Raw genomic sequence first — 72089 nt, 5'->3', positions numbered from 1 at the left:
CACTATTCAGGAGCTGGCTTTGAGACCCAGAGATTCTTTTTTAACAGATCAACCTAAGGTCCAGAATAAAGAAAATTATGAGTGGAGCTTTATATCAGGGTTTCACTCCCAATTTAGGGAGGTGGAAGATATCTTCAATGCTCACTGGCATGTGCTATGTATGGATAAAACACTGGGCCCATTCCTTCCATGTAGGCTGAAGTTTATTTACAGAAGAGCCCACAGTTTTGCTGATAAGATAGTACGAAAAGTACTTGATCCACCCTCCAGGCCTTTAACCTTTTGGGACAAAAAAGGGTTCTATAGTTGTAGGAGATGTCGGGCATGTAGGGAAGTTGATAGGCCAATGAGAGCTCTTGAAAGTTTCATATCCCCATCTAATGGTAGGGAATTCAGCATTAATGAATTTATTACGTGCAATACGGCTTACGTGGTGTACGCTATGCAATGCCCTTGTGGCCTTATGTACATAGGGCGCACGAAAAGACTGTTGAGAGTCAGGATTGCAGAACACATAGCGAACATAAAGGCGGGCTTCAAAGACCATAACGTATCACTCCACTTCAAGCTTAAACATAACCAAGATCCCTCGGGCCTCAAGTTTTGGGGTGTAGATCATTTGAGGCCAAAGTGGAGAGGGTCCAATCTGGTACGTGATCTGTCAAGAAGAGAGACCCAGTGGATCTTCGCGGCTGACACTTTGTCACCACGGGGACTCAATGTGGACTTGGATATCAACTGCTTTATAAGCGATTACTAATATTTGCGACTAGCGGTTGATCTTATATGTTGCTAGTAGCTTAGCAGGCAGTGTGATTTTTGTTCTTGTGAGGTTAAAGTGAACTATCTCTCTCTCTTACAGTCTGTGTGATCACTTGACTCTTTTATAGAGGTTGGGATCAATTTTAATTTATTATGCGACTGACTAGCCTCCTTGTTTATGGCACATCCCTGGTTTCTCTTTGAGATATAGGTTTGTTCTCCTGTAAGGCATATCCCTGGTTTCTCTTTGAGATATAGGTTTGCTCTTCTTTTAGTAGCACAGTATGTACAACTATTCGATTCTCACATAGAGATTGGGATTAACTCTGCCTTTATTTAATTTTATTTTTATGCGATTTTTTAGCCACTGTGTTTATGGCATATCGTTGGTGTCTCTGATATGAATGCCTTGATATGATGGTGGCTCTGAAATAATAAGAAACAGATTAATTTTATTGATTTCGTTTAATATTTGTGCGTTTTTTGTGCGATTTGCAATTTTGCAATTTTTGTCTCTTCTTATGCGATTTTGTTACCTCTTTATTTCTGATTTATGTTTTTTTCTTTAAATATTTGCTGGTGTTTTGTTCTCTAACTATTTGCTGGGTTGGCTGTAATTATTAAAACCAGCAATAGTTGTGTAGGTTGGGGGCTGTATTTAACAGCATTATCATTTTGATGGTCCCTTTCTTTACTTATTTATTAGAACATTGTTTTTCACTAGTTATATGTGCATAAGAGTGCAGAAAGGTCTGATATGTAAATGTATTAGAGGAGCCTTGTTACATGCATATTCTATATGTACATATTAATTAATGTGTTCGATTTTTGATGCTAGGTAGATGAGTTTATTATCTATCAATGTTATTATTTATTTATTTTATTTATGATGTGTTTTTAAATTAAGCACATGTTGCCTGTGGATGGTAATCAATAATGCTAAGATGCATACTTTCAGATTAATGTATTGTGGTCAAGGTTGCCTGTGCCCACTTTTTAAACATGATATATCATATTGGATTAGTGCAGGGCCGTTTATGCTCCTCCGCGCTGTTTACATTAAGCTGTCAGTGAAGCTGGAGTTGTAAATTTGCATTTGCTGTCCCCTTAGGCTTGCTGTGATTGGCTGAGCGGCTTGTGGAGGAGTATATAAGCTGGCCATTACGTCGTCTGACCACGCCCTCTGTTGAAGTCAAAGGATATGACGAAACGCGTCATGGCGTGGCCAAGACGACGCCGGAAGTGACGTGTACGCTCCACCTGGACCATCTGCACAACCAGGAAGTATCGATTCTTTCCTGTGTAGCGGCGCTGACAACTCTGGGTGAAGTGTACATACTGGCAATTACCTGCCTGTTTGATTGATTGCTTGATGTTTATTTATTTGATGTACGTATTTTTATTGAAGGGGGGTTTTCTGTCTGTTTTTGTGCAAGGGGTTTTGAATCAATAAACAGAATTACGCTATGTGCACCTCTCTTTCTGTTTTTGGTTTATTATGAGCCCTGCAAACCTGTGACCCTTTGTTTAGTGATGATGGCAACAAAATACTACGTCTAAAGAGTGCTGGCTCTGAAGGCTTTATTACTCTCCTTTCTGGTGAGTTTAACCCCCTAGGGGGGAGAGTGTGTGTCACCGGGTGGATTACACAAGTGATCGGTGGAAGGTGCATGTGGAGACTTGTGTTTTTTTTTTTCAAGATCACCTGTAGATTATCTGGCTAAACACCCTGAACTTTTCATCACTTCCCTTTATAAGGGTTTTCTTTTAAATGGACTATTTTTTTGCTATAAGACTGTCCATGTATGTGTTGTTGGCCACAAGTTTTAAATGCTCAACATTAGCGCTGTCTAGTGTGTTAATTTAGTCTAAATGTTGATTATTTTATAACACATTTTTTTAACACATAGAAGTTCATTGATAAAAACGGCATGGGAATTCACCACAGGGGAACCCCGAACCAAAATTAAAAAAAAAAATGACGTGGGGGTCACCCTAAATTCCATACCAGGCCCTTCAGGTCTGGTATGGATATTAAGGGGAACCCCGGCCAAATTTTTTTTTTAAATTACATGGGGGTCCCCCTAAATTCCATACCAGAGCCTTCAGGTCTGGTATGGATTTTAAGGGGAACCCCACGCCAAAATTAAAAAAAAAAACAGTGTGGGGTCCCCCCAAAAATCCATACCAGACCCTTATCCAAGCACACAACCTGGCATGCAAGTATTAGGCTGCGCTACCAGTGAATAAACGTGGTCATAATTGATAAAACCAACTGAGTGACAATCAAGCATAAACAGAAGAAAAAAATTATTAATTTAAAGAATTCAATATCAGCAAAATTTAGATCACATTGATAAAATGATGGTGAAAAAAGGGGTTCAATGATCGAAAGCAATTAGAATGAGTCCATATAATCAGAAAATAAAGTCCTTATGGATACAAAAACTTTATAGATAGAAGGAGAGAGACACCCTTTCTTCAAGTGATATAGGCATGCAAAAAACACTGTCTCCCTAAGGAGCGTGATGTTGCTGGGAGTTCCTCCACCTCAAGTAAATGGGCCCCTTACCAGATCCAAAGATCTCCTGTCACAGAGATCTTACACGCAAGTGGCTGTATCCCCCAGCCACTGGGTCTCTGTTGCGGTATATGTCACAGGCCACCGCTCCAGGAAATCAACCTAGTGAAGATGTTTCCGCTCCCAATCCACAGGTAAGCAAGAAAAGAGAATACTCCATAGCGTAATACAGTAAAAAACTGTCACCACCACACCACGCTGAACCCGGAAGGAACGGGCAGCAGCTGAAGCCGGCCGGCACTTAACGATTTTTAAGCGATCTTTTACTGCACACACTGTAAGTGTTATTCTTTTATCTAATTAAAGAGTTTTTTACTGTATTACGCTATGGAGTATTCTCTTTTCTTGCTTACCTGTGGATTGGGAGCGGAAACATCTTCACTAGGTTGATTTCCTGGAGCGGTGGCCTGTGACATATACCGCAACAGAGACCCAGTGGCTGGGGGATACAGCCACTTGCGTGTAAGATCTCTGTGACAGGAGATCTTTGGATCTGGTAAGGGACCCATTTACTTGAGGTGGAGGAACTCCCAGCAACATCACGCTCCTTAGGGAGACAGTGTTTTTTGCATGCCTATATCACTTAAAGAAAGGGTGTCTCTCTCCTTCTATCTATAAAGTTTTTGTATCCATAAGGACTTTATTTTCTGATTATATGGACTCATTCTAATTGCTTTCGATCATTGAACCCCTTTTTTCACCATCATTTTATCAATGTGATCTAAATTTTGCTGATATTGAATTCTTTAAATTAATAATTTTTTTCTTCTGTTTATGCTTGATTGTCACTCAGTTGGTTTTATCAATTATGACCACGTTTATTCACTGGTAGCGCAGCCTAATACTTGCATGGTTATTAAGGTGGGGGTTGTCTCACATTTGAGGTTGCAGCTGTTTTTTGAGTTTTTAGGTTCATTCTGTTTTTTGTTTTTTCACCTAACATCTGTGTGTAAATTTAACTTAAGGGATAGCGCAGTATTTTTCTTTTCGGGTTTACACAACCTGGCAGGCCGCAGGAAAAGAGGGGGGACGAGAGAGCGCCCCCCCCTCCTGAACCGTACCAGTCCACATGCCCTCAACATTGGGAGGGTGCTTTGGGGTAGCCCCCCAAAACACCTTGTCCCCATGTTGATGAGGACAAGGGCCTCATCCCCACAACCCTGGCCGGTGGTTGTGGGGGTCTGCGGATGGGGGGCTTATCAGAATCTGGAAGCCCCCTTTAACAAGGAGACCCCCAGATCCCGGCCCCCCCCCCGTGTGAAATGGTAAGGGGGTACTTGTACCCCTACCATTTCACTAAAAAACTATCAAAAATGTTAAAAATGACAAGAGACAGTTTTTGACAACTCCTTTATTTAAATGCTTCTTCTTTCTTCTATCTTCCTTCATCTTCTTCTTCTGGTTCTTCTGGCTCTTCTGGTTCTTCCACTGGTGTTCTCGTCCAGCATCTCCTCCGCGGCGTCTTCTATCTTCTTCTCCTCGGGCCGCTCCACACCCATAGCATGGGGGAGGCTCCAGCTCTTCTCTTCATCTTCTTCTCTTCTTCTCTTCTTCATCTTCTTCTCTGGACCGCTCCGCATCCATGCTGGCATGGAGGGAGGCTCCCGCTGTGTGACGTGTCTCCTCTGCTGACAGTTCTTAAATAACGGGGGCGGGGTCATCCGTGACCCCGCCCCCTCTGACGCACGGGACATGACGGGACTTCTCTGCGGCATTCCCCATGACGTCACAGGGAAGTCCCGTCAAGTCACCGTGCGTCAGAGGGGGGCGGGGTCACCGGAAAAGGACCTGGGGGTCCTAGTAGATGACAGACTCAGCAATGACATGCAGTGCCAGGCTGCTGCAAGCAAAGCCAGCAGAATATTGGCATGCATTAAAAAGGGAATTTACTCCAGAGAACGATAATTCTCTCTCTCTACAAGTCTCTGGTCAAGGCCGCATCTTGAGTATGCTGTCCAACTCTGGGCACCACTTCTCAGGAAGGATGTGCTGGAACTGGAGAGAGTCCAGAGAAGGGCAACAAAGCTAAAGAGAGTAGAGGACCGCTATGGGGAAAGACTACAAGAATTGAACTTATTCTCTCTGGAGAGGAGATGCTTGAGAGGGGATATGATATCAATGTACAAATACCGTACTGAAGACCCTGGCATGGGGAAAAAACTATTTAGTGAAAGGGTATTTAGAAAGACACACAGCCATTCACTAAAGTTGAAAGAGAAGTGGTTTAACCATAAACTGCATAGAGGGTTCTTTACTGTCAGAGCGGTAAGGATGTGGAACTCTCTTCAACAAGTAGTGGTATCAGCAGGGAGCTTTGATAGTTTCAAAAAACTAGTAGATGGGCAGCTCAATGACCACAACATACAGGGGTATACAATGTACTATTGACATAAACATATCCACACACACACACACACATCATAGTTTGAACTGGATGGACTGATGTCTTTTTTCAACCTCACCAACTATGTAACTATGTAACTGTAGTTGAAATAATAAACATATAGGTATACTGTATAAAATCAGACTTCATCCCCTGAATACAGTCTCCATCTATTCCCCACCACAACCCTCAGCCAAACATTAGATGCCACCTAAACATTCACAGACACTAACACACACCACCCCAGTGAACCATTTGTTCCACCCAACTCCAATCCTTCCTCTATCCCTAAACCCCCCCTACAACTCTATCCAGCATTTACACCCTCATGCCGTACACTCCCTGCTCTTCCACCCTTTTTTTTTTCATGAAATACCCCACCCTCAGAACAGCTAACCTTCCCTCCACCTCTATCCTCCCTCTTTTCATTCCACTACTGTGAAACTCAAACATTGGCCCACATATAATGGATTTTATGACACAATACCAAAAACAGTAATTTAGACATTGCAATTGGTTATAGTTGTGATACTCGTTCAGTGTACCTTGTGGCATACAACACCGCTGACCTTAATTCCTTCTCGTATCTAATAGTATTCTGGCTTTCATTGTACTGGTCTGTCATGTAAACTATACAAATAAAAAGTTTACTTTAAAAAATCTAAATTAAAACATAAAAAATTAAAAAATGCATCCATTTATAAAAACATAATAATCTTGATGACATTTTCAGATATTAAGTAAAGGATTTATGTTGGGAATGCAAAAAATAGACTCTTGGGGGCATATTTATTAAGCAGTGATTGGCTCCCTGCTTATTTGTCACTAACTCCATATCATCCTTTTGTATCTTCTTTATATAGCTCACTGGCTGTATTCATGCTTACACTGCTAGATCACAGTTGCAGAACATTTGTATTTAATACTCTTCAATAGGAAATTCAGTTCTCAGTAACATTCAATTAATGTATAATATGATAACTGCTATAACCACCATCCCTGATCAGTTCTTCACATTTGCAATTTGCAGATAGTAAATCGTTTTCTTTCTTAATGACTAGCCATTAATTATAAATGAATAATAAAATAGCTTCCTCTGTAAAATAGACATTCTGGACTTTTATACATATCAGTTTTAACTCAGTTGAGCCATTTTATGTATCTTCATTTTCTGCAGAGCATCATATGAAAAAATATTACAAATGTATCTTTTTATTTAAACAGTGCCTTAAAAATTAGTGGTATCATAAATAACTGCCTTTGAATCCCAGACCTTCATTATCCTTATGTATAGCTCTCTACAAGTTTGACTAGGACAAGACATACTGTACCCCCCACGTACACCTGGGACTGAGTTTTGTGCTGCATAAAACATCATTATGAGATAAGAAGGGAGCTAATGCTGTATTTGTGACTCCTATCCAAAAAGACTGTCTGGAAAAGTTCCCAGATGATGTATTTGCTTCCAACATGCACTGCGGGGCTGCAGTGAGAAGGATTAATAGACTTCTCACATCCCTGCTCTAGGAAGCGATTGTGTGTGACTGATCGCAGAATGTATTTGGCTGGTAGCCATGTACCTGGAAAATATGAACTTGCACATCTGAGATCGTGACATGTCAACATGCATATATTATAGGTCATACCGTAAGCATAAAATAATTCACAGAGGAAAGAGAGAAATAAAAAGTAATTTCCTTAACCCTTATTACACTATAAACAATAAACTGCTTATATATGTTATGGCTTTAAAAGCTCATCAATGAGATAAAAAAAAAACTCCAACCCCCTGTAACTAATCTATGTTCATTATTTAAAAAAAAAATCTACATAAATGTCATATTTACTTACTTTAAACTTAGGTCACATAAAAGGCTATATACCAAGTTTTCTCTCTTTTCCTCTACAGTGTGGTTGGGTTCAGTCTGCAATGCTTACATCTCTACCTGGTGACGCAAATGCTGCCCATTGTGTGCCCCAGTGTTCATCACTGGTCGTAAAAAGATTCCTTACAAAATGACAGGGTCCTAAACTGTTCCAGTGTAACATCTTGATGAGGGTGGACTTAAGAGCAGTTAACTGAACAGTGGAGAGTAATGCTTCCAAACAATGGTCGTCACTACCACAAGAGATGCCATGGGGGAATCACATGAAAAGGGGTTCAAGTGAGTTTTTCTGGGGTTTAGAGCTTACTCAAAGTTACAGTACGTACTGTTGTACGCCCTAAAAATGATCCACAGTTGGCCCACTTTTCAAAGCTGTTTGACAGGTGGTAAGGAGCTGAATATTCCCCTCCAGTTTTAACCTCCTAAATGCCTCACCACATTCAGCAGACACTACCTCCCACCAAATGCAACAGGGGGTATAATTCCTGTCACAACCACAAATAACAGCATGGCAGCTGTAGCATGTGTACACTTGGGAGGCTGCTTTTGCAGCATAAGGGGGAGCAGTTGTGGGAGGTAAAACTGCATCTCACTGTGTGTTTTACTGCCCCCTCCCCAATCTCAAAGTGTAAATGAGGCCTCATTGATTATTATTTTTAGAAAAACACAGTTTGGGTGTGCGCTGGTGGGGTAGGAATAGTGTATGTGTGTATAAGTGTGTGCTCATTTAGAGATGGGTTTTAATACTTACTATGATGCTCAGATAATAAAAGGTGATATAAAATGACCTTCAAAATGCAATTTTCCTTTAAGCTGTTAAAAAAGCCAGAGGTGGTGCAAGAAAGTACTAGTGGTGTACTGTTTTTTTTTTTTTTTTTTTTCATGATTCCATAACATTTTTGAGTGATTCCATTTTTTTCCTCTGCTTGATCTGCAAAAACAGTTGCAAGTGGCTACAGTTTTCTTTATTTTTTAATTTTTTAAGTGTTTCTTAAACCCAGAAGGTTGGAATGTTAAATAAAAATAGTTTTGTGGCATGACTGTGATTGTTTTTTTCTATGCAATTAAACATTTGAATGAACATTTTCCAAGAGTGGTGATTCCATAATTTTTGCCAGGGGTTGTAATCCATATCGTATTTTACACTTGAATCCTACAATATGAAGTAATCTATAGCTCATCAACATTTAAAAGCCACCACCACAAACATCCCCTCCTGTGGCATCCACTGACAGAAGATGCAGTTGTCAGTTCAGGTAAGAAGAGCCAAGAACGCTGGTAGGAATCCCAGAACCACCTCACGCTGACTTGGAGTGCACCTGGAACACCACACTCCTCGGGAGTCCATAAGGGTCTTACTTAAAGTGAAGGACCACCCTAAAAAAAAAATTGCACCAAAAATCTTTTAAAAAATTAAAAAAAAACATATGAAAAAAAAAAAAAAAATTACTTACCTGAAACCCTTGTTGCTAGGCAGTCTTCCTAATCCTAAAACTCTTCCTATTCCGCGGTGTGTAATGCTCCTCGGTGAGCGGCCCCGTTGCCTTCTGGGAACTGTGTGTGATCCCAGAAAACCACGGGGCCATTCACAGAGTGCCATGCAGCTCTCTCGCGCGTGCACAGTAGGAAACTGACAGTGACACTGTCTGTTTCCCTTACTTAGGATGGCGTTGCCGGGACCCGAGAGCCGAGGGATGGGTCGGCCTCGGGCGGCTGACATCGCGGGCACCCAGGACAGGTAAGTCTACTTATTTAAAGTCAGCAGCTACAGTGTTTGTAGCTGCTAACTTTAAGAAAAAAATTTGCTGGCCGGAATCCCGCTTTAATATTTCTGTAAGTACTAATATACACACACATAAACAGTATATTTATAGTGATTTATCCACCACAATGTGCTTAATACATATTTGTAGTTTATCTATATTATTATTTTTCATTTTCATTTTCAATTTTTATCATTAATTCTTGATTAGAATGTATTAGGTATTTATTTATTATTTCCTTTGGTATGGCAATCTGATGTTTTTTTATATATGTTTAAGTTGCTGGGCTGTTTAGTCCTCTGACGGTTGGCACACACTCTCTTGTTTCCTCCCCTCTCCTTCCTATATACAGTATATGAGGACTGAAGTAATATTTCCTTAGGCCTGTTGAAGGAGCAGTCAGCTCAGAGCACATAGCCCGTAAACACAGACCCATCCCTGCCAGCTGCCATCCCTGCCATTTAAAAAAAATTGAAGGGGGGACGTGACTTGCCGGCATCACTGATGACTGCTTAATCCCTCTTCTCCACACAAAACCTGGCTAATAGCGGCTCCATAGCACTACATTCACCACGAAAAACACCCGATCACCCCCCCCCCGCAGGTCACTCGACACCTGGGTGAGATGCTGAAGAGAAGAAAAATGCGGAACTTACCTCATAAGCTGACAAATTTCTACTCATATGCGGGAGTGGGCAAAGGACAAGATGGCACCGACGGCTCTCACAGGAATGCAGCTGTACCCTCTCCTCACACTTGCGGTGGCAGACCACAATGCCCAGGCTTTCCAACACAGGCAAACTGTGAGTACTCTCCACCCTGCTCACCTTCTTCTGCCTCCCCTGTGAAATCCAAGCCCAGGAGAGAGGATGACATTCCAGAGCACAGCCATAACCTGCCCTTCACTTTACCTCCTTCTGACATCCATCACCCCTCAGCCATAGATGCTTTCCCTGCCTCAGACGAGGCCATCTCTGAGCTCACAATGAAAAACATGCTGGGCTCACTTAAGCAAACACTGTACTCAGACCTCTCAGCTGCAGTGTCCTCACTAGCCACTGTTGTGCAACAACAGGACCAGCGTCTCCAGCATGTTGAAAACAAAATGTCTGACCTCTTCACTGCCCATAATGATATGGTAGATGTATACACGGAGCATGAAGATGAAATGCGGGCAATCCATCTTAAGCTGGCAGATCTCGAAGATCGTTCTCGCAGGAACAATATCAAATTTCGCAACATACCCGAATCGGTACAACCACCCGAGCTGGTACGATTCCTGCAATCCTTAATGTGGGCACTAGTGCCTGACCTCACTGACAGGGATCTGGAAATAGACAGGGCGCATAGGCTACCAAAACTGCCTCACCTCCAGAGATGTGCTAGCACGCGTACACTTCTACAACGCAAAAGAAAAAGTGATGTTCGCTGCAAAATGCTCTCCAAGCCTTCCCGATCCTCTTACTGCTATTGCACTATATACATATCTCTCTAAGACGACCATGGAGAATCATAGACAACTAGCCATGATTACGAAAGCCCTCCAGAACCACCGCATGCCATATAAATGTGGATTTCCCATCAAGCTGCTGGTCAAGTTTCAAGGTAAAATGCATGTGGTACGCACACTTCAAGCGGGCCTCCAAATGCTGAGGCTCTGGCACATTATCCCGGAGGATAGCCCAAGACCGCCTCCTTCTCCTCCTTCCCAAATGGAAGCCAAATGGTCCCTTCAATATGCCTGATTCCTCTGTTGGCACATAAGTTCTAATATGCTACTCAGTCAGGTTGCGGCGGATTACTGTCTCTTTCAAGCCTATCTTTCCATCCACTGGCTCTACGTTCCTGGACGCCACTGGAGGAAATCCCCCCCTGTTTGGAAAGATTCAGCAGTAACTCTGCACATTGAACCTGTATTGTTCACGGGTTCTCTCTTTTTACTATCCTCCCTACCCCACACCAGCCTTCACCAAGCCTTCTAGACCTACTACAACAACTCATAGCTAACGGCCTGACTGACCCGATCAACCCAGACCACACTCTTATCGAATAAGCATTCCTTGCACATACCTTCCCGCACCTAGCATTAATGTCTTATTATAAAGGACCAGAACCAACAGCCTTGCCATGCCAATTAAACTGACTTCCCTAAATGTCAAAGGCCTAAACAGCCCTAAAAAATGGGCTAATTTAAAAAGAGAACTAACAAATCACAATGCGGACATTTTCTTTATACAGGAGATGCACTTTGCAGAATCCAAAACACCGAAGCTTAGGCTCAAAGGATACAAAACCATATATCTTGCTTCAGGGCCGAAAAAAAAGAACGGCGTACTGACGGCTATCCACAATACCCTACAGTTCCAACACTTTCACACCTATGCTGACCCGCAGAGCTGCTACCTGATTCTCATATGTTCCATTGCTCAAATCACCTACACCCTGGTCAATATCTAGAGTCCAAACTCCAGACAACTTCGCTTTCTACGACGCCTCTCCAAGAAGGTCAACAACCTACATTGAGTTTTAGGGCGGTGACCTGAACATAATTGGCGACCCATCCATGGACACCTCACCCAACAAAGGTCATCCCCGGCCAGCTTTGAACCCCCTACTCCACGACCTGGATCTCTTTGATGTATGGATAGCGCAACATGGCTCAGAACGTGATTATACATTCTTTTCCCACCCGCAACTATCCTACTCACGCATTGACTCCTTCCTAGTAGACAAATGATCTTCGACTGGGACCACCGAGAATATGGAGACTGGATACCTCCTTATTAGAGGACCCTAATGTTCAACAAGAAATAGAGACCGAGCACCACTCTTTGAACTTAACGAACTGCCTGATACCGACAAATTCACACTCTGGTCAACCTACAAAGCTTACCTTCGAGGAATTTTCCTAAAGCTAAGTAAAATAGCGAGACAACAGAGGACCCAGCAGATTGATGAGGTTCTGTCCAACATTTCAGAAATAGAAAAACTAAACAAATCCTCCCCCACCCACACGCAATCTATTAAGCTCCTGGAGCTAAGACCAAAATTACGCACCCTCCTGCTCCACAAATTTGAACATAACTTTAAATTCTCCAAGGCCAACTTATATGCTTTAGGCAATAGAGCTGGATCACTTCTAGTGAAACAAGTTAAAGCCCACCGCACAAAAGCCAAAATTCTTTCTCTCCGTCGCCCCACTTCAAAGCGACTTTTAACTAACCCTCAGGAAATTGCAGATGCGTTTAGTGACTTCTACGCATCTCTCTATAACCTCAGAAATGACACTCTCACTCCCCAACCAACTGCGGAACAATATTGCAGCTTCCTAGACCCAATTCATTTACCTACAATCTCAGAGGCACAATTCGAAACTATCTCTAAACCATTCACCACAGAAGAAGTCCTCAAAGCAATAAAAACCCTCCCTCTCCATAAGTCCCCGGGAGAGGATGGCTTCTCTAAGCTATTTTACAAAAAATTTGCCGACATCCTAGTTCCTAAACTAACAGACCTCTTCAGCACTGCTGGTTCCTCTGGCTCTTTGCCTACAGATATGCTGCACTCACTTATATCCACCATTCCAAAACCCGGGAAGGATACCTCTGTTGCCTCTAACTATAGGCCAATATCACTCCTGAATACCGACATCAAGCTGCTTGACAAAGTTATTGCCAACAGACTGATGATGTTTCTCCCAGAGCTGGTTCACCCAGACCAGGTTGGGTTTGTCCCAGGCAGGCAAGCTGCTGACGCAACTAGAAGGGTGCTCAACCTCGTTCACCAGGCTGCACAAAATCAAACGCCTTCTCTGCTACTATCCCTTGATGCAGAGAAGGCATTTGATAGAGTTCACTGGACATTCCTACAGGCAGTGCTGACTAAATTCGGTATTACAGGATGGTTCCAAAATGCAATAGTCTCCTTATACTCTAACCCATCAGCTAAAGTATTCACCGGGGGGGGGGGGATGTCCGCTCCTTTCGGAATCTCTAATGGTACACGACCGGGGTGCCCCCTCTCCCCACTTCTCTTTGCCCTACTAATGGAGCCCTTGGCCACCAAAATTAGATCTGATCCCCTAATCTCAGGCATTCCCTGTAATGGCACAGACCACAAAATTAGTCTATTTGCAGATGACGTGGTTCTGATGGTCACTAATCCCATCCAGTCCCTACAGGCAATACAAAACCCCCTCCACCAATTCAGCTCTATCTCTTTTATAAACTTAATGCCACAAAATCCATGGTGCTAGGTATTCAGCTTACCCCCAACCTAAAACGACCCATTGACTTGAACTTCCATACCTTCTCTTGAAATTTACCCACACTACTGAAATCTCTACGTAGCATAGGCCTCTCTACATTGGTGCGTATAGCTACCTTCAAAATGATAATATTGCCAAAACTTCTTTATTTATTTTGAACACTCATCTTACCTGTTCCTCGCTCCCTCCTGACCTCAATCCAAAGTCAAATAACCAAATTTATCTGGGATTCTAAACCACCTAGGTGCGCTGGCTTCATACTCATAGACCCCACAAGATAGGCGGAGCTGGATTGCCCCATATTGGCAATTACTACTACGCCTCAATATTGGACCAACTGTGCCATTGGTGGCATCCTACACCTGAAAAACAATGGTCCATCATTGAAGCCTCCTATCCTCAACCTGCTAACCTAACAGACTACCTCTTACTATCGACGGCCAGATACTCCCCAACCCCTCGATACACTAACCCTATGATATCTGCTTCCTTGCTGGCATGGAATAGACTCTCTACCGCGTACCCCCATAACTCACCTAGCAAGACATTACCAATACAGCTAAGAGCCCTGTCCTCTTGCATCCCCGACTTGAATCTCTCCCGGTGGCACACAGCTGGCATACTGACCATCGGTGACATAATAAATCACAATTCACTGCATACATTTGAAGCTCTGCAAACTAAATTCAAACTCCCAAACTCAGAAGCTTAAATGTATACTAGAATATCTCACTTCCTGAACACAACCAAACTACCCTCCACAATAAACATTCCCTTACCAATATATCTATATTACTTCTCAAACCCCTGCCCTAGCAAAGGTATCTCCTGAATATACTCTTGCCTTAATGACACCAGACCCTGCTCTCAAGTGCATTCTTTAAATAAATGGGCCAAAGAATTAAATGTCCCTTTCACCCAGGACCAATGGCTAAGGGCCTTTACAGAAACCTTTAATGCATCTCACTGTACCAACCACTGGGAATCCTACCAGAAAACCATTCACAGATGATACCTCACACCTTACCGACTCTCTAAAATGTACCCCGGCCACCCTCCATCATGCTGGAGGAACTGTGGAAGCATAGGCTCCATCGCACACACCCTCTGGTTCTGTAAATCCCTTAGGTACTTTTGGAACTAAGTATTCGCTTTAGTCTCCTCCATTACTGGGGCGCCCTGGTCCCCATCCCCAGCTCTAGCCCTGCTACATATTGACATAGACAAAATCCCATTTCCAGCTAGATGTATTGTTATCCACCTATTCTATGCTGCCAAATTGAATATCACTAGATTTTGGAAAACTGCTAAAACCCCCTCCATCTCAAGTACTATCGCTGACCTCAACTTCCAATGCAAAATGGAGAGAATAGTAGCTAGGAAGAACTCACGCGTCAATAAATTCAAAGATATGTGGTCTCTTTGGTTACGCCATCCAAAATGTACTGTTCAAATGTAACTACCCAGATGTGAACTACTCATTGATCGCTTATTCTTTATTCTTTATCTCAAACCCGCTGGTGCCCTTCCCCCCCCCTTTTTTTTTCTCTCCCTCCTTCCCCCTACCTCTTCCCCCCCACCCCTAACCCCCCCCCCTTCCCTGTCTAGAACCTATCACTACTCGACATCCTTCCTCACCCAACCTTTGTTCAAAATTTTACTGTTTTCATTTACCATGGTATTTATTTAAGAAAAGATTGTTTCTAGTCGGAACTTCTGTAATTGTAACCACTGTTTTTTTTTTTTTTTGAAAAGAATTTTTATTGCGCACATATCAGAATAAGCATACATAACAGTAGTTGGGATTACAATGTCCAACAAGAAACAGATAGAAATTGCATATCCATCACAGTATTATCACAGATATATATATCCGTCTTTTTTTACATGTGTCACATAGATTTCCATTTCCACTCTACTTTTGCAATATATATGTGCATTTTTTTATTAAAGAAAAACAAAAAAAACAAAAGAAGGGGGAGAAAAACCCCTCCCTCAAAAAAAAAAAAGAGGAGGAAAACCTCCCATAACATTAAAACAAAACCCATTTCCCCCCTGAGATGTCCGCATTCAGTGTCCCAAGCACTAATCTAGAAAATCCTATGCTCTAACCTCAGTAAGAGAGGGAAAGAAACCAACTCCCCCTATCCCCCCTTCCTCATCGAACTGGGAACAAAAAACAACAGCCTTTACTGTCCCTCATTCAATGGCTCTTCCTCGTCCAGCGTGTTTTTCGAATCCATCCATCTAAACCAAACCTTCCTAAATTTCTTAGGAGCTCCCCTGGCTTCATATGTCATCTTGTACATCAGCACATCCGCATTAACTATTTTTATCCACATTCCTAATGTCAGCTGTTCTTCATGAATCCAGCATCTGGCAATCAGTTTCCGCACCCCAAAGTATAAGATCCTAAGAAACAGTTTAGTACATGTATTCATCTCCTCCTGGTCAAAAATCCCCAGGAGACAGCGTAAGGGTGAACAAATGTAAGGCGAATTTATCAGAAATAAACTCAGTTACCTGTGACCACAGTGGCCTCACCTTCCTGCACTCCCACACCATATGTATGAAAGTGCCATCCTTCTCCCTACATTTATGACAGAGAGCTGTTTCCTTTCTTTGCATGTTGTATAGTCTAACAGGAGTATAATACTGTTGATGAAGGTACCTAAACTGAATCATTTTGTCCGTAGATGAAATAACAGTCACCACATACGTATCCAGTACCTCCTGCCACTGCTCCTCCGACAACTCCGGGACAGCCTCTACCCATTGCTGCTTAGCTCTAGTTGTTATTATCTTTATTCCTGGTCCCACTGCCCCGTAATAACTAGAGATTCGCCCAGATGGTTCGGGATCTATCAAAGCCTTCTCCAAATCTGTATTCTGGACCAAAATTGTATCCCCTCCAAACTGCACTCTCGCGGCGTGTTTCAACTGCATATACCGAAACAACCATATCTTGGGTACATTAAACTGGGCCCTCAATTGATCAAAGGTGGCCAGTCGATCATTCTGACAAATCTGGTGCAGGTACTTAATACCATATTGCGCCCAGGTCTTTTGCCCATCCGATAATTTCAAAAATTCCCCCAGTGACCCATTGTACCATAGCGGACTATTCGGGGACAGTGCCAGTGACGTATCCTTTCGCCATTGGGAGCACAGGTGGAATACCTTCCCAGGAAGTGCCAGAACTGATCCCATCTTCTTCCCCGGAATCCCCCTTCTATACAGTATATTCTGGAGGATTTCCTGAGAGGTAGCCAATGCCGCCTCAAACAAGGTAGCAGCATTGGGTTCCTGTGGGAAAAGTCGCCAGTGCAAGAATACAAATTGGGAAGCCATAAAATATGAGCGTAAATCTGGAAGTGCCAACCCTCCCATTGTAACTGGTAGTTTTAATATTGCCAAGGACACTCTAGGAGCCTTGGCTCCCCAGAGTAGCCCCACAACAACTGAGTCAATATATTTAAATATTCGTAACGGCACAAAAACAGGGGAATTCGAGAGAATGTAAAGAAATTTGGGGAGGAAAATAATTTTAAATAGATTTATCCTGCCCAACAAACTGAGCGGCAGGTTCCTCCACCTCTGTACTTTCTCCCAAAAATTTCCCACTATGGGCGACAGGTTATTCTCCAGATACCTAGAGATGGGAAGCTGAACCTCAACCCCCAAGTACCTGAAAGAGCTGGATAATGGGATAGGACAATCCGAGGGAACAGCCACTTCTTTATCAATAGGGAATAGAGAGGATTTCTTCCAGTTTATACGGAATCCAGAGTGATCCCCGAAGTCCTCTATAAACTGAAAGGCTGTAGAGAGTGAGGGTCCCGGGTCTTGTAAGTACAGCAGCATGTCATCTGCATACAGTGACACTCTTTCCTCAAATTCCCCAATCCTCAGGCCAGTTAAAGCCGTGGTAGATCTTAATTTAACTGCCAAAGGCTCAATTGCCAGGGCAAAGAGGAGGGGTGAAAGAGGACACCCCTGCCTAGTGCCCCGGAATATTGGGAAAGGATCCGAGATAATGCCATTGACCCTCAGCCTAATCAAGGGATCCGTATACAGGAGCCGTACTCATGAAATAAAAATAGGGCCAAAGCCAAATGACTCCAAGAGGTGAAACAAATAGGACCACTCCACGGAGTCAAAGGCCTTTTTAGTGTCTAAAGAAGCCACCATTCTAGTCCCAGAGTTGTCGTGAGTCGCCTGAAGGTTTAAAAAGAGTCTTCTAATGTTCATTTGTGCACAGCGACCTTGTATGAATCTTGTTTGATCTGCGTCAACCAGTTTCGTGATGACTGTTTGTAATCTACTTGCAAGGACTTTTGCCAGAATTTTTGTGTCAACATTCATCAACAAAATCGGCCGGTAGGAGTCACATTCTTGGAGGTCCTTTCCCCCTTTGGGGATCAGGACAACCAAGGCCTCCCGCATTGATGGAGGTAGCCTACCGTCCGACTTCGCCGCATCAAACACCTTTAGTAACCGAGGGGCTAGACCATATCTGAAAGTGTAGTACCATTCCAACGGGAGACCGTCCAGACCAGAGGACTTCCTTGGCGGGAAGGAGGCAATTGCCTTCTCCACCTCCTCAACCGTAATATCAGTTTCCAGTGTTTTACTATCTTCCATTGTCAGCCTAGGGAGATCAATGTCTTTTATGTACGTCAGTAAATCCTCTGTCCCCAGAGGAGTACAAGATTTGTATAGTTCAGTATAAAATTGAACAAAGGTTTTCAAAATGTCAGCTGAATCACATACTTCCAATCTGCAGTTATCATGAATTGACTTAATATGTACCGGCACATACTCCGGTCGCGCCAAGTATGCCAGAAGCCTGCCATTCTTGTCGCCAAATTCAAATAGACGCCTGCGTTGAGCCAGGCTAAGTTTTGTGGTACGTTCTGTAAGGAGCGTCTTGTACTCCCTGGTTCTTATGCGTGAAATCAACAACCTCTCTCTAGTGGGGTCCCTAATATATTCTGCCTCCGCTAAGGTCACCTCAGCTTCCTTACTCTGTATGGTGGAAGCTAATTGCTTCTTAAACCCATGTACCTCCGCTATGAACACTCCCCTTAGTGTGGCCTTAAAAGCCTCCCACTGAAGAGGAGGAGTTCCAAAATTACCATTTCTGCCCAAAACTGTTTAATGGCCTCTGTGCACTTAATAAGTATATATTCCTCCTGAAGCCAACTCGCTTCCATCTTCCAGAGGCGTATACCTAAATTAAGTTCCAATAACATCGGAGAGTGGTCAGATATTGCTCTGGGTAGATAGGAAACCTTGTTGACCATACTGATTCCCTCCCCTTCCGACAGGATAGTGTCTATTCTGGAGAGAGTCTTGTGCGATTCCGAATAGCAGGAATACTCCCTCACATCAGGATAATGGAACCGCCAGACATCCCTAAGTCCATGGGTAGACATCCACCCTGCAAGGGGGGTTGGAGTATCAGCTTTGCCCCCCAACCTATCCAAAGTTGGTACAGCCACAGAATTGAAATCCCCCAATAGAAATATTTTCCCCTCTGCCACCTCATAAGTAGCTTGCATCATGTCATCTAAATGACCTACCGAAAAGGGAGGAGGAACATAAACATTTACAATTGTCAGTAATTTATTCATCACCTTTATCATAAGAATAACATACCTCCCCTTAATGTCAGTGCGTACAGCCTGAATGGTTATGGGGAGAGCTTTAGTTACCAAGGTGGATAACCCCCTCGCATATGAGGAGTAACTGGCATGATAAGCTCCAGCTATGTGAGCCCTTTTAAGAGAAAGAAGCCTGGAGCCCTGGAGATGTGTTTCTTGAAATAGTATTAAATGAGGTTTATACTTTTTAATATAGTCAAAAACTAGCGATCTTTTAAATTTTGCATTTAGGCCCCTGACATTCCAGGCCAAGATGTTAAGCTTTACCTCCATGGTGTGAAAGACATAAAAAAAGACTGGGGGTCGTTCCCCTTCTAAAATAGAGGTCACAGAGAAGACAGCAGGGCTCCAAACTTCCCCCCTCACAAATATAGAGCACAGTATCCATGACTAAATTCACCGAATGCAGATCATCCCAGGCAGTTACAAACATCACTTCCCCAAAAAACAAAGAACCTCCCCTCCCCCCCACCCCCCTCCCTGCACCCAGCCCCAACCCGCTAGGTACTTTTTTCCCATAACCTGAGTCAAAAAATAGGCAGCAGAGATGCGATTTAAAACTGTTGCATAAAACCAGTTCCTTTACTGGAGCTCTTGAGAAAAAAAAACAGTTCTCCTTACAAAAAACAGAGGAGGAAAAATAGAAATAAGTAAAAAACTCTGTTTCCCTAAAAATAGGAAAGAAAAAACTTTTTTTTTTTCTCCCAGCAAAAAAGTTTTTTTGCAGTAGAATGCAGCCTCAAGATCCGTCTGCGGACACTGCATCTTTTTGGCATAGGACAGCAGCAATATAGACCAAAAAAAAAAAAACCTCCCTTTTCCTTAAACCACTAGTATCTCTAGAAAAGTCCTCCAGAAAAAAAAAAAAAACTTTTCCAGAATCAGAACCAGAAGGATCCATGTTCCCCCTCCCTCCCCAAGACAACCATCAAGGAGAAATTGCATCTACAGTGGCAGATCTCCTGTTCCAGCAAATATTGCAGCGTGAAGAAAAAATAAATATGTTACAGCAAAAAACCATATGAGAACAAAGAGGAGAGAAAAAAAGGGGAAAAAAAAGGAGAAAGGGGGGGGTGGAATAAAAAATGGGGGGTGACTGGAGGGGAAAGGAGAGATATGCCACAGGATACAGTCAAATAGGCAGTCCGTGTCATTTCCGTTTGGTATTTTCTCACCCAGAAAAAAATGCTCCACACGTTTTCATCTTCATCAAGGCGATATAGGTGAGGCTCTGTTCCTCCGACTACCACGAGAGTCCAGCCATTCAGACGCCTCAGTAGGATTTGTGAAAAAATACGTTTTCCCATTCTCCACAATGCGCAGCTTAGCAGGATACAGCATGCTGTAGATCAGGTTGAGATCCCTCAATCTTTTCTTTATGGGTTGGAATGAAGCTCTCTGTTTCTGAGTAACGGCAGAGAAATCAGGGTATATCGATATGCGATTTCCATCAGAAGTCATCTCAGGGCCCACTCTGGCTCCCCTTAGGATATTCTCCCGGTCCCGGAAGTGAAGCACTTTTGCTATGATAGATCTGGGGGGGGCTCCCTTCGGAGGGGCCCGGCCTGGAACTCGATGGGCCCTTTCAATAGCAAACATTTTTGTAAAAGTATCAGGTGCCATATTAGCAATCAGCCATTTCTCTAGATATTCCTCTGGATGCTTTCCCTCCACTCCTTCTGGGAACCCCACCAGCCTTATATTGTTTCTCCTCATGCGGTCTTCCATGTCGGCCATCTTTAAAGTATGTTCAGATAAAGTTTTTCTGGTCACCTGTGCTGCAGTATCTAAGGGTCTCACAGTATCTTCCAGGGCAGTGACACGGCGGTCTGTAATTTGTGCCTTCTCCCTCAACTTTTGCATATCATGCTTCATGAATGAAAACTCCATTCTTAATTCTTCAAAGTGATCTAATAACTTTGCTTGGCATCCCTGAATGGCCGCCATTATCTGTGACAGGGACGGTTCTCCTTCTCCCACCACCTCCCTGTCAGCTCTCTCCCAGCAATCCTTTAACCTGTCCAGTGATCTTCCCCTGTGGATCGCTGCCTCTCTTTGGGGCTTAGGACTCACCCTGTCCACTGCTGAAGATGAGGATGCCTGTAGCGGTGTCTCTGTGGATCTCTGCAGCGGCGGCCATTCCTCCTCCTCCTCCTCCTGTGATCCAGCGCCATTTTGAGAGCCCCAGGCAAATTGTGCCAGCCATTCACCGGCGGATTTGGGGCACGGAGGGCCATATTTTACCATCCCCGAGGGTGCCCGAGATGTCCCAGCACACATCCCCAGCAGATTGGCTAAAAAATAAGTGCCGCTGTCCCTGGATTATTGCAGGATAGATCGTCTGCAGACGGAGCTCCGGTCAGACGCTCCTTACATGCTTCGCGCTAGCTCCGCCAATTGTAACCACTGTTATGGCTATAACATGTATGTACCTTTTTGAAACTTCAATAAAAAATATAATTCGAAAAAAAAAAAAAATTGAAGTATCTTTTTTCATAATTGATGTAAAATTCTCATGTGACCCAGCTCTTTCCCAGCTTATCTGCATGGAAACACATGTTAAAAAAAAATACAAATAAAATTGACCATGTTAAGTAGACATGTGCACTGCCAGAAAATGTGTTATGCCCTGTACACACGATCAAAATTTTCGTCGGAAAAACCTTAGATGTTTTTTCCGACGGAATTCCGCTCAAGCTTGGCTTGCACACACACGGTCACACAAAAGTTCTCTGAACTTTTGACCGTCAAGAACGCGGTGGCGTGCAACACGTACAACGGCACTAGAAAAGGGAAGTTCCATACTAAGCGATGATTGTGAACATGCGTGTTTTTTTGCACGTCGGAATTGCATACAGACTAACAGAATTTCCGATAGGAACGTTTGCGACGGAAAAATAGAGACCCTGCACTCAATCTTTTGCTGGTGGAAATTCCGCCAGCAAAAGTCCGTTGGAGCATACACACGGTCGGAATTTCAGACCAAAAGCTCAAATCGGACTTTTTCAGGTGGAATTTCCGATCGTGTGTACAGGGCATTCGTTTTCATTTCATTTGTTTTTTGGGTCATTTGTTATGAACAAAATTTTTTATTTCGAATACATTTGTAAATTTTTTAATTCGTAAATTCTAAAAATTGAAGTCCAAAAATTCGGAAATTCAGAAATCTGAAAACTAGGAAATTTGGAAATGTGAAAATCGGAAATAATAACTAACTACCTAGTGTGACAGTAGGAAATGCTGTCACGGTAAAATTGGTAGTTTGGGGGACACAAGGTGTGCACATTTGCTTGGTGCAAGACTGCAGAGCACAGATGTGGACTGGAGAAAACTGCTTTCACAGCTTTCTCCAGGTTTTGGTATGGGGCTCTGTAGTTTGGAGATTCCACAGTGTCTTGGGTGGGATGGGATCTCCAACCCTGTGTCCAGATTTTGTAGATGACCAGCAGGGTGTGTGCTCAGGTGAGCACAGACCTTATAATGAGTTTATGGGAATACCTCAGGGCTCCCAGTTGGAGACAGCTTCACATCAAGAGACAGGAGGTCTCCAGGAGTCAGAGGGGCTGCAGGAGGCAGCCAGAACATGTGTGACTGCAAGAGGCAGTGAAACGGCCTGAGGACTAAGGCCAGAGCAGAGCTGTGGGCGCTAAAGTAAAGCTGTCCACAGTGAAGGATCCAGTGGTCTGTGTGACCAGGATAAAGAGCAGACGTACTACTACAGAGAGCCAGGATGGCTAGCATTTACCATTTTTTGTATTTGCTGGAGAAGAACCACTGCATGGGAAACCGTTATGTTATGGATTTTTATTTGCCTTTTTAATAAAAATGGGCTACCATGCCCTAAAATATAGTTCCTGACTGGTTTGAATCACTGGCCAAAGCATCTACTAAGAGTGCTAAACAACCCCCAACTTTACCCTAGCTAATAACTAACTATTAAATTATAGGTATTGGTATATAAATTATAGGTATAGGTATTTTCAAATTTGGTTGTTAGTGAACGTAACGAATACAAATTTATTTGAAGTTACAAATTATCTGAAATAACGAATGTTGCATCTAAATGAATGGAACGTAACAAATGAGTAATAATAAATAATAATAATACAAAGTTGTTATTATTATTATTATTTATTATTATTAATTCCGTACTTTCCATTTAGTTAGATGCAACATTCATTATTTCGGATAATTCATAACTTCGGATAAACTTGTATTCATTACTAGGGATGAGCCGAACACCCCCCGGTTCGGTTCGCACCAGAATCTGCGAATGGACCGAAAGTTCGCATGAACGTTAGAACCCCATTGAAGTCTATGGGACTCGAACATTCAAAATCTAAAGTGGTTTAAAGGCTAATTTGCATGGTATTGTCCTAAAAAGGGTTTGGAGACCCTGGTCCTGCCCCAGAGGACATGTATCAATGCAAAAAAAGTTTAAAAAACTGCCGTTTTTTCGGGAGCAGTGATTTTAATGATGCTTAAAGTGAAAAAAAGTGAATTATTCCTTTAAATATCGTACCTGGGGGGGTGTCTATAGTATGCCTTTAAAGTGTCACGTGTTTCCCGTGCTTAGAACAGTCCCTGCACAAAATTACATTTTTAAAGTAATAAAAGTAATTTAAAACTGCTTACTTTTATTTATTATTATTATACAGTATTTATATAGCGCCAACAGTTTACGTAGCGCTTTACAACTTGAGGGTAGACAGTACAAATACAATACACTTTGATACAGTAGGAATCAGAGGGCCCTGCTCCTTAGAGCTTACAATCTAAGAGGGAAGGTCAAGAGATACAAGAGGTAATAACTGTGGGTGATGTGCTGATTGAGAAGATAAATGTACAGTTGTTAGGTGGGGGCCAGATAGGCTTCTCTGAAGAGATGAGTTTTCAGGGATTGTCTGAAAGTGGATAAAGTAGGAGAAAATCGGACGGATTGGGGTAGAGCATTCCAGAGGATGGGGGAGGCTCTGGAGAAGTCCTGAAGGCGAGCATGGGATGAGGTGACAAGGGAGTTTGAGAGCAGGAGGTCTTGGGAGGAGCGAAGAGAACGATTAGGTTGGCTTACGGCTTTAATGTAATGTCCGGTCCCAGTAATATGGATGAAAATCAGTGAGACAAACGCATGGGTACCCACCCCCCCCAGTCCATTACCAGGCCCTTTGGGTCTTGTATGGATATTAAGAGGAACCCCGCACCCAAATTAAAAAAAGGAAAGGCGTGGGGCCCCAGGCCCTCTGAACAGCAGTATACAGGCGGTGCAAACAAGACAGGGACTGTAGGTTTGTTGTTAAGTAGAATCTGTTAGTAATTTTGAACTGGTACATTTTTAAAGTGTAGCTCCAGCCAAAAAATCTATTTTTAAGCTTTTTGGAAAACATAGGGAAGGGTTATCACCCCTGTGACATTTGTTTTGCTGTCTGTGCACCTCTTCAGAAGATTTGACCTCACTTTCTGTCCCAATGACAAATGTTTTTTGACAATTTGGGGTTTATAGTGAAACAAGGATTGGTGATAAAGCATCAGTGGAGAGGAGACACGTTTTTCCCATATTAACTCTTACAGGAGAGAATTTACCTTCCTAGGGGTCGATTTCCTCTCACTTCCTGTTGTCTCCTTCCGTTTGCAAGTAGGAGTCGTTTGTAAGTTGGATGTTTGAAAGTAGGGGCCTGCCCTATATACTGCAGAAATTACGGCCTTAGGTGTTGGTGTTGCCACAACACTATAAGCCCTCACAGTTACTCTTGGTGGGTGCAGGAACGGGCTCTGTTGTAAAATAATAGATGAAGAATTGTAATTACATGCCCCTGTTGAACAGGGTCAGAAAAATTGGGCCTTTGGTGGTGGTGGTGGTGGTGCTGGTGCCACAACACTGTAAGTCCTCACAGTTACCCTTGGTGGGCACAGAAACAGGCCCTGCTGTGAAATATTAGATCAAGAATTGTAATTACATGCACCTGTTGAAAAGGGGCAGAAAAATTGAGCCTTTGGTGGTGGTGGTGGTGGTGTTGCCACAACACTGTAAGTCCTCACAGTTACTCTTGGTGGGAGCTGGAATGGGCCCTGCTGTGAAATATTAGATCAAGAATTGTAATTACATGCACCTGTTAAACAGGGGCAGAAAAATTGGGCCTTTGGTGGTGGTGGTGGTGCTGGTGCCACAACATTGTAAGTCCTCACAGTTACTCTTGGTGGGCGCAGAAACGGGCCCTGCTGTGAAATATTAGATCAAAAATTATTCGGTTACATCAGCATCAGGTGCTTGGTAGCTGGTGGTGATCCAAGACTGATTCATTTTTATGAATGTCAGCCGATCGACCGAGTCGGTGGACAGGCGCACCCTTTGATCGGTTAAAAAACCTCCAGCAGCACTGAATGTGCGTTCCGAAAGAATGCTGGATGCAGGACAGGCCAGTAGCTCAATTGTATACTGTGCAAGCTCTGGCCAGTGATCCATCCTCAAGACCCAGTAACAGATTTTTGGTGGGAAAGGTGTCCAAGTCAGATCTTGCCCCTAGGTATTCCTGCACCATGTAAAACAGATGCTGGCAATGGTTGCTGGAACTGATCATACCTTCGGCTGCGGACTAAAAAATTGTCTGAACGCATCGGTCAGACAGCCACCTTCTCCATTGCTCCTTCTTTGACTGACCGAAGCCTTAGCAACACGTTGTCCAGGAACAGAAGTTTGTAACCTCCCAGTCTCTGGGAACACATTGCACAGACCTTTCTGCAAGGCCTCCCTAAGATGTTTCATCCTCTGCTCCCTCTGCGATGGCAAGATAAGGTCCACAACCTTCCCTTTGTAACGTGGATCAAGGACGGTTGCCAGCCAGTATTGATCCATCCCCTTGATACCACAAATACTAGGATCCTTCCGCAGGCTTTGCAGGATCAGGGAGGCCATGCAGAGTAGGTTTGCAGAGGCATTCGGTCCGGAGTCCTCTGGGTCACTAAGGAAGACATGATCTGCAGCCACCTCCTCCTAGCCACGTACAAGTCCATGGGATTCTTGGGACTGTAAATAATCCCTTAAAGACTGCTGCTGACGCTGAGTGCCAGGCTCCACCTCCATGCTGACACAATCCTCCTTTTCCTCCTCCTCCTCCTCCTCATCCTCTTCCTATGTGATCGGCGGGCACGCAGGAACACTGTTTGGATAAAGGGGGCCTTGAGAGCTAAGGAAGTCCTCCTCTTCCTGCCTCTGTTCTGCCTCAAGTGCCCTGTCCATTATTCCACACAGCGTGTGCTCCAACAGGTGGACAAGGGGGACAGTGTCACCGATGCATGCACTGTCACTGCTTACCATCCTCGTGGCCTCCTCAAATGGTGACAGGACAGTGCCTGCATCCATGATCATGGCCCACTGGCGTGGGGAAAAAAACAAGCTCCCCTGACCCTGTCCTGGTGCCATAGTCACACAGGTACTCATTGATGGCCCTCTGCTGCATGTGCAGCCACTGCAGCATGGCCAATGTTGAGTTCCACCTGGTGGGCACGTCACAGATTAGGCGGTTCTTGGGCAGGTTAAATTCCTTTTGGAGGTCAGCCAGCCGAGCACTGGCATTATATGACCTGCGGAAATGCACACAGACTTTCCTGGCCTGTCTCAGGACATCCTGTAAGCCCGGGTACCTGCCCAAGAACCACTGCACCACCAAGTTAAGGATGTGAGCCAAACAGGGCACATGGGTCAGTTGTCCCTGTTGCAGGGCGGATAGGAGGTTGGTGCCATTGTCGCAAACAACCATGCCTTAAGCTGGCGTGGTGTCAACCACCTCTGAACCTGCCCCTGCAGAGCTGACAGAATCTCTGCCCCAGTGTGGCTTCTGTCCCCCAAGCACACCAGCTCAAGCACCGCATGGCATCTTTTGGCCTGTGTGCTTGCGTAGCCCCTTGAATGAATACAGAGCACCGCTGGTTCCAAAGTCAAATCAGCACAGGAAAAGGCCATGGAGGAAGAAGAAGAGGAGGGGGTGGAGGAGAGAGGTGTAGCAGAATCACCACTACTGCACCTTGTCCTGCATCCTTCCCAGCTGCCAGAAGAGTCACCCAGTGCACGGTGAAAGATAGGTAACGTCCCTGTCCATGCCTGCTGGACCATGAGTCAGTGGTAATATGCACCTTACCATTGACCACCCTGTCCAGCGAGGCCAAGACATTGCCTTCCACATGCCGGTAGAGAGCCGGAATCGCCTTCTGTAAGAAAAAGTGGCATTTGGGAACCTGCCACTGAGGAACCTCACATTCCACAAACTCACGGAAGGGGGCAGAGTCTACCAACTAAAAAGGAAGCAGTTGAAGTGCTAGCAATTTAGCCAAGCTAGCATTCAACCGCTGGGCATGTGGATAGCTGGGAGCGAACTTCTTTCGGTGGTGCAGCAGCTGGGGCAGGGAAATTTGCCTGGTACAATCTGACGTCGGTGTACTGATAGCATATTGCCCCCAAGTACTTGTCTGTGACACACCTAATTCTACACCTTCATTCCTCTGAGTGCAGGTCTCAGAGAGGACTGAAGGTATAGTGGGGTTGGAGATCCCAGCTGATGAGGAGCAAGGAGAGGTCCTCTTTGTTCTTTGGTTTGGGTCTTTTAGGTACGCTTGCCAACGAACTGCATGGCAGGTCAACATATGTCTGGTCAAGCATGTGGTGCCCAAGCGGGAGATGTTTTGGCCACGCAAGATACGCTTGAGACATATGTTGCAAATTGCAGCGGTGTGATCTCATGCACTCATCTCAAAAAAGGCCCACACCAAAGAACTTTTGGAATAACACGCAGAGACAGCAGCGCCCTGCACATGCAGAGCTCTGCGGTGTGATGCAGTCGGTGTGCTGCCCTTAAGCTGGCCCCTGGAGGGCATCCTGCCTCGTTGGTGATGTGACTCCTCCTCCTCCTCTCTCCTATCAGGCACCCACGTGGAGTCAGTGACCTCATCATCCCCTCCCTCCTCATCACTGGAGCAAAGCTGGCAGTATGCTGCAGCTGGGGGAACATGACTGCCAGATTGCTGTCCTTCTTGGGCACCCCCTCTCTCTGGGCTCACGTTACTGCCTTCCTCTAGCTGGGTACCATCATCGGAGCCTTCAAAACGCTGGGCATCCTCCTGGAGCATGTACTCAACACTGTGTTCAAACAGTTTGGGGGACTCCTCAGGAGGACATGGTGGGGCTAGGGAAGGAGTGACTGATGCCATTGAGCCAAGGTAAGAGGCCGCGTTGGCAGCTGCTTTGCCAGACAAAGTACCCTGAGCCTGGGAGAGAGAGGATGAGGAGGATGAGGATGGCTTGGTCATCCACTCTACCAAGTCTTTCGCATTTTGCGGCTCAACATGGCCAGCTGTCGAAAAAAAAGGACAAGCGTGTCCCACAGCCATGTGCTGATGAGAATGCACCGTCTCCACGACCAGCACTGTTGCCTCTAGACACAGAGCCTGCTTGCCCTCTTTTATTGGCTTGTGACTGTCTGCCTCTCCTTGTTGGCCTTCCAGACATACTAAGGGCCTGCATTGAGATGTGACTGCACAAAGCTGGGATGTATATATATACTGATACTGCAGCTAGCAGAATCAACTGCCTGCCTGTAGTATTATTAGTATGAGAACACCAGCAATTTTCTTCAGGTAGCTTTAGGTGCACACTGTGCAGAGGACGAAATACACTAACTGTAAATACTGTAACTGCCTGCCTGTGGTATTAATAGGAGCAGAACAACAGCAATTGCCTTCAGGTAGCTTTAGGTGCACACTGTGCAGAGGACGCAGTACACTAACTGTAAATACTGTAGCTGCCTGCCTGTGGTATTAATAGGATCAGAAGAACACCACCAATTTTATTCAGGTAGCTTTAGGTGCACACTGTGCAAAGGACACAGTACACTAACTGTAAATACTGTAGCTGCCTGCCTGTGGTATTAATAGGAGCAGAACAACAGCAATTTTCTTCAGGTAGCTTTAGGTGCACACTGTGCAGAGGACGCAGTACACTAACTGCAAATACTGTAGCTGCCTGCCTGTGGTAGTAACAGGATCAGAAGAACACCACCAAATTTATTCAGGTAGCTTTAGGTGCACACTGTGCAGAGGACACATTACACTAACTGTAAATACTGTAGCTGCCTGCCTGTGGTATTAATAGGAGCAGAACAACAGCAATTTTCTTCAGGTAGCTTTAGGTGCACACTGTGCAGAGGACACAGTACACTAACTGTAAATACTGTAGCTGCCTGCCTGTGGTATTAATAGGAGCAGAACAACAGCAATTGTCACCAGGTATCTTTAGGTGCACACTGTGCAGAGGACGCAGTACACCAACTGTAAATACTGTAGCTGCCTGCCTGTGGTATTAATAGGAGCAGAACAACAGCAATTGTCTCCAGGTAGCTTTAGGTGCACACTGTGCAGAGGACCCACTACACTAACTGTAAATGCTGTAGCTGCCTGCCTGTGGTATTAATAGGAGCAGAACAACAGCAATTGTCTCCAGGTAGCTTTAGGTGCACACTTGCCTGCCTGTCAGTAGTAGGGAGAGAATAACAGGAATGGATCTAGCTAAACTGAATACAGTGTATATATATATATATACATATATATATATATATATACAACACCTAGGATGTATATATATATATATATATATATATACACAATACACTGTAAGTGCAGCTAACTGACTCGCCTGCCTACTCTATCTAACTTAAATCAAATGACACTGTCTTTCTGTCTATCTCTCTCTCTCTCAACGACGGAACACACTACACAGGGCTGCCGTGCAGGCGGCCTTATATAGTGTGGGGAGTGTACTAAACCCCTGAGCCATAATTGGCCAAAGTCACCCTATAAGGGAATAGCAGACTATCATAGCTTAATAGGGTGTCTTATTTCCAGTTCTTGAAAACAGGCGCAATCTTCTTTTAACTTGTTCTTAACTCTTGCAATTCTGTTCCACATTAAGGGGGGGGTAAGCTGGCAGACATCTAATTGAATATGGTTAAGGCTGATAGCTGAGAGAGAGAGATAAGCACTTATATCTATATGGTTATATTTGAAATAGGCATTTCACCATAACATCCATTACACCTTAAAAGATAGCAGAAAAAGGGGTAGATCCCCTCCCTCTGCTGCACTTTCTCTTTCAGATGAATATGCTGACAATGAGGAGAGATCCCTATCCAGAGATAGGGATCAAGAGCAGTCTGAGGATTCAGAGGAAGAGGAGAGAGCTTCTTCCTCTCAGGCACTCAAGAAGAAGGTCCAGTATTATACTGAACTAGTGCGTTCCACATTTAAAATGCCCTCTGCTGAGGCCGCTACAGCCTCTGTTTCTTTCCTGGGGGTCAGAAGGATACCACAGACTGCCTTTTCCTTTCCAATTCATCCTTTAATGGATACATTTTTGTATGAGCACTGGGGACATCCCGATAAACTGTTTACTCCTCCTTAAAGGTTTTCTATGCTTTATCCTCTGGAGGAAAGCTTCACCAAGAAGTGGGAGGTCCCATCCGTGGATGCGGCTGTCTCTTGTGTGAATAAAAACCTGACCTGTCCCTTGGACAATGCTCAGGTCTTTAAAGATCCAACTGATAAAAAGCTGGAAACTTTATTAAAAGCCTCCTTCTCCATGGCTGGCGCTGTAGTCCAACCTACAGTCGCAACTGTGGGTTTGTGTCAATTCCTCAAGGAACAGGTTAAGCAGATGCTTGGTCTCCTTCCCAGTGAGGAAGTGGAGAACTATGCAGACCTTCCACAGGTGCTGTGTTTTATGATTGATCCCATTCTGGATTCTGCCCAGCAAGCATCTCATTTGTCTCTCCTGTTGGTATACATGCGCAGGTCCCTTTGGCTTTAAATTTGGGCAGCAGAGCTTTCATGCAAAAGATATTTAGCTGGCTTCCCATTCAAAGGGGAACACCTATTTGGGGATGACCTAGATAATTTTATCCAAAAAATTACAGGTGGTAAATCTACACTCCTACCAGTGAAGAGGAGTAAACGTCCACCATTCAAACGGTCTCTTTCCCCTTCCCCTGGAACATTAGGCTCTAAGCAGTGGCGACGGCCTTCCCAATCTACTTTCAGAGGAAGGGCCCAGGGTCACACCCAAGGGCAGAAAAAGGCTTGGGGACGCAAACCTGCCAAGCAGAGCCCCAAAACATCCCTGTGAAGGGGTGCCCCCACTCGGCCGAGTGGGAGGAAGGTTCCTACAGTTTTCAGGAGCCTGTCGGGAAGAGGTTCAAGACAAGTGGGTGGTCTCTTCAGTATCTCTAGGTTACAAAATAGAGTTCCTAGAGCTTGTTTCCTAAGGTCAAGAGTTCCCAAAGATCCAGTAAAGCGAGAACCGCTGCTACTGGCCTTAGATCGCTTACTATCCCAGGGAGTGATAGTAGAAATGAACCTAAAAGATCAGGGTTCAGGGTGCTACTCGAATCTCTTCACCGTTCCAAAGACAAATGGAGATGTCAGACCCATCCTAGATCTAAAGGATCTGAATCAGTTTCTACATATTCGATCCTTCCGAATGCAGTCAATTAGTTCGGTGGTCTCCACCCTCCAGGGGGGAGAATTTATGGCATCAATAGATATCAAGGATGCATATCTTCATGTGCCGATTTTTCCCGCTCACCAAAGATATCTAAGGTTCACGGTAGACCAGCTCCATTTCCAGTTTGTGGCCCTTCCTTTCGGTCTCGCTACAGCTCCTCAAATTTTTACAAAAATTCTAGACCCTCTCTTAGCAAATCTAAGAGCTCAGGGCATAACTGTGGTAGCTTATCTAGATGATTTGCTACTCAGAGCAATCAGTGGCACACCTGAACACCCTGGAAAAAACATGCACGCAGGGAAGATGGTCTGCAACCGTGAGACGCTTGCCCATCAATATTCTAGAAATTCGGGCAATTTACTTGGCCCTCATGGACTGGTCTTACAGGCTACATGGTCATCCTATTCAGATACAATCTGACAATGCCACGGCTGTGGCTTACATCAATCACCAAGGAGGCACCAGAAGTCTGGATGCCCAAAGGGAGGTGAATCGCATTCTTGCATGGGCAGAAAGCCATGTTCCCTGCCGGTCTGCGGTATTCATCCCAGGAGTGGAAAATTGGCAAGCGGATTTCTTAAGCCGTCGGCAATTATGCCCAGGAGAATGGTTCCTACACCCCAACATATTCCAAACCATATGTCAAAGGTGGGGAACACCAGATGTGGATCATGTCCAGATTCAACAGGAAGCTGGACAAATTTGTGTCCAGAACAAGGGATGTACTTGCTCAGGGGTCAGATGCCCTGACAATCCCATGGGATCAGTACAATCTAATGTATGCCTTCCCTCTGAACCCACTTCTTTCGCGGTTCCTGGGAAGGGTCAAAAGGGAAGCAAAGTCGGTCCTTTTAGTAGCCTCGGCTTGGGCCAGATGACCTTGGTATGCAGAGATCATAAAGATGCCAGTGGGCAGGCCTTGGGTCCTCCCATTCCGGCCAGATCTGCTCACACAGGGTCCGATTTGCCACCCTGCTTTAAGAAGTCTAAATTTGACGACTTGGCTGCTGAAACCCACATTTTAAAAGACCGTGGGCTCTCGGAGTCAGTCCTTTCCACTCTGGTCAATGCCAGAAAGGTGGCCTCCAGGCTTATTTGCTACAAAATCTGGAAGGCATATGTTTCCTGGTGTGAACCCAGGGGATGGCATCCTAGAAGGTATATGATTAGCAGAATCTTTCTTCAGTCAGGCCTAGAAATGAGATTGGCTTTGAGCACTATCAAAGTCCAAATTTCGGCTTTGTCTGTATTTTTTCAGAAGCCAATTGCTTCACATTCCCTGGTCCGGGCCTTTATTCAGGGAGCACTGCAGTTGAATCCGCCAGTCAAACCTCCAGTATGCCCATGGGATTTGAATTTTGTGTTGGCGGCTTTACAGGGACAACCCTTTGAGCCACTGCACCTGGCTCCTTTAGCACTTTTGACTAAAAAAATGAGTCTTCTTGATAGCCATATCCTCTGCTAGGAGAGTATCAGAATTGGCAGCTTTTTCTTGTAAAGAGCCATATTTAATTATTCACAAGGACAAGATTGTTATGCGTCCTAATCGTTCCTTCTTACCTAAGGTGGTTTCAGGATTCCATTTGAATCAAGATGTAATCCTACCATCCTTTTTTCTAGATCCACAGTCCACGGAGGAAGAATCTTTGCACACTCTTGATGTGGTTAGAGCAGTCAGTGTCTAACTGCAGGCAACCGCTCAGATACGGAAAACTGATTGTTTGTTTATTCTGCCAGATGGCCACAAGAAAGGCCAAGCAGCGTCGAAATCCACTCTTTCTAGATGGATTAGACAGGTTATTTTTCAGGCTTATGATATAAAGAGGAAGACTCCTCCTTTTCATGTTAAAGCGCACTCAACTAGGGCTGTTAGTGCTTCTTGGGCAGTGCATCACCAGGTCTCCATAGCTCAGATCTGTAAGGCTGCGACTTGGTCTTCAGTCCATACATTCACCAGATTCTATCAGGTGGATGTAAGAGGGCAAGAGGATACCGCCTTTGGGTGCAGTGTACTGCAGGCTGCAGTTTAGTTCCTCTGGTCCGTTTGTGGTTTATAATTTATGATCTGTCTCCCTCCCCTCAAATGAGCATTGCTTTGGGACATCCCACTATGTTATGAATACTCTGTGTCCCGTGATGTATGATCAAGAAAATTGGATTTTTAAATACAGCTTACCTGTAAAATCCTTTTCTTGAGAGTACATCACGGGACACAGAGCTCCCGCCCTTCTATGGGTTTTACGTGGTTACTTATTGCTTTGCTACAAAACTGAGGGGTTATATAGGGGAGGAATTCTCCTTAAATGGGGTTAACCCACTATGTAATGAATACTCTGTGTCCCGTGATGTACTCTCAAGAAAAGGATTTTACAGGTAAGCTGTATTTAAAAATCCTATTTTGTTTTCTTTGAAATTTCATTTTGCTGTCAGACTGTTCTAAACACGGGAAACATGCGCCCCTTTACAGGCATACTATAGACACCCCCCAGGTATGAAATTTGAAGGAATATTACACTTTTATTGTTTCACTTTAAGCATTATTAAAATAACTGCTCCCGAAAAAACGGCCGTTTTTAAAACTTTTTTTTGCATTGATCCTTGTCCCCTGGGGCAGGAACCAGGTCCCCAAACACTTTTTATGACAATAACTTGCATATAAGCCTTTAAAATTAGCACTTTTGATTTCTCCCATAGACTTTTAAAGGGTGTTCTGCGGCTTTCAAATTTGCCGCAAACACCCCAAATTGTTCGCTGTTCGACGAACGGGCGAACAGCCAATGTTCGAGTCGAACATGAGTTTGACTCGAACTTGAAGCTCATCCCTAGCTGCCAGCATTTCTGCAGAGGTTGAAGGGGTGGGGAGGTCAGCCTGTCAGTGCTCAGACCATATGGCACACACTGCATCAAATTGGTCTACATAGCTGTTATCCCAGAAGGAAGCCTCTTCTAAAGATGATGCACAAGAAAGCCTGCAAACAGTTTGCTGAAGTCAAGCAGACTAAGGACATGGATTACTGGAACCATGTCCTGTGGTCTGATGAGACCAAGATAAACTTAATTGGTTCAGATGGAGTCAAGCGTGTGTTGCAGCAACCAGGTGAGGAGTACAAAGACAAGTGTGTCATGCCTACGGTCAAGCATGGTGGTGGGAGTGTCATGGTCTGGGGCTGCATGAGTGCTGCCAGCACTGAGGAGCTACATTTTTTAGAGGGGACCATGAATGGCAACATGTACTGTGACATACTGAAGCAGAACATGATCCCCTGGAGGAGTGGAAGAGGACTCCAGTGGCAACCTGTGAAGCTCTGGTGAACTCCATGCCCCAGAGGGTTAAGGCAGTGCTGGAAAATAATGATGGCCACACAAAATATTGACACTTTGGGTCCAATTTGGACATTTTCAATTAGGGGTGTACTCACTTTTGTTGCCAGTGGTTTAGACATTAATGGTTGAGTTATTTTGAGGGGACAGCAAATTTACACTGTTATACAAGCTATACACTCACTACTTTACATTGTAGCAAAGTGTCATTTCCTCAGTGTTGTCACATGAAAAGATATGATAAAATATTTACAAAAATGTGAGGGGTCTACTCCCTTTTGTGAGATACTTTATATATATATTGTTCACAGAATTACTTGAACAAAGGAAAAACGCCTTCAGTAAAATTATTAAAAAGTATGCAATATGCATAATTAGTATTTTTATGAATTAAATGTTACCTATGAATATGCAACAGCTGCTCAGATTTGGAAGGGATTTTTTGTAGGTTGGTCCTCATTTGGACCAAATTATGTTATCTACAATGCTTCAGTGAATCTAAAATTCATACTGGCAAGCTATTGTCAGTATAAAGATTTTGGATCTTTTACCAGCCAAAGCTGAGGGGAAATAGTAGCTTTTATGCCAATAACATATTTTAAAGGACACAGGAAAAATAGAACTTTAGAGGTTGGAGAGTGGACTGGGCAAATCTTTCACATTCATTTTAATCACAAAGAAATTTGTGTAGGATCACAAATCTGGAGAACTTGCCAATTTTCTGCTGCCTAGGTATATAGAATATCCATATTTTTTGTTTCCATTTCACCTATGATCTCAGGATACTATCACTGAGTGGAAAATATGCTCAAATTATAGAGTCCAAAGACTGGTTTGCAAACTACAAGTATTACAAAACATCGGAAAATCATTACTTGCTGAGAAATTGTTTTGGTAACCCCCTGGTGCCAAATGGAGAGGCAACAAGAGCTCTTGCCCAGTGCTCTTTTCAGTTGTATGCCCTCCTGATTGTCAGCACCTGTGCTGCTCCTGCAAAAAGACTCAGGTGGGCAATCAGATAATTGATGAGGTTCATTTTTAGACTATTGCTTCATAGGGAAATGGATATTGTATTTTTAACCCAAGGAAAAATTGCTATATTGTGAGACTAAAATGTGAAAAAGACATTCTGAAAGATCAGTGATATGAGTTTTAAAAAAATATCTTTTGAAAATATATGTAAACCCAGTCATTAACATCAACTTGTTCCCAGGCCATGCACACAACTAGGGATGAGCCCATTCACCAAATACTGAACATTATAGGGCGTTTGTGGGAAATTCAAGCACCCACGGAACGTCCCATAATGAGCGACGAGACCGCCAATGCACTGCGAGATTGCAGTGCATTGACAGCTGCTGATTGGCCAAAGCATGCACCTGACCTGCATGCTTTGGCCAGTCACAGAGCACTCTGCTGTGAGAGCCATGATTGGCTAAAAGCAGGGTGCCTTTGGCCAATTATGGCTCAGGGGGCTGAGTCCACGCCCCACACTATGTAAGGCTGCTTACAAAGCAGCCATTCATAGTTTTATGAATGAGAGCAGCAAAATGACATTTGTAAAGGAAATTTCTGCATACAGGGGTATTATCGGAATCTGGAAGCCCCCTTTAACAAGGGAACCCCCAGATCTCGCCCCCCCATATGTGAATGGGTATCAGGTACATTTTACCCCTACACATTCACCAAAAATGTGTCAAAATGGTAAATGCGATGTAACTCCATCTTCGATGACAGCGACGATGACCCGAACAAAAAGAAACTGAAAAAATTTGCCTCACATGACTTCAGAAGGGGGCAGGGTCACCCGTTTACATCACTGGGTGGCCCCGCCCTTAGATATATAACAGCTGTCAATGCAAAAAGCCTGCAGTTGCGGGATGCCTTCCATGGAGGTGGAGTTTTTCCGGTTTCTTTTTTTTTTTGTCGGGACAGTCGGCGCTGTTTTTGAAGATGAATGGACATCACCGGACAGTTTTTTTTTTACATTTTTTTAATGAATGACTTGTCCCAAACTGTCTACTGTCATTTTTACCATTTTGACACTTTTTTGGTGAATGTGTAGATGTACAATGTCCCCTTGTTAAAGGGGGCTTCCAGATTCTGATAAGCCCCCCGGCCCGCAGACCCCCACAACCACCGGGCAAGGGTTGTGGGGAAGAGGCCCTTGTCCCCATGGGGACAAGGTGTTTTTGGGGGGGACCACGTTGAGGGCATGTGGCTGGTATGGTTCAAGAGGGGGGGTGCTCTCTCGCCCCCCCTTTTCCTGCGGCCTGCCAGGTTGCGTGCTCAGGTAAGGGTCTGGTATGGATTTTGGGGGCGACCCCCACACCATTTTAAAAAAAAAATTGGCTCAGGGTTTCCCTTAAAATCCATACCAGACCTGAAGGGCCTGGTATGGATTTTGGGGGAACCCCCACGCAATTTTTTAAAAATGTTGGTGCGGGGTTCCCCTTAATATTCATACCAGACCCGAAGGGCCCTAGAAGAATTTACCCCCTTCCTCACTGGGCCATTTTTTTAAGATACGGCACTGTGTCACTTTAACTGAAAATTGCACGGTCGTGCGACGCTGTACCCAAATAAAATTTATGTCCTTCTTTTCCCACAGATAGAGCTTTCTTTTAGTGATGTTTCATCACCTCTGCGGTTTTTATTTTTTGCGCTATAAACAAAAAAAAGCGACAATTTTGAAAAAAACACAATATTTTTTACTTTTTGCTATGATAAACATCCACATATAAAAAAACAAAACAAAACAAATGTTTTACACAGTTTAGGCCGATATGTATTCTTCTATATATTTTTGGTAAAAAAAAATCGCAATAAGCGTATATTAATTGGTTTGCGCAAAATTTATAGCGCCTACAAAATAGGTTTTTTATTTATGGCATTTTTATTTATTTTTTAATTTTTTTTACTTTTAATGGTGGCAATCTGCGATTTTTTTCAGGACTGCGACATTGCGGCGGACAGATCGGACACTTTTGACACTTTTTAGAAACCATTGACATTTATACAGCGATCAGAACTATATATAGCCACTGATTACTGTATAAATGTGTCTGGCAAGGAAGGGGTTAACACAAAGGGGTGATCAAGGGACTAAATGTGTTCCCTGACTGTGTGTTCTAACTGTGGGGGGATGGGACTGACTAGAGGATTAGAGCAATCTGTGTTGCCATATACTAGGAACACATGATCTGTCGCCTCTCCCCTAACAGGACGTGGATCTGTGTGTCTACAAACACGCAGATCCACGTTCCTGCTCTGTCAAGAACGATCGCGGGTTCCCGACAACCATCCCGGCCCCCAGGCAAGTGCATCGGTTCCTCAGTGACGCAGCGCCCCCCTATGCCAACGGGAAACTAAGGAAGTCATATGACGCCTGCCCAGGATGGGAGATCCCATCTGCGGACATAATTTGACTATACGCAGGATAGTAAGTGGTTAACTTAAATTTTTTCCTTTAGAAATGTAATTTTGCTGTGGTACTGTTCTAAACATGGGAAAGATGTGCTACTTTACAGGCATACTAAGGACACCCCCCAGGCACTATATGTAAAGGAATATTTCATTTTTATTGTTTCACTTTAATCATTTTTAAAATCACTGCTCCTGAAAAAACTGCAGTTTTTAAAACTTTTTTTTGCATTGATGCATGTCCCCTGGGGCAGGACCTGGGTCCCTTAACACTTTTTATGACAATAACTTGCATATAAGCCTTTAAAATGAGCACTTTTGATTTTTCATGTTCGTGTCCCATACACTTTAACGGTGTTCGCGTGTTCGCACATATTTTTTGCCTCTTCACAATTCTGGTGCGAACCGAACGGGGGGGGGGGGGTGTTGGTTCATCCCTACCTACACACACAACATCATTTACCTATTCTGAACAAGCAGTAGTAACATGTTAAAAGAAAACTTCATTTGTATACTTCATATGTTTTTACTCACTCCATAACAGGCAGGTTTATTAATTGGCTGGCCATGGGACTTTCTACTCTGAGGCTCGGTTCACACTGGTGCGATGTGGGAAACCCTGCCATATACTTGTGCGGGTTCCTATATCGCACCTGAATCGCAGGTGGTTAACTCTGACATCTGCGAACTGCTGCGGGTGTCAATGTCAAATCGGTTCACAGATCGCAGTGCAAACTGTGAAATGGTACAGGAATTGGATCACATGGATGTGAACACCCATGCGATCCGATTCCAGTGCAGACCAAAAAAAGGGTGCTGTATCATTTTGGTGTGAATGCAATTCAATTTCAGCCATACAGTTTGTATGACTGAATTTGCATTAGACAGATATTGCATGTGATGTTCACAGCAATGTGGAGCAAATCACATACAATGTCTGGCATTGCACTAGTGTGAACCCAGCCTAAGTGAACATTTTAAAACATCCTTTTTTTCCTATGCATATGCATGCATGGGTGTGCTCACATGTGTGGAAAGCACGGATCACAGGCAAAAGTAAAAGAGTCAATAAAAGTGGCTCTGTAGCCTTTGTTCACTGTTAACCAATCACAATGATGAGGACGTGAGCTGCCATCTAGATAAAGGAAGGCCCGTAGATGTGGTGTATCTGGATTTTGCGAAAGCATTTGACACAGTTCCCCATAAACGTTTACTGTACAAAATAAAACAAAATATTGCAACCCTGGTAGATATTGACCAGACAGGCTTTATGCCTGGTATGTCTATGGATACAAACTTACAGAGATTGTTTGCACATTTACAGATGGATAAGGCGGTTAGGCTTGGTACCACGGTCTCTGATTTTTTCCCAATAGGAAGAGGCACTAGACAGGGGTGTCCGCTTTCCCCTTTTCTCTTCGCCCTAATGATGAAACCCATGGCCAGGGCACTTAGGCAATCTGAGGATGTGAAGGCAATTCGAGTAGGGAACATAAGAGAATGCATTGCATTATATGCTGATGACTTGCTTTTGTTTCTCAGGGATCCAGGCCCGTCTCTTAGGGCTGTTTTGTCAATTCTGGATAAATTTGCCACCTTCTCGGGTCTTCGGGCAAACTGGAGCAAGTAATCAATTTTATCTTTAGGCATGGAAGCTAAGAAGTTATGAGATGATGCATTACCACTTCAATGGGTCTCCTCCATAACTTATCTTGGGGTTAAAATAACAGCCAATTTTCAGGATTACATGTCCCTAAATCTCCTGCCACTAGAAAATAGACTTAAGCAAAAGACAACGGCATGGAAGAATTTACCCCTCTCCATGCTGGGAAGGGTTAGCCTCAAAAAATGAAGTTGCTTTCAGTAATTTTGTATTTCCTACGTCACTCCCCATTGTGGATTCCAAGGGTTTTTTTTTAATCACTGAACAGCATAATAGGGACCTTCATATGGGCACCACAATCTCCGCGCATCAGTATTAAAATATTACAGGAGCCATGGGGTCAGGGGGGACTAGCACTACCTGACTGGCAGAAATATTATCTGGCTGGACAGATGGTATTCGCCAGAAGATGCCTGATGGCGGATGCTGGTGATTCCGCTACGGTCGTAGAGGCGGCACATCTGGGATCTTATGAGAGTTTAAAGATGGCCTTGTACAGGGGTCCGAAATCTGCCCCTGACAAATTCGATGAAGCAACGATTAAGAAATGGGAAATTACCACCACCTTGATGTCTCCTAGCTATACGGGAATTACTCCTTCAGCTCCAATATGGATGAACCCATAACTCCCACATTTCTTTTCTCTTCCTGACCCCATGATATGGGCGTGCAAAGGTATTAAGGTATTGAATGACATAACTAGAGAAGGGGAGCTTTGTACATTTGATCAATTAAGGGACAGACATGATCTTTCTAATTCCTTTTTCTTTTGCTATCTGCAGTTACGCCACGCTTTTAAGAAGCAGTTTACTGGCCAAAGAATTGAATATATGCCATCAGCTTTAGAAAACCTTTTAACGGAGGAGGACTTGATCAAGCCTCTGTCATCTGTGTACAAATCTCTCTTTAAAAAGACACCCTTGAGGATTACCAAATGTAGGGAATGGTGGGAGAGAGAGATTACAACATTCAGGGGGAGGACTGGGACGATATGTGGGACCATCCCATTAAATATTTAGTCTCAGCAAGAGACCGTTTAATTCATTTTAAGTTTCTTCATCGTGTGTATTTTACACCTGCCAGGTTGTCACGTATATACCCCACAGCTAGTAGTCAATGTTGGAGATGCTCTGACACCCCAGCGGATGCAGAACATATTTTCTGGAGTTGCACACAAATTCAAATATTTTGGTCAAGTATTACAGAAGGTCTGGAGGAAGTACTTAGCATCCCAGTTCCAATGACACCTAGAGTCTGTTTAATTGGGTTGGTGGAAGAGGTGGTTCCATCTCGAGCTCACCACACTTTACTAAATATTGGGCTATTCTACGGTAGAAAAGCTATATTATTAAACTGGAAAAAAACAGCTGCTCCCACTCTATCATACTGGAAAAAATTGGTCAATTCAATTGGTTATTCATTTGTACAGAGCAACAAACCGGTCTAGAGGCTGTGAAAAGAAATTCACTAAGTTATGGCAGGCCTGGCTAGATTCTACAGCTACAGTGGGCTAACCAGGAGGATCAATGTCTGCTACGGTGGTTAATAAATGTATATAATTAAGATTATGGTAACAGGTTGAGTAAATGTAGTCCCTTTTGATCAATAATTTTATGAGCTCTTTGCTGTAAGAATGTGAATATTGGATATCCGAAAGATATAATGCAAGGGTATGTTTAAATATAAGATGCACACTATTATATCTGTAAGTTTTATGATGAGTGGTCGAGTTGGTGGTTGGGGGGAGGGAAGGGCGGGAATTGGTTTGAACATGTTAGTTTGTTTTAGGCCCTAAAGGCTGACTCTGATAAGGCATGGTACCTTTCGGGGAATGTATGTATGTTTGTTTGTATTGAAAATTAATAAAAAGAATTAAAAAAAAAAAACATACATTTTCTGAAAGCACATGACCTATATATAAAAAAACAAAACAAAATGTGCTACTTATTTTTAGGCCCCGCAATAGTCGCTCAAAAGTCCATCAAATTACTATTTTAACTAAAAATACACTAAAATCATTATTTTAATTTTTTTAATCCTTGGCGGTGCAAAAACCTAAAAATGGTAAAACCAATAAGTGTACAAAAAAGTGCATGTGAAACACACACTAAGAAGTGCACTTAAGCGTGTGCTTTGTCCACCCCCAAAAGGGTAGGACCTCTCCTTGATCCCACTGAGCGCAAGGCTCCTGACAGGGATATGGGGTTTGACTGGTCTGCCTAGCCAGAAGGCCTGCCTAGCCAGAAGGCCTGGCCGACCCCATTCTTCTAGGTCTCCCGAAGAGAGACCCCCCCAGGAGCAGGGGAGGAAGGAACCTGAGAAGGAACCTGAAAATAAATTGAAATAAATAAGTGGCCATGCATGTGCACTGACCGGGCCCTGAGGCCTGGAAGACAAAAACTGCCCCGGACTTAGTCAAAAGGCCCAGCCCTAAAAAGCACAGTGAAGAAAAAGTTTTAGTGACTGTGACCATGTGCCAAATCCCACACCTAAGTGTTACTAAGTGCACCCCTAGGGTGACCACTCCCAGGGGGCACAGACACTGTAGAGTTTCTGACTTCCTAGCCCACAGCCAGACAAGGTATATCCACTCAAATTAGGTGGAACTGGGCCCATCCAGTTTTCCCAAGGGAATTACTCCCATGCCCCACAAACTGTGGATGCCACGGTTTCTGTTCCAGCCAGTACTAGCCTTCAGAGCCCGCATCATATCAACAGGGATACTATATTGATAACCATTCCAGCTCCATCCAAACCAGAATGACATTATAGTACCCCTACTGGACACTGATAAGAACAGATACTACACTTGATCTTAGCCAAAATTCTGATCACAACCTAAACACAAACTTACCTTACAAAATTCCTCATTCATTCATTCATGCCAATTGGGATGCAGTGGCTGCATGGGCATAGCTGCTGCTCCCAGTCTGACATCTATGTGAGTGTGGGTGCATGACCCCAAGTGCAGACAGTGTAAACTCAGGGACATGCACTCGGACCTACATGGATGTCAATTTAGGAGCAACACCTGTAATTGTGCATTTGCTACATCCCAAATTATATCAATTAGATTGCCTGCACAGGGATTTATGGACCTCCTGTGCAGGTAAACATGGCCTTGCAGGGGTGTAAGCTGTAGTATACCTTGTATGAACAAGGTCTTACTATGTTGGGGGGGTTGTATTTTATTTGAATTTTTTTTTACAATTTTATATTTGTTAAAATTTTGCACTTTATTTTGGGGGGGGGGGTGCGATATCAGAGGTCTAAACATACCCCTGATGTCTCTTTTTGAAGAAAGTTCCTTTCTCTGTAGCCTGAGCTGCACTGTAGATGAATGAATACGAGTCGGTATAGAGCCTACTATTCATTCATAAAACTGAAGAATAGTACTGTTTTCTCTGCTCCAGTAATGAATGGAAACAAGAGAGACAAGTATTGATCGCTCACTATGTCCATTCAAGGAAAGGAAGGATCTGGTAAACACATGGTTACCAGCCCCTTCCCCCCCACCGCTCTCCATCCTGACAGCTTTCCAAGCCCTGTGTACCCAGCAGAAGCTGCAGTCAGGGGGAAGGGGAGAAGGGAATGACATCTAGTAGCACAGCACATAGAGAGAACAGTGGATCAGTGAGGGGGGGCATTACAGGGGTTGAAGTGATGGGTGGGTGAATGTGAGTATTTTTAAAGCCCCTGCGTCTGCCCTGCAACACCTGAAGCCAGCAGCTGCATGGGCGGTGGTCACATTTTATGTGCATAGCTCCGATCAGTGGCTTGTTAGCCACTAATTAGTGCTATCTACTTGTTAAGCAGAGTCTGCTGAACAGTTTTGCTATAACCTTAGAGAAGGAGGAGGAAATTCAGATCTGTATGGCGTACGGACCTGGCCAGTTGGTAGCAGAGCTGTAGGTCCATTCGCCATACAAACCTGGCAGGAAAAGGGTTACATCTTTTGTGGCTAACCTCTATCTCTATAGGGCCTGTCATCCCCCCATTTACACCCCAGCCAGGTTTTAAGGAAGAAACTGACATTTTACTCCCCTACAATTTATTTGTTTATTGCCAATAATCAATTTGATATAGTTCTAGAACAATATAACCTTTATGGCAGGCAGTTTATTGCCAGTAATACAGTTTTCAGTTATAGTAGACCATTTCAGTGGAAGCCTATCACTATATCAAAATTTGAAAATGCCTTGACCCAGCTCTAAACAAAAAAATGCAATTATATTGGTCCTGTCCACCACATGCCCATCTATTGTTCAGTCATGCCCAGGACACCATATCAACACAATTACCACTGTGTGCAATGAACTTACCAGATTTCCTTGACCATTTCATTGAGCCCAGGTTCACACTGACAGCAGGATTGAAATTGTGCGAGTTCAGCTAAACTTGCATGATTTCATACCTGCATGTAATTCCAACTTTGCGGGTGATTTCAGAGACATCTGAGCAGGTTGCTGCACAGATATCTATACAAAATCGCACCCCGAAGTTGCCAAAAGTAGTACAGAAACTACTTTTGGGATTCGGACAGTGCCATTGTCTGCAATATCCGCTGGTTTGGCATGCGATTTGACATGTCAAATCGCATGCCAAATTGCATCAATGTGAACCTAGGCGTAATGAGCAGGTCAAACATGCTTGTACTTTAAATAATGTATGTATGCCAGCATTTTCCTCCATGGCCATCCAAAGTATTCTCTCCATTCATTAAAGAAGCAGAAAGACAAGATTCTCCATTGTATAAAGCTATTTATTAAAAAAAAAAAAAAAAAAAAAAAAAAAAAAAACAACATTTAAAAGTATCAGATATAATTGCAAATACAAGCAGACATTTCAGTATGTAGGTCACACAGGTGGTATCACAGTCAGTTAAATCTTTATTTTATAACTTTTGTTCATCCTGTTTGATGCAAAATGTGTTGGCTTTCTTAAATAATTCCTGACTGAGAGACACCTTTTGCAGGTATAAATTCCCTTTTCCTCAAAAAGCTTACTCTTTTTTTCTGGGGATTTCCCTACCTAGTGTGTACCAACCTAGTTATAAGTACATGGGTTCTCCAATACTTGAAAGTCATCTCAGATTGTGGCAACTTGGAGTGATCAAAAAAATTACACTGTTAAAATCTCATCCTTCAGTAAAACAGATGCATATTTTTTTTAATATGTTTGAGGAAAGTTTGATTTATATATTTTGATTTATATATTTTCAATTCACTTACTATACGACCCCTTTCACACTGAGACAGTTTTCAGGCATTTTAGTGCTACTAATAGCCTCTGAGAAGTGCCTCCCATTCATTGCATGAGTGCTTTCACACTGGGGCGGTGTGCTTGCGGGACGTTAGAAAAAGTCCCGCAAGCAGCATCTTTGGGGCGGTTTGGGAGTGCTATGAAAAACACTCCCAAAACACCCCTGCCCATTGAAATGAAGGGGCAGCACTTCCAAAGCACCGCAAAATAGGTCTTTTTTCCTTTTTTTAAAAGGTTGTCACATGACCTTAAAATAAACGCCCGCTAGCGCCCAAAAAGAGCTGCTAAAACACTGCAAAAACTACCGCTGCTTTAGCAGCACTTCAGTGTGAAAGGGGTCTTAAGGTCTTATTTCCTCTCTGAATGATTATTTTGCACTCTTGGATTGTAAATAGAAACAGTCTTTGTACCAAAAGTAGTTACCCCTTTATGGCAAACTACAACTCATCCTTTATAAAATCCCTTTGTTTTTATCCTGATTTATTTTCAAGGCTAAATTTCATTGCATTCATGATGTCCCCCTTTCTTCAATATTAGTATAGAGGGAATTAACCTGTATAGTTGCAATATATAGCATACTGCTCATTATAGGGTTTTCTCCGTTAGCTGGGTAATGAACTCCTTACCTGGCAACCTGAAAATTGCCCATCTATTTATTTTATTTAGCCATATACAATTCATGTTATTCATAGATTATACTGTACACAAAGGCTTGGTTCATTCCTCAACAATCAAGAGTAAAGCCTCGTACACATGATTGGATTTTACGATGGGAAATGTGTGATGACAGGCTGTTGGCGGAAAATCCAACCGCGTGTATGCTCCATCGGACAATTGTCGGATTTTCCACGGACAAATGTTGGATAGCAGGTTTTAAAATTTTCCACGGACAAATGTCTGTTGTCGGATTTTCCAAGCGTGTGTACAAAAGTCCAAAGTACAAACATGCATGCTCGAAAGCAAGGACGAGCCAGAAGCGGTCGGTCTTGTAAACTAGCATTCGTAATCGAGAATTCGTGATGCGGCAAATGATGAAATCTCGAAATGCAGGGCACAATTCTCTTCTTCTTTAATGAGATAATAATGAAGCTGCTTTGCTGGTGATACTGATGGAGTTATTACAAACGTATTTTCAAACGCTTTTTTTTTCTAGTGATATCAAGAATAATATTATTATGCTTTTTTTCAGGCAAGTTACCACAACACCATTATCCTGTGTTTTTTAAGATCAAAGATACAACTATGTTGGTGTCCCTTGCAAATTTTACATTGTATTTTTTTAATGTAACTGCCTACTCCCAAACTGTCATTTGAAGTAAAACATATAGAAAAGTATTATTCTACACATTGTTTTATTGTGCATTAAAAAAAGAATGCTATCTGCCAATAGAACTTAACCAAAAAGTGCATTCTATGCATCCAAGAATTTAGAAAATATACAAAATCAAATCATTATTCAACCAAAAAATAATGTCAAAGCAATAACTCCAAGGCCAATACTAAATAACATGTTATCTCATCCGATCCCACAACATGTCTGGTTGACGAACGGCTGTTCAGAAACAAACTGAAAAGCACGAAATGAAAAGCGCAAAATGAAAAGCGTGAATCAACACTCACCAAACTTCTACTAACACAAAATTAGCAGAAGGAGCCCAAAGGGTGGCGCTAAAGAGCTGAAAAACCACGTAGTATGTCACTACATTCGTAATTATTGGCCAACCATTATGTGGTCGTGTGTATGCAAGACAAGTTTGGGCCAACACCCTTCAGACAAAATTCCACAGTTATGTTGTCGGAAAGTCCGATCATATGTATGAGGCATTAATGACCGCCTAAAAAATTCTGTGTATGCAGCAACAATGGAACACTGCTTGGCACTTTTGTCCCTACTACCTCTCAAAACATTACATTCATACTTCAATATGGTCTTGCCAATTGAAAGGTGACAGTTTTTCTTGCAATTACCCATCAGCACTCTCACAGTATGTGAGCATGGGGGGGGGGGATCACTGCCCTGGGAAACATGTACCAGTGCAAAAAAACAAATTGCTTCTTGGATTTTGGCAATGAAAACGTTCCATACGTATAGGGGTTAATTTACTTAAACTGGAGAGTGCAAAATCTGGTGCAGCTGTGCATGGTATCCAATCAGCTTCTAACTTCAGCTTGTTCATTTAAGCTTTGACAGAAAAAAACTGGAAGCGGATTGCTTTCTATGTAGAGCTGCACTAAATTTTGCCCTTTCCAGTTTTAGTAAATCAATCCATAATATCTCTATATTCAGGAGGAGTAGCAGAATGTGTTTGAGGCTGGGTTCACACTGGTGCGACACGACAGCCGTCCTACTTTGGATCCGACTTTGCCCTGCGACATGAAGCCGGCATGTGTCCGACTTTCAATGAACGGGGATCCGACTTGGATCCCCGCCAATGCCCGGCACTATGTTTGGTATGAATCTTTAGGGGGAACTCCGCGCCAAATTTTAAATAAAAAACCGGCATGGGTTCCCCCTCCAGGAGCATACCAGGCCCTTGGGTCTGGTATGGACCTTGAGGGGAACCCCCTACGCCGATAAAAACGGCGTGGGGTCCCCCCCAATCCATACCAGACCCTTATCCGAGCACGCAGCCCGGCCGGACAGGAATGGGGGTGGGGACGAGCGAGCGCCCCCCCCTCCTGAACCGTACCAGGCCGCATGCCCTCAACATGGGGGGGTTGGTGCCTTGGGGGAGGGGGCGCGCTGCGGCCCCCCACCCCAAAGCACCTTGTCCCCATGTTGATGAGGACAAGGGCCTCTTCCCGACAACCCTGGCCGTTGGTTGTCGGGGTCTGCGGGCGGAGGGCTTATCGGAATCCAGGAGCCCCCTTTAATAAGGGGGCCCCCAGATCCCGGCCCCCCACCCTATGTGAATGAGTATGGGGTACATGGTACCCCTACCCATTCACCTAGGGAAGTGTCAATAAAAAAAACCACAGTACACAGGTTTCAAAATTAATTTATTGGGCAGCTCCGGTATCTTCTTCCGACTTCCCCCGGTGTTCCGCCTCTTCTCCCGGGCCCCGCCGCTATCTTCTTCCAGCTCTATTGCCAGCGAGGGGCCCGGTCTGCTGCCGCTGTCTTCTCGCCGCTGTCTCGCCGCTTCTTCTCTTCATCTCTTCTTCCGATGTTGACACGACGCTCTCCCCGGCTGGAATGCTCTCTGTGCGCTCTGCTCTGACTTATATAGGCGGTGACCCCGCCCCCTTATGCCGTCACAGTCTCTGGGCATGCTGGGACTGTGACGTTTTAGGGGGCGTGGTCATCGGGTGATGACCACGCCCCCTAAAACGTCACAGTCCCAGCATGCCCAGAGACTGTGACGGCATAAGGGGGCGGGGTCACCGCCTATATAAGTCAGAGCAGAGCGCACAGAGAGCATTCCAGCCGGGGAGAGCGTCGTGTCAACATCGGAAGAAGAGATGAAGAGAAGAAGCGGCGAGACAGCGGCGAGAAGACAGCGGCAGCAGACCGGGCCCCTCGCTGGCAATAGAGCTGGAAGAAGATAGCGGCGGGGCCCGGGAGAAGAGGCGGAACACCGGGAGAAGTCGGAAGAAGATACTGGAGCTGCCCAATAAATTAATTTTGAAACCTGTGTACTGTGGTTTTTTTTATTGACACTTCCCTAGGTGAATGGGTAGGGGTACCATGTACCCCATACTCATTCACATAGGGTGGGGGGCCGGGATCTGGGGGCCCCCTTATTAAAGGGGGCTCCTGGATTCCGATAAGCCCTCCGCCCGCAGACCCCGACAACCAACGGCCAGGGTTGTCGGGAAGAGGCCCTTGTCCTCATCAACATGGGGACAAGGTGCTTTGGGGTGGGGGGCCGCAGCGCGCCCCCTCCCCCAAGGCACCAACCCCCCCATGTTGAGGGCATGCGGCCTGGTACGGTTCAGGAGGGGGGGGGCGCTCGCTCGTCCCCACCCCCATTCCTGTCCGGCCGGGCTGCGTGCTCGGATAAGGGTCTGGTATGGATTGGGGGGGACCCCCACGCCGTTTTTATCGGCGTAGGGGGTTCCCCTCAAGGTCCATACCAGACCCAAGGGCCTGGTATGCTCCTGGAGGGGGAACCCATGCCGGTTTTTTATTTAAAATTTGGCGCGGAGTCCCCCCTCAAGAACATCTGAGCACAAGTCGCGTGCCGAAGTCGGATCATGCAAGACGGCAATCCGACTTTGATCCGACTTCAATGATAGTCAATAGGCTGAAGTAGGATCAAAGTCGGACCAAAGTAGTACAGGGAGCATTTCTAAAGTCGGAACGACTTGTGTCGGACCAGTTAGGACGGCTCCCATAGGGAAACATTAAATTTCACACGTCATGCGACATGAGCTCCCAATGTCGGAGCGTTTGTCGGACCAGTGTGAACCCAGCCTGAAGGCGTAATTGTAAGTATGCCCATCCTGTGTGTGAGAAATAACATGTTAAAATGACAACTTTGTAAAAAAATTAATTTCTTTATACTGTATGTATAATATGTTTTACTTTCAAAAAACTGCTGTGACAAAAAATTAGATCCTAAAAATACTCCATGCCATTTATGAATATTAAGCTGGATGCATATATTTAGCATATTGCTCTGAAGAAAAGTCACTGTATAAAATTGCTCATGTGAAATCACCATACGAATTTCTGCTACTAATTTCTGATCCACATGCCAGTTTGTTGTATATGTACCTTTCCATGACTTTAAAACACACAATTTAATTACTAACTTATTATGTTCTATTGGGTAATCTCAGTTAATCTTTTGCAAAAACAAAATGATGATTGGAAACTGGACTGATAACAAATGTATTCACAGCAGATCAGTATTTTGCAGCATTAATTTCCCTTGTGTACAGAGCTAGACTTTATTAAATCATTTTTTTTTTTCTTTTTTAGAAAATTAGAATAAAATCATAAGATCAATTATTATCCATTTGGAAAAACTTCTTGTGCATGTGTCATTGTTCTCTGGGAAAAACCTAACCCACCAAAGATACAACAATATTTCAATAAAATAAATTACATTAAATATACGGAGGACTATCAGTTCCATTAAAATTATTAATGAAAAGTTTTGTTACACTTGATGTAACTGGAATTCATGATTGATATTAAAACTTGCTACTGCATAGACTAAGGTCTGGTTCACACCTATGCATTTTTTAGTGCTTTTTCAGTTTTGCAGAAACACACTACAGTCCATTTAACATGGTTTCCTATGGATGTAGTTCACATCTGTGCATTTTATGGAAAGAGCCAGGGATTTTTTTTCTGGTTTTTGATTCCATAGGCTCTATTGGATTGTAAATGTGTATTGAAAAATGCAAAATGCACCTGCAATATGCCAACTGCAACCTGCATGAGGCTCGATTCACACCTATGCATGTTGCTTTTGAGCGTTTTTGGAGGTTTTTTTTTCATGCTTGCCACGTTTTTGAGCAGCGTTTTTGTAGCGTTTTTGCGGCGTTTTTGCCGCGTTTTTGCCGCGATTTGCGTTTTGCGGTTTTTTTTTTTTTTTTCATTTTTTTTTTACAGTCTTAAAAAAAAATTACAAAAAAAAAAATAAAAAAAACGGCAAAAACGCACCAAAAACGCACCAAAAACGCTGCAAAAATGCTGCAAAAACGGTGCACTTGCGTTTTTGATGCTTGTCCATTGAAATCCATTACATGCAAAACGCTGCTTTTTGCATGAAAAAAAATCCCCGACCCTTTCCAAAAACGCAGAGATACAAAAAAGCATTGATGTGAACATGTTCCATAGGAACCCATGTTAAAAAATTCCCATGCATTTCTGCAAAATGCATCAAAAAACGCGCTAGTGTGAATGGAGCCTAAGGCTCGATTCACACCTATGCATGTTGCTTTTGGGCGTTTTTGGAGGTTTTTTTTTTCATGCTTGCCACGTTTTTGTAGCGTTTTTGCGGCGTTTTTGCGGCGTTTTTGCCGCGATTTGCGTTTTGCGTTTTTTTTTTTTTTTTTTCATTTTTTTTTACAGTCTTAAAAAAAAAATTACAAAAAAAAAAAAAAAAACGGCAAAAACGCACCAAAAACGCTGCAAAAACGCTGCACTTGCGTTTTTGATGCTTGTCCATTGAAATCCATTACATGCAAAACGCTGCTTTTTGCATGAAAAAAAGTCCCCGACCCTTTCCAAAAACGCAGAGATACAAAAAAGCATTGATGTGAACATGTTCCATAGGAACCCATGTTAAAAAATTCCCATGCATTTCTGCAAAATGCAAAATGCATCAAAAAACGCGCTAGTGTGAATGGAGCCTAAGGCTCCATTCACACCTATGCATGTTGCTTTTGAGCGTTTTTGGAGGTTTTTTTTTCATGCTTGGCACGTTTTTGAGCAGCGTTTTTGTAGCGTTTTTGCGGCGTTTTTGCCGCGTTTTTGCCGCGATTTGCGTTTTGCGTTTTTTTTTTTTTTTTTTTTTTTTCATTTTTTTTTTACAGTCTTAAAAAAAAATTACAAAAAAAAAAAAAAACGGCAAAAACGCACCAAAAACGCACCAAAAACGCATCAAAAACGCTGCAAAAACGGTGCACTTGCGTTTTTGATGCTTGTCCATTGAAAACCATTACATGCAAAACGCTGCTTTTTGCATGAAAAAAAGTCCCCGACCCTTTCCAAAAACGCAGAGATACAAAAAAGCATTGATGTGAACATGTTCCATAGGAACCCATGTTAAAAAATTCCCGTGCATTTCTGCAAAATGCAAAATGCATCAAAAAACGCGCTAGTGTGAATGGAGCCTAAGTGTAAATCAGGCTTTACTGCCCCCCCCCTTCCCCTCTACCGTATCTCCACAATTTTTCCATAAATATTCTTCTGCATTTTGTTTTCCTGACACATCATGGCAGCACACACATTGGTTGTGACTCTGCCCCCACAACCTGACAGGACTGGTTAACTATAAATTTGAAGGCAAAGGCACCCCACCTCACTCTCTTTTTTTTTTTTCTCACCTGACAAGATTGAAGTGGGACTTCACACCTCTTACCACATTCGCTCCAACAGGTTAAGGCTCTCCTGGCTGGAAGTCTCTCCTGTTCAGTCTCTAGAGGAGCCTTCACAGAGAGAAACTCCAATCTGGTGGTCTCGGGGGCATTTCATCTGGCATATACAAGCTTTAAAGAAGCTTATTTGTTGCAGTGTTCTCCTACCTTGCTCTTTCTGCATTCAGGTACTGTCTTTTTGTTGTTTTTCCTTAATCTTTGGCATGCTGGGCTCTATAGTTCCCCGGGAGGCTGTGCCTTTCCATCATGGCGGCTGTGTCCATTCTGGCACTCTGTGCATGCTCCAGAGGAAGGAGACCTCCAGTCTGGTCATTTTACCCTTTTCCAGTTTGGCACTGGTCCTTTCGGATCGCTTCCGCACATGTGCGGCCGCGTCATTTCCGGCACAACGGTGGTGCCATTTTTAGAAATCTTGGATTTTCTGTCAGTTTTCCTGTCAGCTACAGATGAACACTATCCATTGGATTTTCTGATCCCTGCTGCCAGCCCAGTCTCAGGTAAATCCCCAGCCCGCATCCTTGCAGTCCTGCAGACTCTCATAATCTTGCTCTATTATCTCTTTTTCTATCTACACTTCTGTATCAGACTTCCTGTTTTAGATACTATACCTTCTCACTGTCATGGAGACCACTGCTCAAGCAGACCACCCTCAGTTTGTAAGGTAAGAGGTGTCCCGTTCTATGGTAAGTACTGAAGAGGAAAAAGAGTGCATGACCGCTAATGCTGGGTTTTTTTTATGCAGCCCATCCAGGTCAAGATCAGTTCCAGGCATCAAGGTCGCTCAATTCATGCCTCAAGCCACAAGAGGTCTAGGAGGAGCTACTCAAGGTCGTCATCTTGTCACCACCATTCACAGCATAGTCACTCTTTAATCAGAGGAGGTCAACACCATCCCGTCACAGGAGCTATCACACCCACCCTGCAGCAAACGCTTGCTGGGTGTGCGGAGCTCCAGCAAGCACATGCATTAACAAGGCTACCAGGGAGAAAGAGACGGAACCAATCTCATCAGGGAATCTGTTTGGGAAACTATCCTGGAGACATCAGCCCCTGAGACAGACAGAGCAGGCCCAAGCTTGTCTAATGTAGCTCCCACTCCTTCTGTGGATCTGCAGTCATATTCAGAAACTGAAGACCCAGAGATGTCTACAGGTTTTGATTTTACCCTAGCGAGCTCTTCGTAAGATCAGTGAAGGAGGCCATAAGATGGGAGGAAGCTAAGGAAGCTCCCCGTAAAATCTGTTAGTATTTTCCCAATCTAAAGAAAGAGCCGGAAACCTTCCCTTTCATAGAAGAATTGGAGGACCTCATTAAAAATGAGTGGGAAAAATTAGACAAAAGGTCTAACCTCAATAATAGGCTAGAAAAACTCTATGCCCTGAAGGAGCCTAATGTGAATCCACTGATTCATCCACCTGTTGTTGATGCCTCTTTGATGCGTCTCGCAAGGCACGTCATCTTACCAATAGAGGACGCAGTAACCTTCCGTGATGTGCTAGATTGTAAAATTGACCTAGACTTGAAAAAAGCACACTGCATGGCAGGTGGGGCTGGCAGGCTAGCAGTCACTGCAGCAGCAGTCGGCAAGGCGATTTCCGGATGGTCCACCAACATAGAGAAAACTGTAAGTGAGGGGGGTGGCCTAGAAAGGATCATTAGTTCCCTTCAAGAGCTGAATCTGACAGGTGACTTTGTGGCTGAAGCCTCAGTTGATGTCATCAGATCTTCTGCAAGGACCATGCTGGCATCAGTCGTGGCAAGGAGAGCCCTATGGCTCAAACCATGGGTAACAGGTGCAGCATCTAAAACCAACTGGTGCAAGATTCCTTATGACGGAGTTAATCTTTTCGGTTCTAAGTTGGATTCAGCAATCTCCAAAGTGACTGGAGGAAAATCGGGATTGATCCCGTCTGACAGGAGACAGAAACCACAAAAAGGTCCTTCCTACAAACATAACCTTCCGGAAAAGGTACAGAGAGGCAAAGCCATATAGGCCGGGGGAGAGAGTTCAAAAGGACCTGGAGGAATGCTCAGTCTTCCTTTTTGAGGCTTCAAAAATCCAAGACCACCCCGACAGGGGAACACCAGAAATCTTTTTGAGGGTGCGCCCATCCTTCCTGTGAGAGTGGGAGCCAGACTCAAAGAATTTGAACAGGTTTGGATGGACCATATAGTGGATGCATGGACACTTTCCATGATAAAACATGGGCACAAATGGAAGTTCATAGGCGGTTTACCAGGAAATCACTTTCAATCAACCAGGTTACTGTCATCCCCAGAAAAGAGGAAGGTGCTGCTCAAATATATGCTGGAGTTAGTACAAAAAGGAGCAATCCTGGAGGTTCCAACATCCCAAAGAGGGTTTGGTTATTACTCTCCCCTATTTCTGGTAAAGAAGAAAACTGGAGATCTGCATGCCGTGATAGATGTAAAGAGTTTAAACAGAAAAATCCAGATGGAGGCCTTCAAGATGGAAAGCCTCCAGTCAATACTGTTAGCAATAAACTTAGAAAACTGGATGCTTTCCATAGATTTATTGGACGCCTACCTACACCTGCCTATTCATCCTGCCTTCCAGAGATATCTATGTTTTTCAATCGATCACCAGCACTTCCAATTTCAGTGCCTACCATTCGGCATCTCTTCTGCACTCAGGACCTTTACCAAAACCCTATTCCCTGTGATCGCATTCCTAAGGGAGAAAGGCCTGAGGCTGCATCACTATCTGGATGACATTCTGCTCCTAGCAGACAGTCAAAAAACCTTGATTTATCATCGTGACATACTAATCGCCACACTCCAGAATTTCTGTTGGTTGATCAACTGGAAAAAGAGAAACCTGCAGCCAGCTCAGAACATGGTCTTCCTTGGGGCAGAGTTGAATACTCTATCGAAAGGTCCAATTACCTCTGGAGAAGATAGATCTATTAATTTGGAAGTTCAGGAGGGTGATCACATTCCTTCCGGCCAGAGCATTCTGGGTTCCATGTCATCCACTCTACCAATGATCCAATGGGCACAGTAGCACATGAGAACACTGCAAACCTCATTTCTCAATCAGTGGGAGGGAGCATCAATGCTTCAGACAATTTCCATTTGCAAGGGTGTGAAACAGTCAATTGGTGGTGGATGCATGTCTTCAACCTCAGGAAGCACAGACCCATAGTTCCCCCAGAGCCATAAGTGATCACTTCAGATATCAGCCAGGAAGGTCGGGGGGCTCACTACTGGAACCAAGCAGCTCAGGGTCAATGGCAATTCCTGACGCAAGGCTTGGTGTCGAATATTCTGCAGCTTTTCAAGCCCTACTAGCCTTCGGATCATCCTTGAAGGGGAAAAATGTCCTAATCCGAATGGACAACAAGGTTGCAGTTGCATACATTCAGAGGCAGGGGCAGAAGCAAGACATTATTGATGGAGGTTTGGCCCATCTTGGAGTGGGCTCAACTGTTTATGACGGACGAGCTGTGTATGCTTCGGCAACTCATAACCTATTAGCCGATTTATTTGAGCGGGGAATTCCTGTCGAACAACGAGTGGTCTCTGAACAACCAAGTCTTCAGTCTCTTGACCAAAACTTGGGGAACTACAGGTATCGACCTGGTTGCAACACCGGCGAACACCAAGTACAGGAGGTTCCTGTTGAGGACAGCTTTTCCATCAGCAGAAGGAGTGGACTGCCTTCTTCACCCATAGAACTTTCATCTGGGGTACATATTCCCACCAACTCCGCTAATCACGAGGTTCCTTTTCAGACTCCGGAAGTCATCAATATTAGTAATAGCAGTGATTCCATTCTGCCCAAGGAGACCGTGGTTCATGACATTGCTGCAGCTCAGTGTAGAAGACCCACTAGTCCTTCAGGTGACTCAGGACCTGCTTTACTAGGAGCAGTTCTTCAATCCGGCTCCAGAGAGATTACACCTAATGACATGGAGGTTGAGAGGAATAGGCTCCTAGAACAGGGCTGTTCCCAGGAAGTCATTTCTACTTTGCTTCAGGCTGGGAAGAGTACCACTAATGCCACTTACAACAAAATATGGGAGAGATTCTCATCCATGGCTCAACAAAATAACTGAGATCCATTATCTCCAGAGGCACCTCAGATTCTAGAATTCCTTCAAACAGGTCTAAATAAAGGTTTAAGTTAAAGTACCCTGAAGATGCAGGTATCTGCAAAGACGGGCTTCAGATGGGCATCTCATACCCTTCTGATACAGTTCATGAGGGCATGTGTGCAAATCTGGCCTCCTGGAAGACCAACATTTAAAGCATGGGACTTATCAGTATTCTTGAACGCACTTTCAAATTCTCCCTTCCATCCAGCTATCTCTCTGTGGAACTTAACGTTGAAATTAACTTTTCTCATCGCCATCACTTCAGCAAAGAGAGTATCAGAGATGCAAGTGCTAATGATCACGGAACCCCACATGGTATTTTACCCAGATAGGGTAGTATTGAAACCTTCAGACCACTTTATTCCAAAGGTGGCAACATCTTTTCATTACAGTCAGGAGATCAATCTTCCAGTCTTCTCCGATGATCAAGGTCAACCTCATGCCTTGGATGTAAAATCTTCCATTAGCAACTATCTGACAGCTACAGCTTCCTTTAGGAAAACAAACAATCTTTTGGTGATTCCTCATGGGAGTTGGAAAGGTCATATGGTGTCATCTCGCACCATCGCATCATGGCTGGTCAAGTCAATCAAAAAAACCTACGGCATTCAAAATTTACCGATACCTGGAGGCATTAGAGCTCACTCAACAAGGGCAGTGGCAGCTTCATGGGCAGCGTATTGCAGGGTTTGCCCGGAAACAATCTGCAAGGCAGGGACTTGGTCCTCCAGGCACACTTTCATATCTCACTATAGGGTTGACTCAGCCCAATTATCTACAGTAGAGTTTGGAAGATCCATTATTCGGGCCAATTCTACTGCTATTTGATTTAATAAATGTTACATTTTTCCTTGTACCCACCTGACTGGCGAGTTATTTCCCAGTGTGTGTGCTGCCATGATGCGTCAGGAAAACAAAAAATTGTATACTCACGTTTCCATAATTTTTCTTTCCTGACGCATCTTCATGGCAGCACACAGCATCCCACCCTTCTTTAGGTGATAGTTACAGAGAATGAGGTGGGATGCCTTTGCCTTCAAATTTATAGTTAACCAATCCTGTCAGGTTGTGGTGGTGGAGTCACAACTAGTATGTGTGCTGCCATGAAGATGCATCAGGAAAGGAAAATTGCGGAAAGGTGAGTATACAATTTTCCGTTTTACCTTCCCCCAATACATGAACTGCTTAACCTGTACTTGCATTCTGGAAGAAAAAGGACCAGGAGGTCTAGGGACAGGATTAGTCAAGGAGGAACATGTGGCTATAAAATTATAAACTGGAACAATTTATTAGCATATATAAATAAATTCCACCCACAATATTAAAGTAACATACTAACCTCCACCACTAAATAAAGTGACATAGTGCTGAACAACAGACTCACCACCTGGCACCCTCTTCATTCATTCCAAACACTCCCAATAACATGATATGCAACCATCTACTGGGAGTGACCCATATAAAAGGGGCAATATAATAATGATCAAGGGGCAAAGGTATATGAATTGGATCATGCAGTCTCAAAGACGATAAACAGTTGGTAAAGAAATTCATATAATGAGGTGGCCTTAATGGATCCGGCTAGAAGATGATGTTGGAAGGAAATCATTGGGATCAAAAGAGATGAAGGGTCACCAAAAAAAGATCCATTGAAAAATACACAATAAATGTCCTTTATCCTGCCGTACCTTCTTAGAAGTGTAAGTTCAGTAAAGACTTCCACATACTGCTCTCAAAGTGCTTCCTTGTAGACGTCAGGCACCACAGCTGTGCAGCGTTAGGAGCAGAGCTTGTCTCAGAGGGCTTGCAGCTGGGATGGGACGCTCCATAATCCTACACCTTTTGATGTGCAGGCAAGGAGTTGAATGAATGTCTATTGAGACAACAGCTGTGAAGGATGTGTGTGGATCACAGGAGTCAACAGTCTTCCAGTGTGAACATCCATATATGGGGCAGCAAAAACAGGGGGAGAAGAAAAACATGAAATGCAAGAGGGGTGTTGAGATAATTCCAAGTGGTGGCTGTGAAGATTGGGGCATCCAGCTGACGCGTTTCAATTGACAGGCAATTTTATTCAGCGCTAGAGATACATTGGAAGACAGGAAGCTAAATACTAGAGTAATCTGTCTATTTGGCAAGCTATCCAAAAAAAAGCTATCCATTGCTAGCTGCCCAAAATTAGTTTATCCTCGAACTCTTGAAGTTCATGTTAACCAACAATTGTTTTCAGTTCCTGGGCTCCTATTTTCAACAGAAGAGGGGTACCTCAATGGGAGCCCCTTGGGCCCCTTCCTTTACATGTCTTCACCTAGGACTGTGGGAAGAGGAGGTGATATATGTGTCACCATTGTACCTCAGCCACAGTAAGCTGTGACTGAGGTACATTGATGTCTTTATGGTTTGGGAGGGCACTCCTTCACAGTTGGACAGTTTTATGCAAGAATTAAACATCAATGATCGAAACTTGCATTTTACATACACTTATCATCTAATCACAATCTCATTTTTGGATCTACAGATCAGTATACAAGATGATAGACTTGTAACCAAGACATATTGTAAAAAAACAGCTGCAAACACTTTTTTGCAGGCGTCCAGCCATCATCCACATTTTCTGATCCAGGGAATTCCAATTGGTCAGTTCCTGAGGATCAGATGAAATTGTTCCTCAGATGCTCACTTTCAGGAAGAGGCCTCCGAGCTTTACACACGTTTTAGCGAGAGGGCTTACTCACATAGGTCCATTAGAAGGGCCAAAAATAGAGCCATCAACACAAAAAGAGAGGACCTATTGATTGATGCACCTGGGGACAAAAGTGAACATAGAAAAAATAATAAAAAGTCCCCACACAGTGGCGTATTACTCTGAAGATATTTTCTAGAACTGCTGCCTCTACCAATTACTTCCACTAGGTGGAGTATAGTGCTGAAAAAAGAAAGGAGTAGATATGGCGCTGTTCTAAACCTGATAGGGTTCAGGTGTGTTCTACTCCCCAAAAGGGAAGGAAGGAGTTATAGGTGGGGAGACAAAATGTGAATTAAATAGTGCCTATTAGATGAGTAATTACAACCCAAAAGAATGTCAGATGCACTGTACCTATGTGCTCATTATAAAAATAAAATGAATTGAAAAAAATGAAAAAAAAAAAAAAAAATAAAATAATAAAAAATAAGTGGGACCTCTTATATGAAATGCATGTCAGGCTGTGTGCCTGGCTGAATAGAAAGTGCAGTGTGTAATATACCAATTTGTTTATGTAAATAGATTAAATACAGTAAATCATTATTAATTAAAATGCCCATAAATGCAATATGTTCATACAATTAAATATATAAAGTGCTGGTGTGCATAAACAAGTGAACACGTGACTAATAATACAATAAAAGTGCTGTTGTGCCAGTGAAGGAATCCGTTTTGGCTCTGGTGGGCTTTTCAATGAATAAACACTCAGTGCGTGCCTTATTCGTGCTCCTATAGTGACTGCACTCACCAGATCCTCCACCCCTTCTTGGGGTCTCACACATCCACAGTATGTGCCACTGTGTAGCAGTATAGGATAGCTCCTTCTTTATTGTTGGCTATGACGAGATTCCATTATGGAAAGAGAAAGAAGGGAGCCCACATAGCATAATACTGTATAAAAACCTGGTTTATTAATGTATACGTTTAAAAAGGTACTCACATTCAGAAAAGGTATAACAAGCATATATTGCTGACACTAGCTCTGTGACAGGAAGTGATGCAAGGTCATATGCTGACTCCCGTGGGGGTAGCGTTGATTGAACTTTGTTACAGTTACAGCTAGAAGCTTGGTGGATCTACGACCTCAAAGCTACATTATTCCCTGGATTTAATGAGAGCCTAAGTTTCAAGTCCTTTCTTTAATCTCAATGAATGTCAGCCCCTAGGGTATTTCTCTTCATCTGCTTTTTTCCATGTTTGGCTGTTTATTCCTTTCACGGCCCCCTTTCCCTCTCCTTTTTTTCTCTCTCCCCCTCCCTTTGTTCTCATGTGCTATTGTGTTTATTTATTAATATGTATTGCTATACAGGTATATTTATTACATGAACAATATTATGTTTATCATTATTTATATATATATATATATATATATATATATATATATATATATATATATATATACTTGATTCTCTCTACTTCATCATTGTTTACAATATATTACATATTTTCTATGAGTGAGCTTGGTTCTCCATCTAGACACCCAGTTCGTTTAGAGTTTTCTAGTGGTCTTGCTCTTGTGCCCCTTTGCCTTTCTTCGTGTTCCCTTTCCAGCCCATCCATGCCAATCCCCGTTTCCCCCTTTTTTCCATTTGAGAATTAGGTTAAAAGTGGTCATACGGAGGCCCTGGGCATACTTTACCATCCTTAGTGCATGCCCAGTTCACGCCTGGCTGCGATTCGGGGCTTCCCTTATCCTATGGATAGCATTTTGTGCCACCCTGGATCACACCATCATCAGTGTTTGTTTTACCATCTCTGCATTCTCTGGGCTGTTGGGGGAATGCTGGGTCTATCTATGTTCATCCTATGTCATTCATAGATGGACTTGACCCCTCCCTTCTTCGCACAACCCTATGGGTGGTGTAGTCTGAGGGACTTCCTGGTCTCTTGCGCATTGACGTTTTCTCGTCCGCCTCGAGCCGGTGACATCACACGCCGGCTTGTCGGAGGACAGATAAAACTGGCTTATCTGGATGTTCGTTTAGCCAGAGCCAGAGGGTGACACTCTAATTTGCATCGCTTGCTATATTGGTAAGTCGGGCTTCAGCCTGCTATGTGCTTGCTGCTTTCATGATCCGTTCACTCCCACTGTATAACTATCTCTATTTACTATTTACTATTTACTACTTTAGTATTGACTAGGGATGAGCCGAACACCCCCCGGTGCGGTTCGCACCAGAACCTGCGAACGGACCGAAAGTTCGCACGAACGTTAGAACCCCATTGACGTCTATGGGACTCGAACGTTCGAAATCAAAAGTGCTCATTTTAAAGGCTAATTTGCATGGTATTGTCCTAAAAAGGGTTTGGGGACCCGGGTCCTACCCCAGGGGACATGTATCAATGCAAAAAATACTTTTACAAACGGCCGTTTTTTCGGGAGCAGTGATTTTAATGATGCTTAAAGTAAAAAAAAAAAGTGAAATATTCCTTTAAATATCGTACCTGAGGGGTGTCTATGGTATGCCTGTAAAGTGACGCGTGTTTCCCGTGTTTAGAACAGTCCCTGCACCAAATGTCATTTTTAAAGGAAAAAATCTCATTTAAAACTGCTTGCGGGTTTAATGTAATGTCGGGTCCTGGCAATATGGATGAAAATCAGTGAGACAAACGGCATGGGTACGCCCCAGTCCATTACCAGGCCCTTTGGGTCTTGTATGGATATTAAGGGGAACCCCGCACCCAAATTAAAATAAGGAAAGGTGTGGGGCCACCAGGCCCTATATACTCTGAACAGCAGTATACAGGCTGTAAGTTTGTTGTTAAGTAGAATCTCTTTGTAATTTTGAACGGGTACATTTTTAACGTGTTTAGCTCCAGCCAAAAAATCTTTTTTAAGCTTTTTGGAAAACATAGGGAAGGGTTATCACCCCTGTGACATTTGTTTTGCTGTCTTTCCTCCTCTTCAGAAGATTTCACCTCACTTTTTGTCCCAATGGATTGGAAAGCATCAGTGGAAAGGAGAAATGTTTTTCCCATATTAACTCTTACAGGAGAGAATTTCCCTTCCTAGGGGTAGATTTATTCTCACTTCCTGTTGTCTCCTTCCGTTTGCAAGTAGGAGTCGTTTGTAAGTTAGTTGTTTGAAAGTAGGGTCCTCAGCAGAAATTTGGGCCTTATGTGTTGCTGTGGCCACAACACTGTAAGCCCTCACAGGGCTCTGCTGTGAAATATTAGATCAAGAATTGTAATAACATGCCCCTGTTGAACAGGAGCTGAAAAATTAGGCCTTAGGCACTGGTGCTGGTGCCACAACACTGCAACCCCTCACAGACACTCTAGTTGGAATGCAGGAACGAGCCCTGCTGCAAAGTATTACATCAAAAATCGTAATTACACGCCCCTGTTAAACAGGGGCTGAAAAATTGTGCCTTAGGCACTGGTGGTGGCACCCAGAACCAAAAATGTTCTTACAAGCTATCAGCGTGATGATTGAGGAGGAAGAGGATAATTACTCAGGGATAGTCACTCAGCATCAGCATAGGCAGTCTTTGAAGGGATCTGAGATTTCAAAAAAAATTATTCGGTTACATCAGCATCAGGTGCTTGGTAGCTGGTGGTGATCCAAGACTCATTCATTTTTATGAAGGTCAGTCGATCGACCGAGTCAGTGGACAGACGCACCCTGTGATCGGTTACCACGCCTCCAGCAGCACTGAATGTGCGTTCCGAAAGAACGCTGGATGCAGGACAGGCCAGTAGCTCAATTGCATACTGTGCAAGCTCTGGCCAGTGATCCATCCTCAAGACCCAGTAACCCAGAGGATTTTCTGTGGGAAAGGTGTCCAAGTCTGATCTTGCCCTTAGGTATTCCTGCACCATGTAAAACAGACGCTGGCGATGGTTGCTGGAACCGATCATACCTTGGGGCTGCGGACCAAAAAATTGTCTGAACGCATCGGTCAGACGGCCACCTTCTCCACCGCTCCTTCTTTGACTGACCGAAGCCTCAGCAACACGTTGTCCAGAAACAGGAGTTTGTAACCTCCCAGTCTCTGGGAACGCGTTGCACAGACCTTTCTGCAAGGCCTCCCGAAGATGTTTCATCCTCTGCTCCCTCTGCGATGGCAAGATAAGGTCCGCAACCTTACCCTTGTAACGTGGATCAAGGAGGGTTGCCAGCCAGTATTGGTCCTTCTCCTTGATACCACGAATACGAGGATCCTTACGCAGGCTTTGCAGGATCAGGGAGGCCATGCAGCGTAGGTTTGCTGAGGCATTCGGTCCGGAGTCCTCTGGGTCACTAAGGACGACATGGTCCGCAGCCACCTCCTCCCAGCCACGTACAAGTCCATGTGTTTCTTGGGACTGATCCCTTAAAGACTGCTGCTGATGCTGAGTGCCAGGCTCCACCTCCATACTGACACAATCTTCCTCTTCCTCCTCGTCCTCTTCCTGTGTGATTGGCGGGCACGCAGGAAAACTGTCTGGATAAAGGGGGCCTTGAGAGCTAAGGAAGTCCTCCTCTTCCTGCCTCTGTTCTGCCTCAAGTGCCCTGTCCATTATTCCACGCAGCGTGTGCTCCAACAGGTGGACAAGGGGGACAGTGTCACTGATGCATGCACTGTCACTGCTCACCATCCTCGTGGCCTCCTCAAATCTTGACAGGACAGTGCATGCATCCCTGATCATGGCCCACTGGCGTGGGGAAAAAAAACCAAGCTCCCCTGACCCTGTCCTGGTGCCATAGTCGCACAGGTACTCATTGATGGCCCTCTGCTTCGTGTGCAGCCGCTGCAGCATGGCCAACGTTGAGTTCCACCTGGTGGGCATGTCACAGATTAGGCGGTTCTTGGGCAGGTTAAACTCCTTTTGGAGGTCCGTCAGCCGAGCACTGGCATTATATGACCGGCGGAAATGCACACAGACTTTCCTGGCCTGCCTCAGGACATCCTGTAAGCCCGGGTACCTGCCCAAGAACCGCTGCACCACCAAGTTAAGGACGTGAGCCAAACAGGGCACATGGGTCATTTGTCCCTGTCGGAGGGCAGAGAGGAGGTTGGTGCCATTGTCGCAAACCACCATTCCTGCCTTAAGTTGGCGTGGCGTCAACCACCTCTGAACCTGCTCCTGCAGAGCTGACAGAACCTCTGCCCCAGTGTGGCTCCTGTCCCCCAAGCACACCAGCTCAAGCACCGCATGGCATCTTTTGGCCTGCGTACTTGCGTAGCCCCTTGAACGACTACTGAGCACCGCTGGTTCCGAGGAAGAGGCCATGGAGGAAGAAGAAGAGGAGGGGGTGGAGGAGAGAGGTGTGTCACAATCATTAGCATTTTGGAGGCGTGGTGGCGGAACAACCTCCAACACTACTGCACCTTGTCCTGCATCCTTCCCAGCTGCCAGCAGAGTCACCCAATGCGCCGTGAAACTTAGGTAACGTCCCTGTCCATGCCTGCTGGATCATGAGTCAGCGGTAATATGCACCTTACCGCTGACCGCCCTGTCCAGCGAGGCATGGACATTGCCTTCCACATGCTGGTAGAGAGCCGGAATTGCCTTCCGTGAGAAAAAGTGGCGTTTGGGTACCTGCCACTGAGGAACCGCACATTCCACAAACTCACGGAAGGGGGCAGAGTCTACCAACTGAAAAGGCAGCAGTTGAAATGCTAGCAATTTTGCCAAGCTAGCATTCAACCGTTGGGCATGTGGATGGCTGGGAGCAAACTTCTTTCGGCGGTGCAGCAGCTGGGGCAGGGAAATTTGCCTGGTACAATCTGACGTCGGTGTACCAAAATCAGATTGCCCACAAGTACGTGGCTGTGACACACCTAATTCTACACCTTCATTCCTCTCAGTGCAGGTCTCAGAGAGGACTGAAGGTCTAGTGGGGTTGGAAATCTCAGCTGATGAGGAGCAAGCAGAGGTCCTCTTTGTTCTTTGGTGTGGGTCTTTTAGATACGCTTGCCAACAAACTGCATGGCAGGTCAACATATGTCTGGTCAAGCATGTGGTACCCAAGCGGGAGATGTTTTGGCCACGCGAGATACGCTTGAGACATATGTTGCAAATAGCAGCGGTGCGATCTGATGCACTCGTCTCAAAAAAGGCCCACACCAAAGAACTTTTTGAATAACGCGCAGAGACTGCAGCGCCCTGCACATGTGGAGCTTTGGGGTGTGATGCAGTCAATGTGCTGCCCTTAGGCTGGCCCCTGGAGGGCATCTTGCCTCGTTGGTGATGTGCCGCCTCCTCCTCCTCCTCCTCCTCTCTCCTATCAGGCACCCACGTTGAGTCAGTGACCTCATCATCCCCTCCCTCCTCATCACTGGAGCAAACCTGGCAGTATGCTGCAGCAGGGGGAGCATGACTGCCAGATTGCTGTCCTTCTTGGGCACCCCCTCTGTCCGTGCTCGTGTTACTGCCTTCATCGAGCTCAGTATCATCATCAGAGCCTTCCAAACGCTGGGCATCCTCCTGGAGCATGTACCCAACACTGTGGTCAAACAGTTCGAGGGACTCCTCAGGAGGACATGGTGGGGCTAGGGAAGGAGTCACTGATGACATTGAGCCAAGGGAAGAGGCCGCTGCTTTGCCAGACAAAGTACCCTGGGCATGGGTGAGAGAGGATGAGGAGGATGAGGACGGCTTGGTCATCCACTCGACCAAGTCTTCCGCATGTTGCGGCTCAACATGGCCAGCTGCCGAAAAAAAGGCCAAGCGTGTCCCATGGCCACGTGCTGATGAGGATGCACCGTCTCCACGACCAGCACTAGACACAGAGCCTGCTTGCCCTCTCTTATTGGCTTGTGACTGTCTGCCTCTCCTTCTTGGCCTTCCAGACATACTAATGGCCTGTAGCTGCACTAAGCTGGGATATATATATATATATATATATATATATATATATATATATATATATATATTGTGTATGTATGTACTGATACTGCAGCTAGCAAAATCAACTGCCTGCCTGTAGTATGAGAACACCACCAACCTTCTACAGGTAGCTTTAGCTGAACACTGTGAGGTGGATGCACCCCACTAACTTGTAGGTTTAGCAGAACACTGTGAGCAGGACGCACTGCACTAACTGTAAATAGTCTAGCTGCCTGACTATGGTACTAATAGGATCAAAAGAACACCAGCAATTTTCTTCAGGTAGCTGTATTTACTGTAACAAGACAAGCCTGCCTGTCAGTAAGAAGATAACAGAAACGGATCTAGCTGAACACTGTGAGCAGGACGCACCCCACTAGCTTGTAGGTTTAGCTGAACACTGTGAGGTGGACGCACCCCACTAACTTGTAGGTTTAGCTGAACACTGTGAGCAGGACGCACCCCACTAACTTGTAGGTTTAGCAGAACACTGTGAGCAGGACGCACTGCACTAACTGTAAATAGTCTAGCTGCCTGACTGTGGTACTAATAGGATCAAAAGAACACCAGCAATTTTCTTCAGGTAGCTGTATTTACTGTAACAAGACAAGCCTGCCTGTCAGTAAGAAGATAACAGAAACGGATCTAGCTGAACACTGTGAGCAGGACGCACCCCACTAGCTTGTAGGTTTAGCTGAACACTGTGAGGTGGACGCACCCCACTAACTTGTAGGTTTAGCTGAACACTGTGAGCAGGACGCACCTCACTAACTTGTAGGTTTAGCAGAACACTGTGAGCAGGACGCACTGCACTAACTGTAAATAGTCTAGCTGCCTGACTGTGGTACTAATAGGATCAAAAGAACACCAGCAATTTTCTTCAGGTAGCTGTATTTACTGTAACAAGACAAGCCTGCCTGTTAGTAAGAAGATAACAGAAACGGATCTAGCTGAACACTGTGAGCAGGACGCACCCCACTAGCTTGTAGGTTTGCTGAACACTGTGAGGTGGACGCACCCCACTAACTTGTAGGTTTAGCTGAACACTGTGAGCAGGACGCACCCCACTTACTTGTAGGTTTAGCAGAACACTGTGGGCAGGACGCACTGCACTAACTGTAAATAGTCTAGCTGCCTGACTGTGGTACTAATAGGATCAAAAGAACACCAGTAATTTTCTTTAAAATACTGTAACAAGACAAGCCTGCCTGTCAGTAAGAAGATAACAGGAACGGATCTAGCTGAACACTGTGAGCAGGACGCACTGCACTAAATGTAAATAGTCTAGCTGCCTGACTGTGGTACTAATAGGATCAAAAGAACACCAGCAATTTTCTTCAGGTAGCTGTATTTACTGTAACAAGACAAGCCTGCCTGTCAGTAAGAAGATAACAGAAACGGATCTAGCTGAACACTGTGAGCAGGACGCACCCCACTAGCTTGTAGGTTTAGCTGAACACTGTGAGGTGGACGCACCCCACTAACTTGTAGGTTTAGCTGAACACTGTGAGCAGGACGCACCCCACTAACTTGTAGGTTTAGCAGAACACTGTGAGCAGGACGCACTGCACTAACTGTAAATAGTCTAGCTGCCTGACTGTGGTACTAATAGGATCAAAAGAACACCAGCAATTTTCTTCAGGTAGCTGTATTTACTGTAACAAGACAAGCCTGCCTGTTAGTAAGAAGATAACAGAAACGGATCTAGCTGAACACTGTGAGCAGGACGCACCCCACTAGCTTGTAGGTTTGCTGAACACTGTGAGGTGGACGCACCCCACTAACTTGTAGGTTTAGCTGAACACTGTGAGCAGGACGCACCCCACTTACTTGTAGGTTTAGCACACTGTGGGCAGGACGCACTGCACTAACTGTAAATAGTCTAGCTGCCTGACTGTGGTACTAATAGGATCAAAAGAACACCAGTAATTTTCTTTAAAATACTGTAACAAGACAAGCCTGCCTGTCAGTAAGAAGATAACAGGAACGGATCTAGCTGAACACTGTGAGCAGGACGCACTGCACTAAATGTAAATAGTCTAGCTGCCTGACTGTGGTACTAATAGGATCAAAAGAACACCAGTAATTTTCTTCAAAATACTGTAACAAGACAAGCCTGCCTGTCAGTAGGAATATAACAGGAACGGATCTAGCTGAACACTGTGAGCAGGACGCACTGCACTAAATGTAAATAGTCTAGAAGATAACAGGAACGGATCGAGCTAAACTGAATACAGTGTATATATATATATATATATATGCAACACCTGGGATGCATATATATACACAATACACTTTAAGTGCAGCTAACTGACTGACTGTCCTGCCTAATCTAGCTAACTCAAATGAAATGACACTGTCTCTCTCTCTCTCTAAGCACACCGGAACACACTGCACAGGGCCGCCGTGCAGGCGGCCTTATATAGTGTGGGGCGTGTACTAAATCCCCTGAGCCATAATTGGCCAAAGCCTCCTTGGCTTTGGCCAATTATGGCTCTCTGTTAAGGCGGCGCTGTGATTGGCCAAGCATGCAGGTCATAGTGCATGCTTGGCCAATCATCAGCAAGCAATGCACTGCAATGCCACAGTGAATTATGGGCCGTGACGCGCCACACGAATTTGGCGCGAACGGCCCATATCGTTCGCAATTCGGCGAACGATCGAACAGCCGATGTTCGAGTCGAACATGGGTTCGACTCGAACACGAAGCTCATCCCTAGTATTGACTTTTGATTCTTACCTACTTATACAATCCAGGATCGTTTCATTATCATCGCTCCTTCTATCCAATCAGTTTGGACTTATCGGAGATATTTTCCCTTTATTAACTCTTCAATAAATTCAGCCACTTTGCTATTTCTGATCTTTCACCATTACATACAGTACCAGAATTTTCTTAAAATTTTACTTCTTGACAACAGTTGAGTTTCATATTTACATTTCCCATATTACAATTCAGATTCCCCCTCCTTGCACTTAATTTCAAGCAGGTATTTTAAAGCCGCCTTTAAGACTTTCCACTATATGGATAAATAAGTACATATATCCCTCAGTAAGTATTTAATATATGAGACAATTTTCCCTTTGTGCTTTATACCCTTTTGTATCAGACATTCAAATCAGTTATTAATCTTACAATGATTTTCTGTTTCATAGTTTTGCCTTTCTCTCCTCTATGGCCACACCCTTGACCGATTTTCTCAATTTGGGGCATTTGGGGTGATTGTTAGAGTCCGGCCTGGTTTGTTTGCTGGTGGTAACAGTTGTTTGGGTAAGTGGCTTTACCTGTGGTGTTCTTTGGAGACCAAGCTCACATACTATCTTACATTTTTATTTAACATGATTTGATCATATAATTTCATATGTTTGCTATAATATTCCTGTGTTTTCATCTTGTTTAGTGTTCCCCAATTGATTTTGCACAATCCCTGAAGAAGCTAATAGTGAAACATGTTGGGCTAGTGCGCAACATATTCTCTATCGATTTTGAATTGATTGTTCATTATGACCACCAAACATTTGTCATTTTAGTGAATACATATTTTGTATACTTTTTTAAACTTTGTAATTATAAAATTTGGTTATTCTAATTAATGTACTTGCATTATCATTGGCACCCCAAAAATCACCTCAACCCCCAGCTCCTTTCTATGTATATTGGGATGAGATGCCTGATTGAGGGGTGTTGTACCATGAACCAGACCAACCTTTTGCTAAGTTACTTTAATATTGTGGGTGGAATTTATTTATATATGCTAATAAATTGTTCCAGTTTATAATTTTATAGCCATGTGTTCCTTCTTGACTAATCCTGTCCCTAGACCTCCTGGTTCTTTTTCTTCCATGTATGCCACGATTTAGAGGAACCTACCTTTTTGCTTTAGTTGTTTTCACAAATAGGTATTGGGCTTTGTGTCCAGCAATGGGTAGTCTGTGACAAGTGTGCGGTTTGAATAGATACTGATAGCCCATTCGGGCACTTATATTTATAGGTGTTACCCTCTCCTAATTTCTTGTTTTACAATTCTGTACTTGCATTCTGCAGGGATGAAGACATTCCCCAACCATTTCAATGCACACAAGTTGCCCCTGACGTCATGCTTCTCTTCCCTTCACTCAATTCAAAGATTCAATTAGCAACTTGAGATTTTTTATCCAAAAGCCCTTAGGGGACGTCTGATCTTATAACCAATATTTCAGCATTTTAAGACATCTTTATATTTCAAACATTGTTATTATGCTCTGAATACATTATTCTAAATTGAGCTCATAACCTACGCCTGGCCTGAGATTTAATATACATTACTGATATCTTTCATTTTTTGAATTTATTTTTATTTTTCATTTATGAAATTTATTTTTAAGTTCTGGCTAGATCTTCATAGGTGCTGGATGCATCACGCCCCAATTTGAATGCTTTCAGAATCAAAGTACTGCAAGTCAATTGGAAAATATGTCTTGAATGTTGTATTCCAAGTTTGAGATAATATAAAGTAATAGAAAACATGAGAGATGCTAAAATGTGCATGAAGTTGTTCACTAGAGTACACACGGGGTGCATATTATGTGCCAGAAACACTTTTTACGTACTTACTTTTGCAGCCAAGACTTTTTTTTGGGGGGTAGCTCTTTTATTAGGTCATCAAGACAAATAGTGATGGATAATCCAAAAATATTACTTATGTCATTGAAACATTAGTCAAAAGAAGATAACAAAACATTAAGTAGAGAATACTGCTTCTGTGACGGGTTTCGGAGGTGAGATTTTCTTTACATATGGGGGATTTTTCCCCATTCTTTTCTGAGTTAGGATGTAAAGGCAATCCCTCCTTACTCTTTTCAATACTAAGAAAAACATTTGGGTTTGAATTCCACTTTAGGTGGGCCTTCACATCACATACCACAAACATATCTTTGTTTTAAAACCTATAATCCTTTAGAATCACTGAATACAATACTCAATCTATACTGCTGGTGATGCTATCCAAGGCCAAAAACCTGTGCTCATGGCTGGGATGTGCAGTCCCTCAGTACTTTTAATGCTGATAAATATAAGCCGGCAACTTGGTGGACTCAAACTTTGAAAATATTGCTTGATTTCTACTTTAGGTGGACCTTAACTTCACACATACCACAAACATATTTTTGTTTTAAAACCTATAATCTTTTCTCTGAAAAGAAGCTTATTTTTATAAAGTCTCTATGCTTCTAACTTCCATTTATGTGTTCAGACAATTGAATTTAATGTTCACTTCTCCTCAACATGTTAAAGCCCTATAATGCAGTAAATAATATGAAATCTGGTACTAGTTTTGCACTCGGCTGCACTGAGTTGTGCTGGATTTTAGGGAGGTCCATGCGTAAGTAATCCTATAACTGTTGGTAGACCTCTAGCATTTTTTTTTCTCGAAAAACCTTTAATTCTGGATTGAAGATATATAGTTGTATTTGACAATGTATTCCATGTTCTTTCATTTGTCAAATACACTCACAAGAAAATATGATGTATATTAAATAATGTAAAGTTTACATTTGTTTGTTACTTGGCATGTTACTTGTTAATGTAACTACAATTTTCTAGCATACTCCTGATTGGCTAAATGCCTTTCCCAGAGAGAAGTACATAGCTTGTGTTTAAATCCCATTCTCAGTAATGTCCTTGAGCTTCCTGCATTTGGAGCATCAGATACTGAGGATGCACTTTTCATTATACAAGACAGAGTTTTAGATAATACAGTAAAGGTATCACTCAGGTAGATCAACTTCAGCAAATGCGCTTGAATGGCTTTGCTGAATATCTCCAGAATCAGGTAAGGGTATGCAAAAAAAGTTTTACTT

The sequence above is a fragment of the Aquarana catesbeiana genome, linkage group LG10 (genome assembly GCF_042186555.1).
Source record: "Aquarana catesbeiana isolate 2022-GZ linkage group LG10, ASM4218655v1, whole genome shotgun sequence".
NCBI lineage: Eukaryota > Metazoa > Chordata > Amphibia > Anura > Ranidae > Aquarana > Aquarana catesbeiana.
The sequence above is the reverse complement of the archived record's forward strand: the minus strand, read 5'-3'. Positions refer to the sequence as shown.